The following is a 72089-nucleotide window of genomic DNA, read 5'->3' on the forward strand; positions in this document are numbered from 1 at the left end:
CGAAGCCAGAGCGGGCCGCTATGTTTTTATATACAACGTTCACAGTTTTTCTGTAGTGTATTCAGTATCAGTATTGCACCCGTGCGAAGCCGGAGCGGGTCGCTAGTTAGTATCTATATGTCTTGTCGTGTTGCCTCTGGAAAACTTCACATTTCGCCACTGATTACTTGTAAATACAACGTTTTTATCGCAACCTTTTGCAATGTTTGTCAGGTCAATCAAATGAATATGTATGTGCCATCAGCTGAATGGTTGGTATTCGAACATCTCGCTGCGGGCATATGAAAAGTTTATATAATGTACGCGAAAAAAGGGGAATAAAAGAATTATTCATAAAGCTTTCTGACAAATAGGCTCCCACGCCACATTCTCACTTGCTACTAATATTTTGTTATTCTTTTTAACGTTTGTTAACCAGATCCGTGAATGGCTATTTAAGTTGAAAATATATATTATTAGCTAAGGATTTGTATACGGATTTATAAAAGAGACGAAAGCAAAATCATAAAATAAAAACAAAATCTTTATTTTTATTTACTAGTTACTTGTTGAGTCTTTGCTAAATTAGCATCGTAGATATTCTCATCCATGTCTTTCTTTTCCTCTATACATTCTTATTCTAAAAACAACCTTAACGCAAACTATAATGACTTAGATTAAAACGTTTCAATAAAAATAACCATAATAATCGGGTCAACAGCAAACCTATTTTAGTTATAAGGCCGTCGAAAGCTTCAGCTTTTCGTGACCAAAATATTGAAGTTAACGATCTCTCGAATGATATATGCGGGTACACGGATAGTGTGCGGCTTAAGAAAATGCGTCAGCAAACAATTTACCTGCCCGTCCGAAACTTTCGAGCGGGAGAAAAATGGTTTACCATCGTATATTTTATCTAGATCAATTTCCATACTGTCAATATATTGTATGGACTTTTCATACAAGTTGCTTTAACTGAAAATTGTATGTTTAAAAGAATATTATTATAATAAAGTTACATTATATCGTGAAGAAGAAAATACATCATGATCTAATAAATATAGTCTATCAAACTTCGTTCATTAAGAACCCGACAATCTTGCAAATACGTCTTTAAACAATTATTTTATTTTATCCACAGTAAACAAATTCAGCAAGTCGTGGATTGCCGGATATAGTGATAGCGGTAGGCAATTTGCGTAATAACGTTATTTGGAACGAGCTGCAGACTTGCCTTTTTTGTATACATTATTGTAGCTTACCGTGTTTAAGTAATCTCGCGGTGCATTGTTTTTAAATGAGACGGCGCCGTGGCACCACTAATTGTTAGTGGCGTAGGGTGGAAATAGACTACACTATCGAAAGATGAGTATCCCTCGCCAATCGACATAATTATGCAGGCATGTTTGAAGTATACTCCGGCTAGCATCAGGTCTTAGGTGAGGCAATGGCGAATTTTACACCTCGTGTACATTGCATATTTAGAAATGACTCTACTAGTAATATAGATTAATTAATTAATTTGAACGTTATTGTAACGTATATTAAATATTTTTTTATCTATCAAAATGTTACTAATCCTCCAACGTGTTACTTATAAACTTGACCAACAATGTTGAAAAGTGTTATAAATATTTTTTCAGATATAGAGACTTTATATTTTAGGTGCAAATAGTAATGAGATTTAAACATAATCTAGTGAAATAGATAGTTATAAATATGTTCAAAAGTCACATAATTTATGCAACAAAAATGAAGCTTCATTATACTGCGTCATGATCAGATTTGGCGAAATAAATCATTAAAATATATCAATAACTTTCCCTTTCAACTATAACTAGTAACAAAAAATCCAATAGCACTATACCAATCAATAATACCAAAGAAAAATAAAATTTTTGTTTGTCACGAAGCGAAGTATCTGGAGGTGCGAATACTCTGCTTACGTGAGGCGTTTTCTACAACGGGGGAGCTTTCACACAGTAAAACTGATTTGAAAATACCTTCACTATGAAAGGAAATGTAAGGAAATCTATTCTTGATGTTTGTGAATTTCGAAAACACGTCAGTTCCCCACCGAGCTACAGTAAATCCATTGCTTTGCAATTCAAAACAAAATACTGACGTATTGAAGAATTTGCTCCACTTCATTTTACACGAATATGTAAAATAAATACATTGTATAATCAACTAGAAAATATTAGCAGATGTTTCTATTACTGTATAGTATAGTCCCCAGAAATATGATGCATTGCTTGTTTTCAGTTTTATTTTTTTACAACAAAGTATTATTGTATAGCAAAACATAATGCTAAGGATCAAAAACTAATTTGATTACATTATTTTCATCAAATGTTTTAGGAATGTTGGCAGTAAAATAACCAAAATATGTCGTTGACCATGATTTTCCAATACACGATACTTTACAATTGATACGAAAAACAAATTTATAAAAGAATTTTATGTAAATTCTTACAATTCCCTTAATTACTCGATACCGTCGCAGAATTTTTGTTGTGGAGCAGAGATTTATTCGTCGGGCCGACTCTCAAGTGCGCCTACAATATTGGTCTGTTCATTCTCATTGACTTACAAAACAAGTGTTGATAGGAGCGAATACAGCTTTCGTATCACGTACAAAGTTTACTTTTTTCTATCTTCTTTGTTGAATTCAATTACGAGTTACAGACATTGGCGGGGTAAACGCTTTTGTTACAATGAATGACTTGGTTTCCCTTCTTCATTTTCTTCGTAGTTTTGATATACCTGTGCATAAGCAAATATGGATTTGGCTATGTTTTTTTTTAGTTTTATATGAAATCTTCTGTATCTTTATGTTTAGTATATAAACATTAGACATGTGTTTGATGTGATGGTATACTATGATATTCAATTTTAAATTAATTCATTTAAAAAAATTCCAAAATGCACGAATATTTGAAGGTTCATTATATTTATATATACATACATAACATCACGCATTTATCCCCGAAGGGGTATGCAGAGGCGCAACTAGGGCACCCATTTTTCGCCAAGTATGTTCCGTCCCATGGTGTGATAGGGGGCGAGCCTATCGCCATATCGGGCACAAATTCCAGACTCCGGGCTAATACTGAGCAGAAAAATCCCTAATATCACTTTGCCCGACCCGGGAATCGAACCCAGGACCTCAGAGCGCTATTGTACAACTACGCCACCGAGGCAGTCATTATATTTATTATGCTTTTAAATGAAAACATTTTTATTCCTCTGCTTGGAGCTGTCGAGTGTACATAATTAATAATTTATTACCTCTAATGTAGACAACAGTGAGCGAGTGACATCTTTGGGTATCGTGTAGTTAATTTAATAGCTATCTGGAAATTTGTATTCCGGGCTAAGTTCTGTGTACCTAATAATTTCCAAATAGCATTTCGTGTGCGGTTGAACGTTTCATTAACTCTTACAGGCGACTGCGTAATAAATACCCAAGTAGTTGTTAACATATATTTGGAACGTTGTATCTTAATGCGATTTATATAAAAATATTTTCTATCCATATTAATAAATTTGAAATGTTGTACGCCTTTGAAACATTTGTAGGAATAATTATTAAAATATTATTATAAATTGATTACCTTTCTTCTACTAATAGCCCTAACTTTCATAAAAATAACAATAAAACTATAATATCAATTTATGAGATTACCGCACATTATACGGTCTATTAATCAGACTTAAAATTAAATACCTATTAAACTATTTGAATGTTGCAAATGAATAAATTACTATTTTCAAATAATAAAACTTCTTTGACAACCCTATTGGTATATACCTAACCCTTAGTTCGTTGGCCGAACATAGGGGCTAACTTTCGTGAATGAAAACCTCCACCGCGGGTTACCTTTGCCGCACCATTAACTCTTATAACAGTATGTCGGCCTGTGTGTTCTATACTCTATGATATAAGTATGTTCGACATTAAAAAAGGCATACGGAAAGGAACTCAAATCTAGGGCTACCACTTTTGTTATTTCACAATGATTATTTTCAGTAAGAAATATGTAAGTACATGGTAATCTTATAAGTAATTTATAACTATAATTTTATATAGAAAGAAAATTATTTATTTAAATGATTTTTTAATATAATTTGTCCAGGTAAATCGAAGTATTATATGTAGAAGATCGGCGGGTTTGGTGTAACCTATATTTATTTATACGTGAAAACAAATATTTCTACCCTACTTAAGCACACTGCGCGCACGGAGGTGTGTAAATTTGACATGATTAAAGTTCATACAGGAGTATAGAAAAAAAAAATTATAAATAATATGTGTGACAAATATATTTAATACGTTTGAATTTCGTTCACTGGACAATCACGATTAGTACGTACAGTTTTTGTCAACGTACATCACATTCTCAAGACTTTGTTTTGGTAGTTAGTATTAGTTAATAAATCAATATAAAAATATCAAAGAATGTACTCAAGTATATTATAAATAATCTTTGTACTTAATAACCGCAAAGCACCCAATGAAGTGAAATTGTAAATTAAGCTGCCGTTAGCTTCGTTGAGCGTGAAACCAAGATTTTCTAAACTAAAAATCTTTTAGTAAAAAGCCAGACATCTTTTTAGTTTCCTTCGGAGTTCGCTCTTAAAGAAGTTAATTACACTAATTGAAAGTTCGAACTTTAAACTTAGGTAAGTAGTTTACTTTATCACCGCGGTGTAAGTTTTGTTCTAGTTTGACACCGTTCGTGTGAAATTTATTGTTGACACAGACCAGTCTGGAGATCATGGGACCACATTGAATGTTTCAGGGAGCGCAATCATACTCCATATATCGACGGGTGAAAAGCTAATTAACTTAGGCTAATTAATTTAAGTCAATTAACCTTGTATTTATTATGAGCTATGTATGAATATTCATACATATTTAAAATCAGTCTTTTATTCTATGTTTTTTAAACTAGCTAACATTTTTCGAAAAAATGTTGCTTAAGTCAATTAGCCTTTTTAACTGTTGATATGATGTAATTCAAAGTTCGGTTGGTTTTTCCTATAATTCACATAAAAATATGAAAAAAGAAGTAAATAATTGTAATTAATAGATTGATGGGTTTTGCATTATGAGTGCCTTGAATAAGATGTTCAAACACAAAATTTAGAAAAATAACGAAATAAGAAACCAAAACACGCTTATCGCGTTCCGTAAAAAAGTACCCTTTTTAAAGCATTTAAACTTCTATCATTAACCTTTCCTCCACTCCAACAATATGTTTGAATTAATTAAATTTTCCGACAAGTCAGACATGTGGCAGACAGTTAACCGAATACTTGCACACACTCATCTAAAGCTTGTAAAAATGGCGCAACGAACCGAGAAATAAATTACAAAATGTACCTCTGGATAATATATTTTTTTTGATTGCTTTGAATGACGGGACGAGCTTGCCTTTCGCCTGATGGTAAGCGATACGACCGATAAATAGTAGAAACACCATCCAACACCTTGAATTACAAAGTATTGTTTGATATTCCACTGCTCTCGTCATCCTAAGACATGGGATGTTAAGTCTTATGTCTAGTAGTGATATGCCACATAGTCCGTTAAAAGCACACTGATTCGAATAAATACATATTTACACGTCCATACACGCTTCGAGGGATTTAAGCGTTATCGACAACGAGTAGATTCCTGCATCATGGCATGTAAAAATGTATCGATGTCCCATGTAAAAAACATATATGTTATATGGGTCTCTCGTTTGTTAAAATCAGTCTGGGTAGGTTTTTCTATACGACAAGGCAAAGGACCCTTTTTCGCCTGATAGTAAAAGAGGATCCAGATAGTGTCGAATGCCATATGGATCGTCAATAAACATAATTATGCCGGCCTGATCTGAGTATATCTGTGATCCCGGAACGCGAAAATAACGTGGTTCAGCTTTTACAGCTTGTACGGACCACCGTACAAGTTTGTAATCCTACCAGTACCATCAGTTCCACCGTTATGTCTCTCTGCCGCCAAACGTCTTGCCAGAACTGTTATGTTCCTATTTGAAGGACATTATAATCATTTTAATTACTGTCTAACTCTCAAAATAAATGTACGTAACGAAATTGTCTTATATACATACGAAATAGTAATTTTTTGTTGTCTCACTTGACTTTTTTTGTTATCTTAATACATTAACTCTCTCAAATATTTACTACTATATAAACCTGAAGAACTTGTCTGTTTGTTTGAACCCACTAAACTTAGACACTACTAAACCAATTTTTTTTTTTCATTAATAAGTAGCTATATTACTCCTGAGTGCTATATGATATTTTTATCCCATTCATGGAGTCACAAGCAAATAATATACGAGTATACTATGAATACATCAAGACAAACAGAAAAAGATGAGACAAATAAAAATCGTTATATTTTCCTAAAAACTATTAATTTTCTTTTTATACATTTAATTTAAGAAAAGTCACGCAGTGCTTTAATAATGATCATTAGATGGTGTTGTTACTGCTTAGGCAGTTGTGTTGCTCACCATGAGGCGAGCGGGTTGCTGCGTCATTCATTTGTTAAAAAAATAATGGTTTCACTTTGAGGGGCTGTACATGGAATCCACGTTCGTCGTGCAATTGACAGTTGTTATTGGACGTCGATCAAAATGTGCGAAACAGTATGCGGTGGAACGATTAAAATAAAACTGGAACCCAACTAGTTTTAGGTTTTTAAAATTGTAACATATTCAAATCCATGACGTGTTACTCAATTGCTTTTACGATATTTTTTTTTTATTATTTGATTACGGCATATATTAAATTTCATTATTGATTATATGTTTCTATTAAGGATAGATATAAACCTCCTATCCTTACCGTAGCCTTGTGTTGAGTGTCCTATCCTTTGGAGATCTAATAAAGATCGAGTATGTTGAAATACTCACTCAAAGTATATGCAACTGGGAATCAAACCAACTTCGCAAACATTAAACTCGACATCACAACCGAGAGGTGGTTTATTAAGCCTAAGATTGGATTATTTGAAATAAAGAAAGAATGTCTCATCCGCTATTTTGCGATTTAATTAAAATATTCAACCGCTGTAACCAACAGAAAAATTTACTAAAAAGTAGTAAAAGCTAGTATGTTTTATATAGCATACCCTTTTTACCTAAATTAAAAACGGTAAAGCAAAATTTCTTAACGTGTTTGTTTATATATTATCTATAGTTATATGTCTAGATATTGTTTTTGGCTCTGTGAATAGTAATGATACAAAAAATGATACAAAATACATAAGTATTATTAATATTCCTAATATAAATAGATTTAAGACACGCCTTTGCTTACATAAATCTTTTCCAGGATAAAAATTCTAAAGTACATTTTTCTAGCATAAAAAATGGCTCAAATATTTATGTAGGTCGTTGTGTACGGGTGACAAAATTCCAAACATCTTTGCAATATTTCGCATTAATTTTTATATGAAAGTGCAAAACCCTTTGTAAAAAGAGTATTGAATTAAACATCGTAGCTTTTACAGGTTATAAAATTAGCTGCAGATTTGAGACGACGTACATAAACTGATTACTTTAATTGATTAGATGTATCTCATATAAATTAAAAGTAAAAAACAAATCAAATCAAATCAAAATCAATTTATTTTACAAAGTAAACAAAACGACTGATTTGAGTAATCATTTCGAAATACGTGAACTTTATAGGAACGAATCCGGTATGGATCGATATATTCATTAGTTCACGTCACTAAAATACAAATAGCGAGGTAGTTGTTCGTCTGTACGCGGCTTGCCGCATGCCGCATGCCGAATGGATGTATAGAGAAGATAAAATCATGGGCGGGCAATATAAATACAAAGATAGTCCCGCTCCTCACACATTTTCAATTTCTGAAAGATCGACAGTAGCACTCATTTCACGACATTGTAAGATGAAGCAACATGAGATTAAAAAGGGTTAAAATATGTAGAAATAATTCCTGTTATATTTATTTATGTAGGATTATACACATTTTATAATTTACGCCAATGAATACTATGTAATAACTCCCAAAATATAGGGTTATACACTTGGTTCGGTTGATGTTCTCTTACTACAGACCTCTACCTACGTAGAAAGTTTACATAAAGTGGGGTCTACACCCCACTTTATGTAAACTTCCTTTCATTTTTAAGATCTCATAAATGGAGCCACCTATTGGATCCAAAATAATTCTCCAATCTTTCAAATACTAATGAAATGTGTATGAAAAATGTTTTCTTAGAAATATGTCATCGAAACTAATATTTCCTCCTTTTCCCCTTGATTTTCTTAAAATATTTTTCTTTAAAAATTTACTACTAATTATTTTCTATGATTATAATCAGGAACAACTCAATTCAAACATTTGATGACGCAAACACCCTTAACATATTTTGTAAGAACAATAAATCAAAACGGAATTTTATTGCAAACCTTTCCATGAAGAGAGCACATGGCGTAAGATTTGAAATATGAATTAATATAACGATACCCTTTCCGCTCCACTAGTCTTTGCACAGTTTTCATTTTTCTTTTTAAATTTATCGTCTCTGTTCTTAGAATATCTTCTGCAGTCTCGACAACATAAAGTTTTGAGGAAGTATTTTTTAAACCAAAACATTTTTTATTGTACGATCAAGCACAAAGTGGCTAAACAAAATTAAAACTTTAAATCTCCTATACTTATAAAAATATAAATAAATATAATATGTTATGTATAAATTGAGACATTTTCTATCTTTATGTGAAGCAAAGTATGCTTTCTATTTTATTTTAGTAGAGGAAAAAAAATGGTAGGAACACAAAAATTTACATATACAAAAGTATACGATTGCGGTATATAACTTTTTCAGCTGCCCATGTGGGAGAAAGTACGAGATATAGTTAAATTAAGACGGAATCACTAAACATGGAATACACTTAGGGTGTTTTACAAAATTCAATTAAGTCTCAAAAAATTTATAGTTATTAGAATAAAAGACGCGATAAATATTTCATATCAAATAATCTTTTATAAGAACATAAATGACCTCAGTGAAAAAAAATATAAGATTGGTAAAACATTACATATTATTACCAAAGCGTTCATCTTCACTACATAGTATACAACAAAGTCGCTTTCTCTGTCCCCATGTGTGCTTAAATCTTTAAAACTACGCAACGGATTTTGATGCGGTTTTTTTTAATAGATAGAGTGATTCAAGAGGAAGGTTTATATGTATAATAATAACATCCATTAAGTACTTAAATAGTCAGCATTGCACCCGTGCGAAGCCGGGGCGGGTCGCTAGTTTATATGTATCTTATCCTTGACTATTTCTCTTTGCGCCAGTACCTACTTACTTTTTGTAAATAAATATTAATATTACTATTTATAAAACATAAAACAAAACTTATATAAATTGTAAGTTAAATAACCAATGACTAAATATGAACAATTATAACATAAAAGAGACTTATATATAACTACCATAAATACTTATTACAATAATGCCTTTGTTAAAAATAAATTTCCTGAACCAGTACAACACGTCTGGTTGCGTCACCAACTCATCAGTCATACTGATGACGTGACAAATGGATCATCCCTCGCCCGTGTAGCGACTTGAATAGTCTTCAAATAGATTTGATAGACGGATATACCAGGCATTTAATTAACAAACACTATCCATAAATTCAAAGGGGAGTAATAACATAAAAAATATATTTATATATTAATATAAAATTGACAGTAATGATTATTAGGGACTAAATTTAGTATTGAAATTTAATGTTTTAGATATTAAGTACTAAATTTCTTTAAAACATTACCTATAAATATTACATCACTAAATTAGTAAAATTAGCACTTTTTAGGTTTTTGTATTATAATATTTTATAGTATGTAGCTACTGCTATACAAAAAATAAAATTAGGATTCTTTAAGTTTTATTGGACGTTCCGTATGCTGCAATGTGTCGCATAACAAAGTCGGACGTGACAGCCGCAATATCGACTTTATCGCTAGAAATAATTTTATCGTCCCATATGGATCAGCTAAACACAACTGTTTCATACAGCTTGACAGTGTCACGTGGTCAGTACTGCAAATGCAGCGTGCGTTAGAATTTTTTTTTCCATACTATAGCGCCATATTATACCGAGAAGAAGTACCATATTATAATAGACATACAAAACTAATGAACTGATGGACTCTTATCTTTTGTAATTAGTAGAAAAATAAAGTAATGTTGCAGTTCGAAATCTGTTATTATATTAACTTGGCACTGCATTTCGTTTTAAGACGTAACCCAAATAATTTTATGTTAATATGCATTATTTTATATTACCAAATTTACCAAGATTTCTATTAAATATTTTTGTATTACCAATAATTTCTTCCTGTTAAATTACTTATTCGTCAATAACTGTACAACTTTCTTAAGAACTTAGCGAGCACTGTCTCGATAGAATATACATCGCAGTAAAGTTAAACAACAAGTTTGAAGTTAAACTTGTTGTTTAACTTTACTTACTGACACCGTCTAATAAGCCAAAGTTTAATCGAATTCCACTCAAAACATGTTGCGCAACCTGTTAATTAAATTATGAAAGGCACGTATAGAAAGTCTTCACAAACAAATCGGTTCTAAAAGTTATATGAATGAACTGCTCTAAACAACTATAAAAAAACAATTGTATTTATTTTCTCTGTATCATGTACTGTAGTTTATACCTTAAACTGATATTGAAAAAGCAACACCAGAGTTTTTTACCCTTTCTTGTCTGGTGAGAGCTGCTTTCCGAACTGGTTATAAAGATAATATTAATAATAATAATAATAATCGGCAACACTAATCGTCAACTGCCAAAAAATTTCATTCTCTATGAAAATATTTATAATTATTATATTTATACAGTTTTATTTGTTTATTTTCGGCACAATATTTTATTAATAATAGTAAATAAGTTTTCTGACAATTATATATATTATCACATACTATAAATCATAAAAGAAAACATTGTGGATAAAATGACAATGTCAAAATTATTGTGTATTCAGTATTGTGTTTTAAAAACATCGTGGGATGACGACAAATAAAGCCGGAAGAAACAAAACATGCGCACGACTAAGATCACCCAGCTCGTCGAGCTCCGCGTCGTGGGCGTCAGCTTCGGAAGTACTCGAAATGACGCCGGATATCGACGTGTTGAGCCAGCGCGACGAGCTGCAGTCGTCCTCGCTGCCACCAAGACCTGTGCGACGAAGAGAACGACAACCCCCTCCAGTGGTGGGCTTGGGACCTGCGGGGCCTTGTGCTACGACTACGGTCTCCGCTACCGGTGGAATAGTGCGCCGCATGAAATGGACTCAAAAAATGAATGAAAATGTCATGCGGGCCTATTTTGGGGCAACAAAGGGAGGAACCAATCTCACAGCGTACCGTGCTCAGATGCTGTCTCTGTTTCAGGCTTTGGAACCTACGGCCAACGTATCATCCCAACGTCTGTCGGATCAGGTGCGATACATCCAACGGCGCAAAGTGCTGACGGATGAAGCACTTGAGCGGCTGCGTACAGACTTGTGTGTTGTCCAAGAAACTATTACGCCTGTTATTGCCCAGCAAGCAGTAAACACGTCTATACCTGCTGCTGATGTTGAGCTGGAAGAAAACTTGGACAATATTGTAAGTTCCCATGATGAACAGCGATTGAGAGGGGCTTTGGAGGGTGCGATTTTGGAATTTAAATCGATGTCTCCGTCCTGTAGACCGCGAGTGCCGCGTTTGCCAACGCATAAAAAAAATTTGGCCCTGGTGGGAGCATTGGATTCTATATTGTCTCCATACATGGAATCCAGTCGGGACCTCGTTGATACACATTCGATTCTTTACTGCGCAGCCGTCGCGGCATGTCAAGTGGCTAATGTGAAATTTCCGATTGGAAATAGAACCACTCGAGATGTTGCGACGAAGCCTGCATGGCAACATAGGATCGAGAAACGTATCAACTCGGCCCGAACTCTCATTGCCAAGCTAATTGCCTTCCAGGGTGGTAATTCTAGACCAAGGATTATGCGTTTCGTGGTGCAGGCCTTTTCTGGGACCAACATAAATTCCCAGGATTATAGGCTTTGGATCACGGAACGCATAGACTTCTTTAAACAAAAAGTTTATGCGTGGGCGAACCGCATTCGTCGCTATAAGAAACGATGGGATCGATTCCAACAGAATCGTACTTTTCAAAGCGATCAAAAGAGGGTTTATAGGTGTTGGGAGAATTCTACACAAGGTGTGGCAGATGGGCAGTTACCTAGTGCTCGTGATATGCACAATTATTGGACGAATATATGGTCATCGCCCGTCTCCCACACTGAAGCCTCCTGGTTTGGTGTTGTAGATCGAGCTTGCGAGACAATACCGGCTATGGAAGCTATTTCAATTAGTCCAGTGGATGTCCTGGCCGCTATCCGTCCAACACAAAATTGGAAGGCTCCTGGACCGGATGGTTTGCACAATTTCTGGTTGAAATGGTTTCCCAGTTCGCATGCTCGTTTGGCAGCACAGTTCCAGAATGCGCTTGATGGTGGATCGCTTCCAACATTTATGACGACAGGTGTCACTCACCTGCTCTTTAAATCCGGTTGTACCACGGACCCAAAAATTATAGACCCATAACATGCCTTCCTACTATTTACAAACTCCTCACATCCATATTAAGATATAAAATTACAAATCATTTCACAACCAACAATATCCTTTTTCCCGGTCAAACAGGATGCAAGATTGGGTCACGTGGTACAAAGGAGCTCCTTCTCATTGACATGACCATTTGCCAGCAGGCTCGTCATAATAGGCGGAATTTATCGGCTGCCTGGATTGATTATAAGAAAGCCTATGATTCAGTGCCCCATACTTGGCTCTTGAGGGTGTTGAATTTGTATAAGGTTGGTACAAATTTATGCACCTTACTTGGGTCATGTATGGGACAATGGACCACTGTTCTCAGATATCCAGGTGGTGTGATTCCCGCTGAATGTGATGAGCCGATTAGGATCAAGCGGGGTATATTCCAGGGTGACAGTCTGAGTCCATTGTGGTTCTGCATGGCCCTGAATCCTCTCAGTACTCTCTTGTTGGATTCGGGGTTAGGATACCGTCTACGGAGAGGGAGTGAGCCTATATCTCACTTGCTTTACATGGATGATCTCAAGTTGTTTGCATCAAAACAAACCGAATTGATTGAGTTGTTAAAAATAACTGAAAAATTTAGCAACTCAATCAATATGGAGTTTGGTGTAGATAAATGTGCAGTTATTCATGTGAAGCGAGGAGAGGTTGTGGTCTCTGATGACATTATCTGAGACATCTCTGAGATTTGTCTCAGAGACTGTAAGACTTAAATCCCTTTCTGAGACTGAGACCTACAAATATCTGGGTATGCCTGAGGCATTGGGTATTGTTAGTGCAGACGTAAAACAATCGGTGAGGGAACGTTTCTTTGGCCGCCTGAGAAAAATACTCAACAGTTTTTTATCGGGTGGAAACAAGATTCGCGCCTTCAACGGTTGGGTTATGCCTGTACTCATGTACTCTTTTGGTGTACTCAGATGGACTCAGACCGAATTGGACGCCCTGGACAGAAAGGTCCGGACTCTACTGACTGCACATCGTATGCACCACCCACGTTCGTCAGTGATGAGATTGTACATCCCGCGGAAGTGTGGAGGCCGAGGTTTACTTAATGCTAAGGACTTGCATAATCGCGAGGTGTGCAATCTTAGGGATTATTTCCTTCACAGTGAAGTGGGCATGCATAGGGTTGTAGTTATGGTGGATAAAGGATTAACCCCGCTTTCCTTGGCGAAAGAGAACTGGCGAAGACCGCTGGTATTGGGTATAAGGGAGCGCAGGGAAATATGGAAGAGCAAAGAATTACACGGTCGGTTCTATCGGGCCCTTCATGGACCTGATGTGGACCAGCTTGCGTCCGTATCTTGGCTACGTTTTGGTAACCTCTTTGGGGAAACTGAGGGTTTTGTCTTTGCAATTATGGACGAAGTTATCAAAACGAACAATTATAGGAAATACATCCTGAAGGACGGTACGGTCGATATTTGTCGGGCATGCCATCGTCCTGGTGAATCAATCAGGCATGTAATTTCCGGTTGTTCGTATCTTGCTAACGGCGAGTACTTGCATAGACACAACCTTGTAGCCAAGATCATACACCAGCAAATTGCTCTTCGATATGGTCTTGTGTCTTCTGAAGTACCATATTACCAGTATATACCACAACCAGTTCTCGAAAATGATCATGCAACGTTGTATTGGGATCGATCTATTATCACAGACAGGACAATTGTTGCCAATAAGCCTGATATTGTGATAGTAGATCGATTGTCGCGCCGGGCAATACTTGTTGATGTCACCATTCCGCATGACGATAACCTTGTTAAGGCCGAAAAAGATAAATTGTCCAAATATTTAGACTTGGCACATGAGGTTACCGACATGTGGGATGTGGACTCTACAATTATTGTCCCGATTGTCGTTTCTGCGCATGGATTGATACCAAAGAGCCTCGATCAACATCTTCGCAAGCTCTCAATTGGCCGTTGGGTCGGAGGCCAGATGCAGAAGGCAGTATTGCTGGACACGGCGCGCATTGTGAGGAGATTCCTCACTTTGAATCCCTAACCGCCGGTGGCCTGGGTCTTGCGCTTCGCCATCGGAGGGTCATACATTTTTTATATTTTTATATGCATGTTTTATTTTTTAAATGTATATGTAAAAATGTAAAAAAAAAATACCTTTAAAATAAAGAGAATTAATATTATATAATAATAATATCAGCCCTGTATTATATACTTGCCCACTGCTGAGCACGGGCCTCCTCTACTACTGAGAGGGATTTTGCTTTAGTCCACCACGCTGGCCTAGTGCGGATTTGTAGACTTCACACACCTTCGAAATTCCTATAGAGAACTTCTCAGATGTGCCGGTTTCCTCACGATGTTTTCCTTCACCGTTAAAGCGAACGATAAATTCACTAAGAATACACACATGGTTTTTTAGAAAAGTCAGAGGTGTGTGCCCTTGGGATTTGAACCTGCGGACATTCGTCTTGGCAGTCCGTTCCACACCCAACTAGGCTATCGCCGGTTTTAAAGATAATATTGGCGGAATCTAAATAATGTACAACATTTTACAGGATCAAATAAATTATTTTATTTTATTTCATTTCAATGCCAAGAGATGACTATAAGTTGTTGAATGCATAAATGTATGAGGTCTAGACACAAAAAATGATAAGAAACTCCAAGAGCTATTACAATACCGATAATATTATACATGGTTGGAAGGTTGGATTTTCAATCAGTATTATTTTTTATTTTTATTAATATCTTACAAAATAGCTTTAATAGCTTCCCGCTCTTTGCAAAAGTTTTGCGACAATTTAATATTTTTCAACAATTGACTTTTTCACTTTGTACATTTTCTACAAAGGTAGAAACTAGTAGTAGAAGGTACATAACCACATGTAGCTACATGGAAAAGCGTTTTTAACGAGATGAGAGATAGACAAGACGAGCATTTACGTATAGATATCCGTATACGTGTAAATTTATATGTATACGTATGTAGTAAAATATTATGATATTGCTTGTACTTAGTAAACTACTATATGAATCGATTTTAAAATTAAACTATTTTTTTGATTTTTCTCCCTAGGGAGAAGATTAAAATATAAAAATCGCGATAAAGTCCGAATAATAGTATAATTTTAATGTAGAAAATTTGCGTAAACATAAGAAATCATTATACATAAATCGCTTTTTTGTATTAATATCAAATAAATACTTTAAAACCCAAAATCTCCATACTGATAAAGCATCTTCAAAAAATATCAAACGTTACTAACATAACTTTTCATCAAAAGATTTATTTATTAGTTACCTAGCAATGGAAATGTATTATTCAATGGAAGACGATAGAAATAAGGGTTTAAATTACTAGCACGCTTTTCTAAGAACCACTTGATCTCAGATCCCTTCGTATTCCTTATCAAACAATTCTTTGACTTTAAAGACACGAAACTAGTCCCGACGTCATATTTCAAAGAATCTGAATATACTAGAATCTTTCTCTGTTCTTGAATCGTACTTAATGAGGTTATAAAAATGAGTGAACTTAAAAAGGAGCTCCGAATTTATGTTTGAAGTGTTCCTTTATGGTTAAAATAATTTAGTTATTTTTATTTAGATCGTATTTTATTCATCGTTATTGGTGATTATTTGGGGTACTATGATATATTTTAGGAACAAATAAAATGGGACACGGAATACCAGGACTTTATAATAAATAAATGCTTTGTTCAAAATTATTCGCCGAATATGATACGAAATAATTGAAAAGTGGATAGATATTTGTTACATTCCAAATTCTCTTTCCGTGAAAATGACACAATAGTTTTGGGCATACATAAAATCTCAATCGATTTATTTTCTAAAGTACACCTTTATATTTATTTTGAGCACATGGTATTACACGAACTAATTACAAAACATACTTCCTTTTCTTTTAAATACTCAATATAATATGTAAGTAAAGAAGTTAACATGTCAAATTCTTTTATATCTCATAAAATTTAAACAGTTAACTAAGTAATATTAAAACTATCGAAAACTAATGAAGTGCTTGAGAGCGGGTCGTGCAGAATCGACTCTGTCCGATAATATAGTAATTTATTGGCCCATATTTCACCCAGTCTGGCCCCGATTGAACCCTTATGACGACCCGGAATGCAGGGTTCCCACCTCGACATGGTTTTATTGAACGTGTTATAGCAGTTATAATGAAAGGCATTTTATGTATAGAAAAGGTTATGAAAAGTATTGTGGTTTTTACACGTTTATTCCACATACTAACTCTCCTTTCCTAAGGCCTAATCCCTCTCAGTAGTAGAGGAGGCCTGTGCCCAACAGTGGGACAGTATATAATACAGGGCTGATATTATATTATATTATATTATATTATTTTTGAGGTTTTCCTCTGCTCGAGCTAAGCTCGGTATACTGAGCGCCCGCCCTGAGACCCTCAGGGAAAGGGTGGCCCAGTTTCCCTTTAAGTGAAAACGGAATCCCCTAGAACTTTACTTATTATTTTTGTTGTGTGGATGGATGCCTGTTTCTGGATGATGTGTATGTTTATTCCTGAGTCCAATTTATTGCAGTATTTGTGTAGGGATTTCGCAATTACCCCTGTGGCTCCTACAACTATGGGAATGATTTCTGTTGATGTGTTCCATAACCTGGCTATTTCGCGTTTCAGTGGATGGTATTTACTTAATTTTTCAATTTCTTTTGCTCCTATGTTATAATCTGATGGAACTGTGATATCTATAAGGTATGTTTTATTCTCTGTTTTGTTAATGTATATTATATCCGGCCTATTGTGTACTATGGTATTATCTGTTTGGACTGGTATCTCCCACATTAGTTTGGCGCTATCATTTTCTTTAACTTGTGGTTGCATCAAGTGTTCTTGCCACCACAGGTTTGACACCGGAAATTTATGTTTCTTACCTAGGGTCCAGTAAATATATTGTACTATATTGTTGTGTCGTTTAGTGTAGTAAGTGCCCGCTAATTTTTCACACCCGGAAACTATATGTTGTGTGGTCTCGTCTTTTACCGAACAAAGCCGGCATTTACCGTCGACTGCTCTTTTAATATGTCCCGCTCGTGTTGTTTAGTCATAACTGCTTGATCCTGAATTGCGAATATGGCTGACTCTAATGATGGAGATACGGGTTGTTTTTTAAGCCACCGGAAGGATTGTGCCCTATCTATATTTTCCTTTTCCAAAACGGATTTATAAAACTGTCCATGCAAAGATTTTAACTTGATTTTTTGTACTCTTATTTTAACTATTGCGTGTTTGATTTCTCTATCTGTATATTGTTGATTTTGTCTTAAACCTAACTCCTCTAGATAAATTTGATTTTCCTTTGTTATAGAATATTTGTCTTTATTTTTATCGTGTGCTAATATTGCTCTTAGTATATAATCCTTTTTGGTATCTAAATATGTATTGTATTTAATTATTTGTGTATGGTGTAATGTTTCTAAACTGGTTAAGCCCCTTCCTCCTTCATCTATTGGCAAGTACAATCTTTCTACGTCTGCTTTTTGTTGGTGTGCTTTATTCATTGCTAATAATTTCCTAGTTTTACGTCTATTTTCTTAAGATCTATTGTTTTATAGTTAATAATTCCAAAAGTATACAACAAAACCGGTACCGCATAGATGTTAATCGCTCTTAAAAGATTTCGCGCATTGAGATATGAAGCTGTTAGATGTTTTACTCTACGGAAATATTCTTTTTGTATTTGTTGCCTGATTTCTCCATGATCTATTTTTCCTGCCTCGTTAATCCCTAAATATTTATATTTTTCATTTATTTGTAAATGTCTAAATTCTTCTCCATTTAACAGAATATGTCCTTCCCCATGATGCTCATTTCTCCTTCCTGCTACCAAATGCAGTACATTGCATTTATTGAGTCCGAACTCCATCCCTATGTCTCTAGTAAATATTTCTGTGGTGTCTATCAGAACTTTTAGATTAGTTTTACTATTTGCATAAATCTTTATGTCGTCCATGTATAGTAGATGATTTATTGTGGTGTTATCTTTGAGTCGGTATCCTTTAAATTCATATTTGCTTAGAATTTGAGATAGAGGGTTAATGCCTAAACAGAATAAAAGGGGGGATAAAGAGTCGCCTTGGAATATTCCTCGACGAATGTATATGGGGTCGGTGGTTACACATGCGTTACCTCCGCGGGCTGTCATGATCACGTTCCACGTGGGCATGACAATCTGTAGAAAACTTCGGATAATAGGTGGGTATTTGTAGAGATCTAGTATCCTGAGTAGCCAGTCGTGCGACATGCTATCAAAAGCTTTCCGATAGTCAATCCACGCCATGCTAAGATTTTTCTGGTATTTATGCGCGTCTTCAAGTATGGCCTTGTTGGTCATGAGATGATCTTTGCAGCCCCGTACTCGTCGCCTACACCCCCTTTGTTCTGGTGCTAGAATGTCATTTTGTCGCAATGTACATAGAGTTCGTTAGCCATAATAGATGTTAGTAATTTATACATAGATGGCAAACATGCTATGGGACGCCAGTTCTTTGGGTCCTGAGTGTCATCGCATTTGGGTATTAATATAACGTGACCTGTCGTAAACCAACTGTCAATGGGTTCTAATCCTTTAACCATCCTGTTAAATAGCTGGGCAATGTGTTTATGGGTGCTCGTGAAATATTTAAGGTATTTTATATTATATTATATTATATTATATTTTTGAGGTTTTCCTCTGCTCGAGCTAAGCTCGGTATACTGAGCGCCCGCCCTGAGACCCTCAGGGAAAGGGTGGCCCAGTTTCCCTTTAAGTGAAAACGGAATCCCCTAGAACTTTACTTATTATTTTTGTTGTGTGGATGGATGCCTGTTTCTGGATGATGTGTATGTTTATTCCTGAGTCCAATTTATTGCAGTATTTGTGTAGGGATTTCGCAATTACCCCTGTGGCTCCTACAACTATGGGAATGATTTCTGTTGATGTGTTCCATAACCTGGCTATTTCGCGTTTCAGTGGATGGTATTTACTTAATTTTTCAATTTCTTTTGCTCCTATGTTATAATCTGATGGAACTGTGATATCTATAAGGTATGTTTTATTCTCTGTTTTGTTAATGTATATTATATCCGGCCTATTGTGTACTATAGTATTATCTGTTTGGACTGGTATCTCCCACATTAGTTTGGCGCTATCATTTTCTTTAACTTGTGGTTGCATCAAGTGTTCTTGCCACCACAGGTTTGACACCGGAAATTTATGTTTCTTACCTAGGGTCCAGTAAATATATTGTACTATATTGTTGTGTCGTTTAGTGTAGTAAGTGCCCGCTAATTTTTCACACCCGGAAACTATATGTTGTGTGGTCTCGTCTTTTACCGAACAAAGCCGGCATTTACCGTCGACTGCTCTTTTTAATATGTCCCGCTCGTGTTGTTTAGTCATAACTGCTTGATCCTGAATTGCGAATATGGCTGACTCTAATGATGGAGATACGGGTTGTTTTTTAAGCCACCGAAAGGATTGTGCCTTATCTATATTTTCCTTTTCCAAAACGGATTTATAAAACTGTCCATGCAAAGATTTTAACTTGATTTTTTGTACTCTTATTTTAACTATTGCGTGTTTGATTTCTCTATCTGTATATTGTTGATTTTGTCTTAAACCTAACTCCTCTAGATAAATTTGATTTTCCTTTGTTATAGAATATTTGTCTTTATTTTTATCGTGTGCTAATATTGCTCTTAGTATATAATCCTTTTTGGTATCTAAATATGTATTGTATTTAATTATTTGTGTATGGTGTAATGTTTCTAAACTGGTTAAGCCCCTTCCTCCTTCATCTATTGGCAAGTACAATCTTTCTACGTCTGCTTTTTGTTGGTGTGCTTTATTCATTGCTAATAATTTCCTAGTTTTTACGTCTATTTTCTTAAGATCTATTGTTTTATAGTTAATAATTCCAAAAGTATACAACAAAACCGGTACCGCATAGATGTTAATCGCTCTTAAAAGATTTCGCGCATTGAGATATGAAGCTGTTAGATGTTTTACTCTACGGAAATATTCTTTTGTATTTGTTGCCTGATTTCTCCATGATCTATTTTTCCTGCCTCGTTAATCCCTAAATATTTATATTTTTCATTTATTTGTAAATGTCTAAATTCTTCTCCATTTAACAGAATATGTCCTTCCCCATGATGCTCATTTCTCCTTCCTGCTACCAAATGCAGTACATTGCATTTATTGAGTCCGAACTCCATCCCTATGTCTCTAGTAAATATTTCTGTGGTGTCTATCAGAACTTTTAGATTAGTTTTACTATTTGCATAAATCTTTATGTCGTCCATGTATAGTAGATGATTTATTGTGGTGTTATCTTTGAGTCGGTATCCTTTAAATTCATATTTGCTTAGAATTTGAGATAGAGGGTTAATGCCTAAACAGAATAAAAGGGGGATAAAGAGTCGCCTTGGAATATTCCTCGACGAATGTATATGGGGTCGGTGGTTACACATGCGTTACCTCCGCGGGCTGTCATGATCACGTTCCACGTGGGCATGACAATCTGTAGAAAACTTCGGATAATAGGTGGGCATTTGTAGAGATCTAGTATCCTGAGTAGCCAGTCGTGCGACATGCTATCAAAAGCTTTCCGATAGTCAATCCACGCCATGCTAAGATTTTTCTGGTATTTATGCGCGTCTTCAAGTATGGCCTTGTTGGTCATGAGATGATCTTTGCAGCCCCGTACTCGTCGCCTACACCCCCTTTGTTCTGGTGCTAGAATGTCATTTTTGTCGCAATGTACATAGAGTTCGTTAGCCATAATAGATGTTAGTAATTTATACATAGATGGCAAACATGCTATGGGACGCCAGTTCTTTGGGTCCTGAGTGTCATCGCATTTGGGTATTAATATAACGTGACCTGTCGTGAACCAACTGTCAATGGGTTCTAATCCTTTAACCATCCTGTTAAATAGCTGGGCAATGTGTTTATGGGTGCTCGTGAAATATTTAAGGTAGTAGTTTTGGATTTTGTCTATACCGGGTGACTTCCAATTTTGCGTTTTCCTAACTGCGTCTCTTACTTTCCCTACATCTATATCTTCAAACTGGTGTCTTTCAATATTTACAGTAGATCTTTCTATTTCGGTTATCCATGTCGCCTCTGTATTGTATGGTATAGGATTTGTTAGTATGTTTGTCCAAAAGTTTTGTATGGCTTCTTTGGTTGGGATTTGAGTGGGGTTATGTTGTGTGTTATTGAGTGACCTATAAAATTTGTGTTGATTTTGTGCAAATAGTTTGTTTTGTGTTTTCCTCTCATTAATCTCTTCATACCTACGCAGCCTACCTGCCAAAGCTTTTACTTTTTGTTTTAGTATTTCAATAGTGTTATTTAATTCTGCCTCGTTAGTGATTTTGTATTTTTTGTATAATGTGCGTTTAACGTTTATCATTCTTCTACTATTGGCTCCTCCTTTAATCTCTACTAACCTTCCTAATTCTTTCCTAAAATCTTCTATTTTTCGTTTAATTCTTTTTTTCCATGGTGGGTCTTGTTTTGGTTTTGGTACCATCGGTGGTGTGTATGGGGATTGTTGGTTTGTGATAATTAATGTTTTTGCAGCTGCATAAATAACGTCGCTAATTTCGCGCAGTGATGTATGTGTTGCTAAAAGGTTTGGTAAGTATGCATTTATTGTGTTTAAGTTAAATATGAATTGTTTACTAAAACATGGTTTGGGTAAAAACTTTCTGTGCTCTATGGGTGTTTCTCTGACTTCTGATAGTACTTGCAACAGTTCCATAATGATTGCGTCTTGATCCTCATTGGCTAAAACTCCCTGTATCTCAGAATCACAAGTAAGCGTAGTGTTTGGGTCTTGTGTATTTAATTGGGATTGTTCAAAAGTGAGTGTGTGCGGTATATTATTAGGTGTGAGATCAGCGTGTTGCGGTGTGGGCTGATCTCGGGAGACGTTAGTAGCTTGTGTTATTGTTGCTGTTAGTATGTCGTGATTAGCTGTAAATTGAGTGTTTGCTGTTTCGGTAGTCATTCGGGGTACATCGCGAGATTGTGTGTTCGGTGATGGGTGTACCTGCTCGGCTTTTCTCTTAATATGTTCCAATAGCTCTGTTGAGATACACCTTCGTGATAATACACTGCGCACTTGATTGGATAACTTATTGCCTGTAAATTGCCTACATTTTGGGTTATTTGGGTTTCTAGTTTTGAATATGGCTTCTAGTCTCTTTATGTAGCCAGGTCCTCCAGCCTTGGCTTTGTAGTAACAGTACATGAGTTCTTCTAATTCGCTGTTTGACCACTTTTGTCTAGCATCTTTTGTTGTTACTGTGGTCGATGTGGATGTACCGGCAGAGCTTGCGGGAGACGCCTCCCTAGTCCGCAAAGTATCACCCGTTGAGTCTTCGGCTGTAACATCTAGGGACCTACCCCGAACCCCCCTGTCCCCGACTCCCGACCAGCCGGTGCGTCGAGAGTCGCTGGCTAGCATTCTGCCACGTCCGACACCAGCCACGGACGTGCTCCGGCGATCGCCCCGGACAGCGGTCCTATACGTTTACTATTTGAATCAATCTCCATATTTAATGGGTCACCTTAACCTTGTTAGCCGTGTCAGTTTTACTTATACACGTTGCCCGCCCCCCACGAGGTCTGATGGTCGACTCGGGCGTAAGGTAGGACTTCGGGGGGCAATATTATATTATATTATATTATATTATATTATATTATATTATATTATATTATATTATATTATATTATATTATATTATATTATATTATATTATATTATATTATATTATATTATATTATATTATAACTCTCCTTTGTTTTTAATAAATTATATTTCCCCAACAAATAATTGCCCTTTTGTCTTTGGGACATAAGATATATTTGGAATATTGTTAATGTTAATTAGTAAGATATAATGCCAGCCATTCAATGCTTTACGATAATTGAAAACGATACCTTTAATGTCTCTTAAAGATGTTTTTTTTGGATTTCTTTCTTTTTTTGTGATATATTTTATTTTTCATATAAACTATATTTAGCAAACAAGGGTTAAGATCAGATGTTTTTTATGTTATAGGGGGCAAACAAGCATACGATTCACCTGATTGTAAACGCGTCGCGCGTGAACATCTGCAAGTACAGGAAGCATAGATACGTTGCCGGCCTTTTAGGTTTTAGGTAAAACTCTTCTTTTACCCATTTAATCTTTTCTAAATTTTAGCACTACGTTACGGACTTTACTTAGTTATTCAGTGCTATTTTAAAAAGTTTTGTACCGATTTAACCGCCGCCCACGTGCTTGTGCTAAGTCCAAACTTATTAAAACAGCCACCATTAACACTTTATTCAGAAGAAGTAAAACTAGGATAACATTGTTACTGTCGTGGTTATATTCTAAGTTATCATACTTCTTATTATCTTACTATTTTGGACATAGATAAGATCTTACTATATGATATCTTGTTTATATGTTGTTTGTATGTTTGTTAGAAGTAAAGCAGAAACAATTGAACAGATTTGGATGAAATTGAGCAGACCGATATACTATTTCCTGAATTTACACATAAGCTACTTTTTATCCTAGTTATTTGCTCCCATGGGAAATAAAAGATTTTTGTATCTGTTTTTTTAAATAAATGGCGCTTGCATACAGGTGGCGGCTATTGATCGCTATAGTGAATAAGAAACCTATGTAGCTGGAGAGGCAGTCCACGCGGGCGCGACCGCAAGTAACTTTGCCGTGTCAGTACAAAAAAAAAAGCAGCACCTTGTTTAAAAAAATCATTTTTTTTAAACGTACGCGTAATAATATTTTTTGGTAGTGGTTAGTGGATTTGCTTACTAAATCAATGTTTGATAATAAAACAATGTATTTTTTTGTAATTTAATAATCTAAGTTAATTAAAAACATAAATAAATATTCAATTAAATTAGGCGCCGCCTCCAACAAAAGTTTTGTGTGCATTTTATAAACATAAAGACAGAGAAAATGCACTGGAAAGAAGATTATTTAATATGTTGTTAATTGTAATTAAGTTTTAGATACAAAAGATACTTGTTGCTGGAGTTAGACTTATTTTAACATGGGGAATAGAGAACCTTGCGGTTAGAAGGTAGCGGTAAGTTCCTGAGACCTGAGATCTGTGCGTCTGATGCGACTTGCGATAATAAAGAAATTTCTTATCTCAAAAGTCACAAAGCAAAATTTTTATTATTGTAGGTATTATGGATAACGGTATTATTAATTTCTAATTAAGTGACTTATGAACTTATTTTTAGCCTTCCACTATCAAAAAAGTAATCTTAAGTAAATTTGAAAATATTTTTTTTTATTAATACAGGTTCTAAAAGAAAGTTTAAAATTCAATCAAATAAAATATCACAGAGCAGGTTTAGTGAGTTTACTGAATTTATCGAAAAATTTATGAATATGTTAACCACGGCCGCTACACCGAATAAAATAATTTCCATGCGTACACTACATTTCAACCAACTCAGGAAATGAAATTCCAATTCCAATCGTTTTTCATTTCATTTACAATTTAAAAACTAAAAATATAGTTGCAGTTTATTCGGAACTGATTTGAGATTATGGAAACATTATTATTTCAAAAAAAAAAAACATGAAGTTAATGTCGATTGGAAAAATTCGCCATAACATTTTTATGGGTATATTTGGCTTTTAGAAAAATATTATAAAACATCGTCAACTAAGTTGTATAGTAAATAAAGCAATAATTCAAAAACGAACCAAAATTATGGCAAGGTTCAGGTAAATACCAATTTGCGCAATGCAGGCAGGAATGTACACAAACAGCTGGCTGCAATTAGTGAGCCAGATGAAATTCAACAATTGCAAGAAAGAAACCAATCTGTTTCCCATTCTATTGATTCAATTAGAATACCTGCAACACAAGCGTATTTTCACATCTTAAATTATAAGATACAAATAGAGAAAGGGAACGGAATAACATTTACAATATTTATTGCTTTGCTACTATCGTAACTACGTAGATATTTTTGAACAATTTATGAATTCCGATGTATTTATAAAGGGAACATAGTTTAATTACTCTTGTAAGTACCTAAAAAGCAAACTTCGCTTTTAAAATAAATTAAATCTCACACCTCACCTGATGTATCAGAAAGGTTTCTTGTTCAACCATGCAGAAACTTCATAATTTATAAATATTATTAACAGGTTCGGTAATAAAATATTAATAAGAAGTGCGGAAGTCACAACGCGCCTCTCAAATTCAACTGGCGCTTATATTAAATGCCATAATTAATTAAATTATGCGGAAAGTGCTCCTCGGTTGGCATGAAATTAAAAAGGTAATCTTCATCAACGTGGCTACACATTACGACAAAATTGTTCGGGACGATGTTAAAAAATAGAACAAGCTGATGACTGTCATTTGTTTTAATGCGGCAAAAGAACTGAGTCCCTCCAATTTAGTCTGATGTTACATAATAATTTAGGTCTTTTTGTGTGTATATTTAGCAAATTGTATTAATAATGTTAGGGTATTCAATTTTTATTTATCTTTGATAAGGATGTCCAACAATAAGTAAGTATCATGAAAAACAAATATAAACGTCAAATAATATTTTTAGTATGATTGATAATTGGGGAATAAAAACGGCATCTCACCATTTGATGTTGTCAATGTTATCTATTACCACTGCTATTATTAACTATTTAAAGTTTATTTTTAAGTGTTTATCAAGTTTGGTTGTCAATACAGGTGTAGATATTAATGCAACTTGACAATTTGTTTATTATATTATACGTTAAAAACGCTGCTCATACGATCTAAACACTATACAGTTTTTAACATTATAGGTCCAATGAAATAAAATCCTACTAGCCTAAGACTGACTTAGTGGAGTGGGTGTATTGTATGCGCGGTACGACACTGCTCTGAGGTCCTGGGTTCGAATACCGATTCGAGCAAAATTATATTGGGTTTTTCTGCTCAGTATCAGCCCGGAGTCTAAAACTTGTACCCGATATGGCGATAGGCCCAACAAATCATGCGACGCAACAAATTTGGCGAAAAATGGCTGTCTTGGTTGCACCTCTGTCTGTCTATTTCATCGGAGATAAAGGTGTGTAAAATCTTTACTCAGTTCAACAAGGAATTTCATGCTCATCCAAAACTTGTTAAGTATATTATTTTGGATCAAATTTCGATTTGAAACTCGGCAGTACGAAAGCGGATCCAAACTTCAGTAAACATAAGTTACTCACTTGTTATACTAAAACAAGGCGTGGATAACTTTAAACTGATATGAAGATAGTTGAGTGCCTCAGGCTGGAAGTGTAAAGCATAAACTATTGGAGATGGAATAGATTAACTATACTGTATAGTAGAGAAAGCTGCAATATACCCTTGTTGCGTTATTATTAAACATGTTATTAATAATAACTATAATGCTGGAGAAAATTAAATAAAACTATTTTAAAGATTATTCAATATAAAATAACCGCGATAAAATCCGTAAAATATTTTTATTTCAATGTCTAACATTCGCGTAAACATAAGACATCAGTAGGAAATTAAAAAAAAAAATTGGGTTCTAGGGCCTTTTAATTTTGATAGCATTATAATAAATGGTATCTATCTATCATTATAATGGTAATGGTATATATCACCAATATAACATGAGATAATCAGCTTTCTCTTATTTCAGTATTCTGCTGCCATAAAATGATAATTTTAAAGTATTTTTCTCATTATTTGAACATAAAAAGTTTTACGAAACCAGCCACATCTTGTTCCGTAAAACTTAATTTAACTTCAAAACTTTCATTACAAAGATATTTGCAATTGTGACTCGAGTAATAATTACGTGAGCCGAATACAGTAATTAGAAATGACACATTGCGGTTGCTACGAACAATTTTAAACGTTTTATTATCTTAACATATAAAGGTCAAGAGGATCCTATAGTATCTGTTTCAATATAACATGATTATTATCAAAGACAATATATTTAATTAAGAAAGTAAAAACTAAAGCCAAGCATTTACATTTGATACAAAGAGTAGCAGCTAAATTTAAAATAAACAGCTACTCCTCTAATTTTGAAAACTAATTTTGCCTAAGTTTTCATTCTTCTGTTACACAATAATTCTACAGAAAAGATACGTATTATCTTCAATATCCTTTTTAAGAGGCTAGTGGGGTTAAGCACAGATCAGTATAGAATATTGTTAAACTTCGCCCCTATCACGCGATAAAATAGGACTATAAGTAAACTATACCTAAATTGCACGTCAAAACACCTCGAAGATAAGAAATATGCTATAAATTCTGTTTTTGAATAAATCATGATTTTGATAATTTCATCCGCTAATAAGTGAGAAATATTTATAGCATGGATTAATTATAAATAAAGACCACAAGACCCTTAAGTATTGAGAACTGTTTTCATGAGTCCACAACGCCACAGACAAAGCGTTCTCTTTTGCTATTCCATTAATGCTCTCAATTATACGGCCTACATTCAAATGAATGTCGTTTGTGATTACCAAATTGGCTTTCGGGGTAAATTACTTTCATTACAGAATGGTTATAAGGCTAAGCTGACTAATTCTGGACGTATTCTTTTAAAGTTTCTGTGTTCAAATCAGTTTTTTTATTTTTTTCATTAATTTAGGAAAGTATAACATTTTGGCAAAGTGACCGCGATGGAGTTAAAATTAAGTGTTGTGGAATTATTTATTAACCGATCTTCCGCTACAGGAACCGAGACTTAACACAACAATGCGTTAATATAGTATAAATTTATTAAGTTAACAATGTTATTTTTAGTTTAGTACTATGGCTGGCTTAAATGATACAATAGTCCAAAATAGCAATGCAAACTATAATTGTGTAAACAAAAACTCCTAATTATCAAAGCATAACATATAACAATAATAATAGAACAAAACATACAGCCTGACAAAGGACAACTTCACGTGCTATATCAACATGATTATGTATGTGCATACGAATAAAATATGCATTTTATAAAAGCGTACGAGTCCCAAGAAAACAAATGTGCGTGTTGGACAAAAGCTTTTAGAGAGCTTAGATGGGTGCACCGCGTACCTTTATATTCTAAGGAGTTAGAGGCTTGACGCGGAAATAATTTCGACCTATCCGAATAATAAAGGTATATATGATGATGTAACCAAATCGCTTTTATTTCATTTTAATGTCTATTTAGACCTATATTTTTTTATAGTAAAATCATAATTTCAAAATGTTATATAGTTTTGAAGATCACAGAAGAATAAAGGTACATAAGTTTTATTACTCCAGAGAATAACCCCGCAACGTCACAAGTAGCTATCGGGACCGGTGCAAGCGCACCCCGCGCGGGGTTACATCGTCAGTTGTATCTATGTTTTATGGAAAGACCGGCGTTGCGCACGTTCACGTTGAAATGCTCATTTCGTAACTTTATATATAGAAAAATAACATAAATATCTTATTAAAATGAAAAGCACGAGATCTAAACGCATGATTAACTTTTTAATAAAGTCACCAAGTGAAAATTATAATGCTTTAGCAGGTAACGCAAAAATAAATAACGCAGAATTAGATATTCCAGGTAAGTAAATATATGTTTCTCTAAGCACATTGATAGTTATATAGCATCTACTTATTCTGATGTAGTTATTTATAATATTTTTTAATCGGCTGTGTTTGTATAGCTAAATAGTCAAAATAAAAGGTCCCATAATCACGTAGAACTTTGTTCTACGGAAAATAGACTTTTTATATAGAAATATATCTTAAATAAAAAATAAAATGATTTCGTTTGTATAATATTAATTGAGATATTTTAATACGTCATAAAATTTATGATTTTTATTAACGTATTTCTTTATTCATCGGAAATCGCATAAAAAATATCAGGTCTACTTATAGAAACAACTTTGTTTGATGGATATCATGTGGTCTATGTGGAAATATGTAGCTTTATTCTTGGGACGATATAGTTAGATACACCCTTTTTCAAGTAAATTTCACGGAAAAATAAAAAAATAAATATATTTTTTGTATTAATAATTAACGTTCTTGTTAAAAATATTATTTTATTGTAGTGCGTCACTGAAAGCAGACTACAACTATACCCACATGGTTATAATATCAAAAGGCTTAAAAGAAGGATCACCAGCATTGTCATTCTTTGCCAGATCAATCAGCAGGCAGTTGTTTGGTCTCTTACTTACATTTATTTATGTTTCAGGAGGTAGCGTAGACAATTTTCAAGAGTTTATGTCATTGCCCCTACCAGAAGGGGCTGAAAATATTTAACGAGCCATGCCTAAGGTTTGGACAGATGTTTCGGCCCAACTGAAGCATGTGTACCGAGTCCAGAGAATCAATTGCAATCAATTGTCCGATAAAATTAAGCTCGTAGGTTAAAAGATCTCGACAAACGTGACGCTACTCAATCTAATGGTTTAATTTCAATCGCTGTTTTTGATTTCCAAAAGTATTATCATGTCCACATGGCCAGGTCAGCGTATTTCATTACAAATAAACTGTTTTGTTTTAACTTCACAATTTTTGACATGGGGAGAAAAAAGGCTTTTTGTTACATATGGGACGAAACAAAGGCTAAGGGAGGTGCAAATGAAGTAGGTCGTTGTTTGCTCGAATTCATAGAGCAAAATGTTATAGTAGGTGTTAGCGAATATCGGTTTTGGTCGGACAATTGCGGTGGGCAAAACAGAAACCGTTTTGTGTTCTTTCTTTATATCTACTGTGCCAAAAAAATTTACGTGTCTATAAAACATAGATTTCTTGAAAAGGCCACACGCAGAACGAAGGAGACAGCGGTATATATGCATGCCTCGATAGAACGAGAAGCTGAAAAAAAAGCTATTTACACTTTTGACGAGTGGCGTCAGCTTATTCAATAGGCTAAATGTAGAGGAGATCCTTATAAAGTCCTAAACATGATATCAAATTATTTCTTTGACCTGAAAATATCAGAGCTTAATAAGTTATTGTATGAATAATATGAACATAGCGAAATTGAAAAACTATTTCGCTATACTCAAAAACACGGCGTAATGCCGTTTCTTCCTAACCAACTATAGAGATAGTGTATAAAAAGCAAAATAAATTATCTAAAGACGAATATAAAGATCTCATTAGTTTAGTTGATGGGTGAATTATACCTTCCCAATACGAAGACTGCTTCAGATCGCAGCCTCAAATGACAATTAATGACAGTATTAATTAAAGAGAATTATGTAATAATGATAACATTTTGAGCGGTAGTGAATATGAGTAATTTATTTTTATTATTTAATTTTTAACTAGAGTACATTTAATTTTTTTTTTGTATTTTCTTGTTCTTATTGGTTCTTAAACATTGATCGAATGAAAACTTTAATATGTTGATGAATATGATCTATATATATAAAAATGAATCCCTATTTCCCTTGGTCACGCCATCAGGCGTGAACGGCTCGACAGATTTAACAAATATTTTTTTTTGTTGTGTTTGTTATTGTCAGGAGAAGGATCTTAGGAAAAAAAATTAAGGAAGTTGAACGGAACGTAAGAAAATTTAGGAAAAGTTGATTTCAGCGATTGACAGAATGTCCCGCAGATCATTTAGTATTATTATAGTTATTTAGTATAGTGTAATACTTTTTCTATGTTGAGATAATGATTGCGTTGTTGAAATTATATTAATACACTTAACTTGAGAAGTAAGTGAAAACACGATTTAGCTATGGCCTATAATAGTTTAAGTATACAGGCTTATGCACCAATAAAGTGGTTAATGTTTTTATAATTTTATTATGTTTTACGTGACTATCGATAAGGAGTATAACTATTGTGTTATTATTTATTTATTTATTTATTTATTTATTTATTTATTTATTTATTTATTTATTTATTTATTTATTTATTTATTTATTTATTTATGTCAACGGACTTTTGAAAGTGCCATAATAATTTGTCAAAGACTTCACTTGTTCTTTGGTTTTTTTTTTCAAAACGTGAAGTTATTTAAGTACCAATATATAAATATGATATTGTTTATTATTTTATAAATTTGTGTACTTTGAAAAACACCTATTATTCGATAAATGCTTAACCTTTTGTCACATAAAACTGTAAAATGTTAGCTAAGCAATCAGTATCTACACAGAACAAAGTTATATGTTTCCATGTTACTATCGCTTCTCCCAGAAATAAGGCTACAGATGCTTATACGACCTAGAAACTTCCGTAAAAATTAGTTACTCATGCTCATAGAACCTCCTAAAATCCAAAATACAGGTTTAAAATTTAATGTTTTGCTGAAAATCAATGCAAAATAATGTTTTACAAGTTTGGTAAAAGAACCAATTTCCTAGTACCCATAAGAAAAATATTATATCAAAAAATGTTGATGACAAACTTTAAATCGCTCTCCTGTAAAGTTGAGTTTTTGCAGAAGTAACTTTATTCTTCGGATAGGTCGATTTTATGTTTTTCGAACCTTAGGCTTTTAAGATAAGATCTACAATAAAATAAATTAAAAGAAGATTTTTCTATGACTTCAGAATGCTGCAAAAATGTACTGCGAAGTTAAATTAATGGGGTTTAGAGTCATGACTACTTGTTTACAAATGTAATGGTTTTTGAAAGGCAATGAAACAAAGCTAGCGAGAATTGTGCCCCTGGTAGGAATTAATGCAGTATCGTATAGTACTTGTATCGAGTAAGTTAACGTTTATGTATGTCTAGACATAATATATTTGACAATAATATACATCACAAAAAAAATTGGTACTGCCGATTCCAATATGTTTTAAGTTTACCGTTACCATGGTTACGTGATCCACTATTTAAAGTTTACACTCGCGCAATGTTCATGCTGCCGTATTTTAGTTCCAAATACGCTCACCGGAGCGCTGATCAAATTTCCATACAAAAATTTACTTAGTCGATTCCAGCACCTTAACTAGGTATAGGATGACGCATTTTCGGGGTACTGGTCTCTACGATCGAGTATTCATTTTGTGTTCCTCATTGTAAGTAAATATAAGGAATACCGAACAATACTTTGTAATTCAGGGTATTGGATGGTGTTTCTACTGTTTATGGGCGATCGTATCTCTCACCATCAGGCGAGCGGCCAGCTTGTCTTGTTATTTAAATTAAGAAAAAAAAATCTATGCACACTCGTGCCTTTCTCTCTGAGGGGTTGGACAAAATTGCAACAAGTTCACCCACTTATTGCCATATAATTTTTCATCCCGTGATATACAAATAGCAGGTCTATCGCGATTCCCGAGTGTCGACATTAGGCTGTAAGACCGGTGAAGCGAATATAACCGTTCCACTCACCCGCCAAATGACGGTAGCGATAACGCGTTTTTTCCCCGCGAAACAAAAAAAAAAAAAACAACCAAAAAAAAAGGTCTATCGCGATATTGGACGTAAATACCAACCACATAAAGTTGTATTATTTCAAAACGAAAAACACAAATTTGTCTACAAAATGAAATCCTAAAAAACAGTGTAAGTTAGCCAAAGTAAAACCTCTTAAATGAACAAACACAACATCCACAGAAAGGAGCCAGCCACATTCGTGCTTAGACTAGTACAAAACAAATAAGTACTCGGGACGTGTGTTATATCCCTAACATGCCTTAGATTCATGAATCACATTTAAATAACGCGAACGATGAATACCTTACACTCCGGCCCTGCATTGAAATATTTATGTCTGCAATACGAATATTTGTGTCGCATTGTGAGTCTGTCGCGGCGTGATGTGAGGGTTGTAACATGTTTTACGTAAATACTTAACCACCCTTTCAATTCATTTCGGTTTTTTTTTATTAAATCGGAATTTACTCACGATTAGCAAATACTCAAAAGTATTTGTTTCGTTTTTATATCTGCAATATTTTATAACAAATGTTTATCAAACAGTTATAAATATGAATTTTGTTTTTATTAATAAACTATTCTAAAAAATGCAAAGTAAAACGTCCAAAACATCAACGTGTTGAGATAATTGTGCAAAGAGACAGTGTAGTTTCACACGCCTCAAGTTCTAACAATGAAATGTCTTCTATAGAAAGGGAGTTCTTTGAACTGAGCGATGTAAAGCACTCTTTCACCGTGGTTTCTTTGAGGCAACACCGACAAGGATTGTGGGAAATGAAGACAATTTCCTATTATGTGAGTTCATAATGTTTTTAGTTCCATTCATCAAACATCCCTCAGCGTAATGCTCGAAACATCTCATTTCATTGTTTCGGGTCAATATTGAATTAAATACAGTTTTCGCTGTTCATGCACTTCTGCAATTGTATTTTGTTTGAGTTTTCAACATTTGCTTACCTAGCTGAAACAGTGTGGGTCTTTGTCAATATTCTGTCTGGTTATTAAACTTGAAATGTATACAATGTAGCCGAAGTACTACTCACTGTGTCATCACAAAATCTGCGAACAAAGTTAGAAATTCGCAGCGAAGTTTTCAAAATATACATAGAATTTTGATAAAGGGCTCCTGAGGGTTGAGAGCAAAATTTTTTTCAAGAGAATTTTTAGATAAATCTGCAACTTTTACGAATCACTGAGGTTTTAAAAATACATAGGAGAAAAGGTATTGTGTATGGAATCATTGTTGACGTTCTACAAAAAGTCTGTAAAAGTGAATAATGTTTGTGTCAGCAACTTCTTTTAGAATAGCGTGATAAGAAATATATTTGATTTACTGATTTTTTACAATTAGAAAACTTGTATCTCTACCAAAATATAGGCATTGAATTATCACTGAATGCAGATATAATTTCACAAATATTACGCAAACTAATCGACCGTCACGGCTTTCAATGACCAAGTACTTCGGTCTATCAAATACTCGTAGTATTTATAGCAAAAATAGTCATTAGTATCCTTACATAAATATTTTTATCCTAACAGTACTTAGTTAATTTAAATGAGGAACATAAAAAGGTCACACGTAAACCATATTTATAATGTTAGTGTAAATAAAATCGAGGACAAATATTAAATGCATACAACATGGCAGTTTTCAATTTGCTTCTAAAATGAAACTATTCAGTTTGTACAAGCAAGGTATCGGGCGTACCAATAAATTCAGATAGCAGGCGTAGAATTCAAATATCGAAATTCAACATTACGAGTATTTACATTCATTGCAGTAGTGACTAGAAAATATTTGTATGAACATGCTCAAGGTATTGAAATGCGCTTTGGAAAGTATGAGTTTAATGCAAATTAAAATTAATATGGCTGACGTATTGCAGAGTTGGAGCGGACTTGAGCTCAAAGCAATAAACTAGGCGAGAGAATAAATCTAATGCAGAGGCAATCAAATCGTGCTGCGTCGTCGGCAAGAAGAATGTCTCCCATGTGTGCGTTTTTCTTTGAATTTACAGCTGTATTTTGTAAATAATAGCCGCAGGTTTCTCATTAAGCTGTAAATAGTCCCGAAGCACTTTTATAGTCCTTATTTTGTTTGATAAAGAGTTCTCTTTAATGGTACTATTATGTTCCGGTATAATTATAATAATAATTTGGAAAAAATATTGTATTATATTATTTCGATATAAAATCTGTAGATTATAGTGATTTACACCATTTTCAGTTAATATTTTATGTATATTAACTTTGTGAGTTCACATAGCATAGTTGCTAACTAAAAGCTCGGGACCGCATTCGATCGTAAGTACATAAGTACTAAGTTACTTACTCTCTGTTGTTAAATACCCAATACGCCGATGTTGTTCATGTTAACAAGAACATTATAATAACGATAAAAATAAGCGTTGTGAGGAGGTTTCTAATTTTGAATTCATAATTACCGGTGACTTGGGTCTTGAACCTTATCATCGGAGGGTAATCAAGTTTTAAATATTTTTATACATGTTGTATTGATATTTTTAAGATTTATATAGAAATGTAAAAAAGTTACCTTCAAAATAAAGATAAATTAATAAAGAAACGGTAATGTACCTCTACGTGTTAGATGTAGAGTTTCCATCTGCCATCAGACTGATGGGATCGAGGTCCCGGTATTTCGGGATCCGGCGTCATTCCAGTCCCGCGTATCGCGGGGTTATCGGCGCGGGATCCCGAAGGATTTGGGGACTAATTTAGTATACTGCATATGGCATGTGACATTGGAGATGTTTATAGTTTCTTCAGAAACATTTTTAACTCAATACTGACCATAGTCATTATTAAAGACTTAATTAGTTTTGTGAATATTTAGTTTAAAAATATTTTTGTTACTATTATACGTCAATTATTTTCTGTGTTTGATCTCAATATTGTTTTTTTTTTATTTTTTTATTGACGGCAAAGTGACTTCGCTTTGCAGTCATCGGAGTAGCGTGGACATAGAGTATTTATGGATTGAAAGAAATGTGTACGCCTTGTTAGGCGATATAACAATGCAGGCCTTGACTTAATTTGATGGTGAGTGGACTAGCTTCAAAATAGATTAATTATCGACTAACAAGAAATGGTACGCCTTGCCAGTCGACATAACAATGCGGGCCTATTCGGAATCAGACATACATAGTCCAATGCCGTAAAGCGATGCATTTAAGTGGACTACAATAGTATATTTTAAAGTGATCCTTGATTGTTATTATGTACTACTAATAAGAAAACTGAAATAAACGTAGAGTTATGTCGAGTATTCTACTATTTACTCGTTACATAAATATTATTAATTACTGTACGCAGGATTCCGCAAATACCGAGGTCCCGCGGGATTGAAAGTTTTCGGTTCCGCAAATACCGTGTTTGAAGATTGTCTGCGGGATTGGAAGCCGTTATAAATAAAAATATTACATGATTGTTAGTAAGTTCTTGCAAACTGCTAAAAGCCTAAAAAATAAATGTCTTATACTGTATATACACCACAGAAATTAAGATACATAAATAAATTAATTACGAGAATTCTTATTAAGTGAACAAGTCATTGAAATATATGAATTATTATTATGTATGACATTTCGACCCATTATATCAGTTATTATTTTTTTTCTCTTTTACATTTACATATTACACAAACATTTGTGTAATATATTTTTTTCGTTTAAGTTACTGATTCTAGGTAGATTTTTATGATGTTATTTAATTTGTTTTATTGTAAAAATAGCACTATCCCTGCCAATTTATGAGTATGTTACACTTTAGGCCACAATTGTGACGTTATTGAAACTTCAATGAACAAACTAACACGGAGTTCAGACGTCAGTTATTTTCAATAAGGATAATTTTGTAAACACTTCTTTATTTAGAGTCTGGATGAATATTTGCGATAATTATGGTAATAGTTTTGATTTTATTCTCAAGTACCTTGATTTCTTCAAAGGTTATTAAAATAGTGAGATGTTTTGAAATAGGTAATACAATTCATACAACAGTTTAGGGTGGTGCTATGGCATATATTTTAAATTTATATTATATAGAAATATTACAAAGGGTTGCCAAAATTATATAAAATGATTAAGTTAATATTAACTAATGTATGGGATTTTCATGGAAGCTACTGGAATAACGCCTTTAATAAATGCGATTTGGTCAGCCCTACGGAAATTACATTTTTTCGATATTCAGTCAGTATCAACTTTATATTTCCGTTGCAAACGGTAAATCATCTGTCATCTATTGTGAAATAAATTATTTTATATCTTTTACATTTGCATATAAATAAGTTGTTTTTATTGAAATATTGGTTTAAAATTAGATACTTTAATATGACCAAAGCAGCTACACTTAAATACAAAATTATCATCAACTATATAATTCTTTTGCCTAAATTGAAAATTCTGATTAATGTAATAAACATAAATCAAGTACATATTAAGCCGATTTCGGTAGCATCCTCGAACAGAAACAAATCATGGTCTTTGAAATCTGATAAATTAATCAGTTCACTAGAAAATCTCATTTTTTTATTTTCTCTTGAGCATTGTAACACGTGCTCTTGAATAAGGAAAACGATTTTTCAATATCAGAATAGACTTAAAGCCAAATGAGAAAATTGAGTTTCTGAGACATAATAAGGTAGAAAAGGTAAAAGAATTACAAGAAAAATTACATCTGCAGACATCCGTTTCTGCAATAACGATCTGCGAGTAGCTTGAAGCATTGGATTGAATAGAATAAAAAATATTATCCTAGTAGAACACTTCATCCCAAAGGATGCTTCAATGATGAATCGGGCGTAAGATATTCTTTTAGAAACAAACAAAATGTTAGTTTTCGAAAACATTGTTTGAATTTATAGAGAAAATTGAAGAGTTCGTGCAAAATTCAATAAAGCGTTTTTTTGTGAGTTTTGTAGTATACTCTTGGAGGTGAGTATACTATTTTTGTAAACTTAACGTACCTATATAATTAATAAATAATCCAGTCATTCCGTCAATCTAATAAACAAAATAATTACAAACAACAATCGTAATTTACTCAATACATATTATATTGTCACATTGAGATTCCTCGCATTAGTTTACAAGAAACCACGACCAAACGGGAAACAAATATTTGAGACCTCTATAAACTTTCGTCATATTGTCACTGTGAAATTAATTTTGTGTTCTATCTTAACTTAATGTGTCTAACCACATTCTTTGAATTTCGCAATGGTACGATCCCATTGAGTGTCCCTCACCGTCTGAATTATCAGCTCTCCTATAAGTAGTAGGAACAGAAGTGATTTGCATTATACGTGCAATAGATGCAATCTTAAAATAAACCTTAATTTTGAGCTCAAATATCTAAATCACAAAAAATCTAACTTTCACTATCCTAGCTACAAAAACAAGTCCCAACCAATCGAAAAGTAATTATCATTAACACAATACTCAGATCTCGCGTGAATAAATTAGGAATGTTTGCACGCAGGTCGGAAACGAATTCGGGACATGTAGATAAATTACTAACCCCAAATCGATGCCGTGCGAGTTAGTTCACTCTTTGGACAGTAACGTTTTGTTACTGCGCCCGCATCCATTTGCCAAAGTCGGCCGAATGGGTTCGTCCTCCCCAAAACCGCTCAACCTAAATATTCAATCCTTTTAGTCTTATCTACACGCTATAAGTTTAAAAACGTCAGCTTTATGCTGTGTGGTGAAGGTTTTGCATATCCATCTAATCTGTATTGGTGCTGAATAGGAAATGTAATTAATGCACACGGTTTTATATCCCCAGTACAGTTATGACTGAGGGTATAGTGGTATAATCAACTTAAACTGTAAGTACTGAACTTTGTGGTAAACTATAAATAATTATTCGCGAACATTATAAATAGCTGCAGTCGACTCTCTTGCCAAGCTATCTAAGTCATTTCATGAGTGTATACCGGATGTCATGTAATATTATCACTACATAGTATAAAACAAAGTCGCTTTCTCTGTCCCTATGTCCCTTTGCATGCTTAAATCTTTAAAACTACGCAACGGATTTTAATGCGGTTTTTTTTTTAATAGATAGTGATTCAAGAGAAAGGTTTATATGTATAATAACATCCATTAAATAGTGGAGAAATACTGTTTTTTTGTTATGTTATACCCGTGCGAAGCCAGAGCGGGCCGCTATGTTTTTATATCCAACGTTCACAGTTTTTCTGTAGTGTATTTAGTATCAGCATTGCACCCGTGCGAAGCCGGGGCGGGTCGCTAGTATTATATATGTCGGAGTGAAAACTATTTACTCGGTTATTTTTTTACATGACGTGTAAAGTATCATCAGTCTATATTTATTTTCCAGACAGTTATTCAATTATTGAAACACTTCTTTACTTCACTAACAATTTACTGCATAGTAACACTAGCGGAATACACAATGTGCTCGGTTCGAGCGTCCAAATAAGACTCGTACAAAAACTTCTACAAGATTGAGCTCTCGTCGTTCGGCCGGTCCTTATATTGACAGCAGTCGACCTCCCTCCTCTTCTAATACTTCCTCGATGTAATGATAGATGGCACCACTATCGCTCCGGAAATTCACCAATTCAACGAATAACGAGGTGCTGCGGCGACACGGCCATTCTGAAATGCGATGCGTGCTCTGCATCGCTGGGTCATTCTCTTTCTGTAACAGAAACTCATTGCCAAGGTGTTTACTTCCACAGTACACCTCAGTCAATTTACTTGTAAGCAACATAGCTTTGGATATGGAACATGGGTTTCACGAGTATGAAAGACACAGCTCACTCCACGTGAGTACTGGTCAAATAAAATGTGATGAACTGTTGTATTTGCGCCAGCATGGCTATACGACAGGCGGTGCAGCATGCTCTGCACCGACCTCGTTGATTCTCGTAAGTAGATTTTGATTCTGTAAGATTAGAAAGAACTTCCTCTTATTAGTACAACTGTGAGCAACCCATGTTGCTTATTTTGAAAGCATTATTGCTGTAAAGCCAGTACACAAAGACATCTTTAATGCACCATTTTGTTAATTTAGAATCTGTGGTGAGCACATGTCTAATCACAGTTCCACAAGGCGTCCCAACGGTATCTCAGGGTTCACTTGTGGATACATCAAGGACCCGTGGTTAGCTCAAGGGTAACACATGATTTAGCTCAGAGGTACCACTCTCCAGACATTTTATTCTCGCAGATTATTGTAAAGTACAGTACACAAAGACATCCCTAATGCACTGTTTTGTCAATTTAGAATCTGTGGTGTGCACATGTCTAATCACGGTTCCACAAGGCGTCCCAACGGTATCTCAGGGTTCACATGTGGATACATCAAGGACCCGTGGTTAGCACAAGGGTAACACATGATTTAGCTCAGAGGTACCACTCTCCAGATATTTTATTCTCGTAAATTATTGTAAAAGTGTAGTTGTAAGTATTATGAAAATATTAAATAATAATTGAATAATTAAATTTTAACTCAAAGCAACTTGCGTTGTTTTGTCACAGTTGTTACATAAGCAGAACTGCTAAGAAAATCAATTTTGCAAGGTTAGTAGGTTCTCGGAGGTTCTCGCAGAGTTCTCGGAGGTTCTTCCCAATTTTGAGGCGCGTACCCGCACCGCCCGCCTGAGGCGCGTACCCGCACCGCCTGAGGCGCGTACCCGCACCGCCTGAGGCGCGTACCCACACCGCCTGAGGCGCGTACCCGCACCGCCTGAGGCGCGAACATATTTCTGCACATAAAAAAACAAAAACCAAAACAGCACCATCGTTTGGCCTATTCCGACCTCGATCTCATTCATGTCGGACTTTTCAAACCCTCCTTTTTTTTTTTTTGTTGTATGCTGGGACGAGCTTGCCGTTCGCCTGATGGTAAGCGATACGACCGCCCATAAACAGTAAAAACACCATCCAGCACCTTGAATTACAAAGTATTCTTTGTAAACAGCAATTTTATTGCATCACAAACAAATCTACCTACAAAGTAGATTGGATATCACTTCCAATAACACATGGTAAAACTAATTCTCCTGAGATTACGGGAAAATAACTTACCCTCAAATAAGTGTTTAATTAATGAATGAATTGCTCATAGCCGAATTTTGCCACAGTGGCCAATAATCCGGTGAGACGGCAATCAGACATGACCGGAGAGTGATTAAGCCCAGTACCAAAGGCTTCACGTGCTTTCCGGGGCACAGGGTTGTTACACTACTAACTACCCGACTCCGAGTTGCGACTAAAGTAATTTTCAAAATGGAAAAACCCATTTACAATTATTATTGGCTCGACCCGGAATTCGAATCCAGGACTTAGAGCAGTAGTCGTACTCGTACTGTGTACGCATTACAATTATGCTACGAAGGTAGTTAAATAAAATAAGGGTTATGGGTCATACGATACCACACTTTCCAGGCGTCGATAAATATACTCTGCGATAGGCCAGTTAGCATCAACCGCCATTCGCCACTCACGTAGTCACTTTAACCAAGACGCCTCCGTAGAATTTCCACACCATGCGCGGCAGCAATACAGGAACGCTGTAGCAATTGGATCGCGGTACCCGCAGACATTTTATCATTCGAAGTTGTTTACACATACCGTTCTCCATCGTAGCATGGTATGCTATATAACGTAGGTGTGTAGTGAACACAATCCAATTTTATGGGCATCGATTACTTATCCCAATTCTGATGTCGTAGTGAAAACTCTTTCCTTGGTTAATTTTTTTACATGACCGGTGAAGTATCACCGGTCTATATTTATTTTCCAGACAGTTATTCAATTATTGAAACACTTCTTTACTTCACTAACAATTTACTGCATAGTAACACTAGCGGAATACACAATGTGCTCGGTTCGAGCGTCCAAATAAGACTCGTACAAAAACTTCTACAAGATTGAGCTCTCGTCGTTCGGCCGGTCCTTATATTGACAGCAGTCGACCTCCCTCCTCTTCTAACACTTCCTCGATGTAATGATAGATGGCGCCACTATCGCTCCGGAAATTCACCAATTCAACGAATAACGAGGTGCTGCGGCGACATATATTTTGATACGTTAAGCTTTTAACTTGTGCATGCTGTGCCAACCTTTCAATAATTGTTACATTTGTACAACTTAATTATATTAGTTTTTATATTTAATTCATAAGTATTAGTTCAAACAATTGTTGGTGGTCAAATAAATAAAAAAAACTATTGCTATCTTCATCCCCTACCATTAATTATCACCAATATCATTCCATAATAATTATTATTTAAAATAATTTTGTTGCAGAAAAAAATCGATTCTCATAACTAGGATTGGTTTATGGAATACAATTGATATTTACTGTAATAGTAAGATTTTAATACCAATGTTCTGGTGTCTCGTTCTGTGTGATTAATCGTAAGCCTTGTTTAATCTGTGCAGGATTTAATGTTAGTAGGCGAAGTGACCATTCCACAAATGTTATATAGCCATGATATAGTTGGTTAAAGCATTCATAGGATATACTATTACTTGAACTTATACGCTTAGACGCTGGGATACTTCCATAGTTTTGTCCATGCCTATTATTCTTTGCCTTTGTTAGAAACTTTATTCTAAAAGGTTTGAATGAGAATTATAAAACCATAGTACAACGAGACGGTTTCATTGCAAAAATATAATACAAATATTAAATTTAATTACCTTTTTGATGCTTCCGAACAAAATACTCTAAGATAGTGGCAAATCTTAAGACAAAAACGGAACAACTAAAATCTTCACTATTATTCACGCAATACATACTAATGTAAAACCAGACTTAGATTAGTTAGTTACAAAACGATTACAATTTCAAATGCAACAGAAGCAATTTCGAGAGCATTCGTTGATTCCATTATAAGTAAATCTTATAAAGATAAAAATTCAAGTGGAAAATATTTTCAAGTTGTGAATTTATTAAAAACACGGCGGCACGGAATAACCAACAGCCACTTTCAAATTTAAATCATCGGAATAATCAGTACTACCCTCCGTGGTACGGTTAGGTCAGACACGCATTATCGAATTATGTTTCGTCGACAAAAAATCAACTGTCACACGTCAACACTTATAAAAGACTATTCGATAATCAATTACAGAAAAACTGCTGCGGCTTAATGAACTTAAGATTAAAACATGGAAGCTAAATTAAATTATACAATTCCATTAAAAACATTTATTCATATATTCAATTTCCCTTTTGTATTTTTACATGTGGCAAATTAGTCACGCATCACCGACTTATATTTTCGCGACAAAACGTCGCCTGTCACTCGTTAACACTAGCAGACTTTATTCACGAATCAATTACAGAAAAACTGATGCGGCTTAATGAACCTAAGATTAAAACATGGAGGCTAATTCAAATTATACAATTCTATGAAGAACAATTATTCTAATATTAAATTTTCTTTCTGTATTTTTATATGTGGCAAGCTGGTTGTACTATTTACATAACTAGCTCTTTGAGGATAAATGTAAGTAGTAAAGCATATTATCTAGACTGATCAAAATCATAATACATTGTCTTGACTGTTCTACCCAGATTTTTCTATAAATCAACAATTTTAGTCTGACAGTGCGCGTCCATCCTTATTTCATTTCAAAGCCGAGGTATCTCGGTGTTAATTATTGCCGTCCGGCTTGCTGGGTGATGAAGATATTCCAACGGACTTAATGGGCCGTCGCGTCTGCAAACCACGGGTCCATGTTTATAATTCAACAAAATTTATATTCTCATTACAAGGATTTGTGCATAAATTGAGACGATTATGCTTCTCATAGTGAACCTGGTTTATGAGCATATTTTGATGTTATGAAGGTTTCAAAATGTTTTTTAATTAGCTTTTGGAGGTTTGATTGTTATAATATTTTTATAAAGAACACAAAAAAATATTAAGTTTTTACAATTTAATTTTTATCTGTAGTTTTTATTTAAGGCGATACCTCAAGGTCCATTTTCATACATTTTGTTTCGGCTTTAATCTGGGTAACTAAACAAGTATTGGCAAGTAAAGAATTTAAATTCACGTCTAGTTAGTGATTAGTTCTCGCAGTTGAAGAAAACGTAAAATAATTAATAATCATGGATATTTCGGCCTTTAAAATTTAATATGACGAAATTTTAAAGGCAGAAATATCCATGATTATTAATTATTTTTACATTTTTCTTCAACTGCGAGAACTAATCACTAACTAGACGCCAATACTTGTTTAGTTACCCAGATTAAAGCCGAAACAAAATGTATGAAAATGGACCTTGAGGTATCGCCTTAAATGATTTAAGCATAATTAAAAAACCATAAAAAATAGTTTATTACTGTTACGTTTCAAGCAGAAAGTCAGACTAATACGATTATTATACACAAAAACCTCATATTTCTTTCACAGAAATCGTAACGCCACGCTTTTTTTTGTTGACGTAACTCTATATTATAATATTCAGTTTAAGTCTTTCTAATAATCTAGAATTTTCTACTTTACCTCCGACGTCCTCGTTCAAACATCAAATACGTTGTAAAGTTCTGAATTTATGAAATATAAAATAACAAACAGAGAGCGTCATAAAAAATCTGAAATTTATATGATGAGTAATAAACAATACTTGATGAATATATATCTTCGTTGTGGATAGTTTAATAACTATCTATCTATATTGATTAATATCAAACCACATGATTAATTATACGAATAAATTAATTACTACTACTTGCTCCAATTTAAGATATTGACCGCAATATAATGTTAAAATATATTAAATATAATATAAAGAACTGTTTGCATATCATTTAATCGTAAATATTTAATTTTGAGATTATAAATTGAAATCACTGAAATGTATTCCCTTTAGGTTACTCCAAATGCTTTGCGAATACTAAAATATTGTTGAGTATTAACGATGATTATCTAGGGACCGTTTACGTTTCGAGTCTAGTTAAATGCTATTTTTGCATGAACACGAAAAGTTGGTACATTAAAAAGAGCATAATATCAGCCTTGTTGCAAGTTATACAATACTACTGCTGGGCTTGAGAGTTGAGCCATTTCTACTAATAAACGGTGTATAGTAAAAACTAAACGAATACTTGTACCTTTGTGTTCTACAGGTCGGCCATAATACTTCATGTGTTATAAATTCTTATGGCGAAATAACGGTTAAGTGAATTGTTTCCAAGTTCCGTGAGGAAACATAACGTTAGAATTGATTATATATTTCTTTCCAACAATTTATTTCATTATAGAATATTTTTTCAGACCACCTAGCGTTAAGATCTATTTCACCTCGTCTAGCAATCAATTTCAATACAGACTGTTTATCCTCTTATTTTCAAATATTATTAATGCGATAGTCACTTTAATACCGTAAAACAAACCCTACTAAGCAGTAAGCATAAAAAACAAAAACATTTGTTTAAAAACGTCATCAAAAACAATGATAGCAAATTAAATGAATGCGCGAGCTAATGTTACTTTAATAACTAAATTATCATACCAGGTGTGATATCGTAAACCGTAATTATAAAGCAAATTATTTCATTTGTGTATTTAAATAATTAACACATACGATACACAAAGCTTAGCGAGTGAAAAGCTATTACAACATATTAACAGCTCTGAAAGATTTACAGCCAAATTAAATCTGAATCATATGCATACAGTAAGAACGCAAAACACCAAAGATATGATACTATCACTACATAGTATAAAACAAAGTCGCTTTCTCTGTCCCTATGTGTGCTTATATCTTTAAAACTACGCAACGGATTTTGATGCGGTTTTTTTAATAGATAGAGTGATTTAAGAGGAAGGTTTATATGTATAATAATAACATCCATTAAATATTCAGCATTGCACCCGTGCGAAGTAGTTATAGACCGGACATCAGAGCCAAATTTTTGGTTCAAAAGTTATTACTAATTGGTAATAAGTCGCTGTCTTATTTGAAATATTCGAATGACAAGATGTCATAGCCTCCTCAGATAATAATACAAAAATAATATATTTCAGAATATATGCCAATATGAGCTTTAAAACGTTCAAATCATGATAAAAATATAAAGTATTTTACATTGATGTTTTGCTATTTCACGGTAAATTGAATAACCATTACATAAGGGCAAAATTATTGTATGACAATCTTCTCAATGTCCGTCCTAAATAATTTTAGACCTCTTTATAAAAGACAAATATTAACTGCACAACAAAAACGTCGTATAAATATATGAAATCTGTGCATTGAAGTTCAGATTTTAGCTTTACATTTAGTTAACCTAAAATTACTAAGTCTAACGTCTTTACAAACAAGAGCCATTATCTTAAACGATAAATACATAGAATGTCAATGTAGATATCCTATTACATTAAATTAATAGATTCCTTATACATGTTTGACGCAATCTTGATTACTTAAGACAGTTTCCTATCCTGTTATAGAAGCTTAGTTTTAAAATTGATTTGAAAAAAAGTGTGTATGTACTTATGTACGCACGTGAGAAGTTATATTTCTTTGGTATAATAAAATAAAGATCTTTCTAAAAATGTTATCCTTCGCGTAGATGTTGGTAGAGAAAACTACACTAATAATATAAAAAAAGTATTTAATACATTACAAATATCGTAAAATAATTAAATTTTTCCGGGCTTTAATTATTATTATTTGTATCTAATATTCATTTATTAATTTATTTGTAAACTTATTACTATAAGTGTAATATATGAAATATATTACACTATTGTAATATATTAAATAATAATTTAATTTAACTAATGATTTATCACGACGGTGTGCGCGCATCGTAAAAATTCACTCTCATAATTTTTGTAACACACAAAAAGAAGTTTAATTTCAAAAATATTTATACAGTCTAGAACTAAATATCCAGAGATTAATGTTAGGTATATATTGACTAATTTTAAAGAATATAATGCTGTTAACACATTCGCGGACGCTACCAGTTGTGTAGGCGTACTAGATTGACACACTACAGTGCGGGCATGCGTACCCGATACAGTATACTATCATCGGCACTCATTCCAAATAGTTTAAAACTTACTTACGTGACAGTAGAGTTTCAGGTATTTTAGATGTTGTGACACGAGGTACATCCAATAGGATTTTAACTTGAAAGTTCATCGGAAATGAACGTTCTGTCATAAATAATATTTTTTATTTGAACGTCATAGTACGATGTGTCATATTAAAATTTCAAATTATGACGTATAATCACGTTCTGTTAACAAACTATTCCACAACTACAACTTCTAACTTATCGACTTTCCGCAGGTGTCGCATAATAAGGTGTTGTGGTGAACTTGTTCCGTCTCCGTCTGAAGATCCACTTTGTGTATTGCAAAGCTTGTGTATCCATTGACAACTTCAAGCAAAGTGGTTGAATACGAAGTTGCTATAAATCGGTGGAATAATAAAAATGAATAATGGCAATACGTGGAGTTATTTACGTATTAAAGTGAATTAATTCATCTTATTATTATTATAAATGTGTAAGTGTGTGAAGATGTTTGTTTGTTAGAAAGCCCCGAAACTTCTAAACGGATTTGGATGAAATTTAGTACACAGATAGAAACGTTCCGGATGTAAATATAGGTTGACTTTTATCCCGGTAAACTATGAAGATTACTCACGCAAGCGAAGATTTAAGCAAAACCTGATTCCATTTGCATTATAAATGCTAGAAATAAGCTTTGTTATTCTGGAACACTGGTAAGTAGAGTAAAAACTTTTGTTTTACATTCATGCATGTATATTTTTTTAGCGTTATATAAACAATGTCATAAAATAATAAATTGCATATAAACTCAAATATTAGTATACATTAGATAAGTATATGATAACTAATGAACATCTTAATGCGTTATCTCGTTGCATGCAGTACTTCCAATAATAAAGGTCGTAAGATCGAACCATAGGGTGTTATGAAATGTATCACATTAATTATATCTCCTTTATGACAAAATATCGTAAACTGTAGCGCTATGGATATTTCTTTTACTTCGGTTTTTAGGACTAATATTCTTATATAAATTAAAGAGAATATAGAATAATATAAGTGAATATATTATATACTGGAGGTAGGTCTCTCATATTCGAGAGTCCGCCTGGGTAGGTACCACTGCAATGTCTATTTCTGCTGCCAAGCACCAGTATGTAGTCACTGTTGTGTTTCAGTTTCAAGGACATTGTAGCCAGTCTAACTATTGGACATAATAAAACTTCAAAACTCATGTCTTAGGATCGCGAGCGCAGTAGGATACCAAACAAAATTTTGTAATTCAAGGTGTTGGATGGTGTTTCCACTGTTTAAGGGTGGTCGTATAGCTTACCAGCAGGCGGCCAGCAAGCTCAATAAAAAAAACAAAGCTGATGTCTTAGTTATCAACGTTTTAATCATAAAATCCAATAATACAAGTGTCATTTAATGCAAATCGATTGAATGTTAAAATATGGCTCATTTACTATCTTCCAATACAGATGGATCAGTTTTCATTGTCATCTTAATCTGTCCAAGGAAGAGATCGAAGGATGACGTCATTCGAAAATTGCCCTTAAATTTCTGCACATGTTCCAAGAATATAGGATACAAGTGTGGCAAAATGGCATGGTCTAACGTAGGAAAGAGGTGATGCAAGGCATGATCACCGAAGAATGTCATCACTTTGAACAGATTCCCGTTGATGTCAGTACGATCCATCACAGCTTCAAGTTCATGCAAGCCCCAGTCTGGTGTAGCATTTCTGAAACGAAAATAGTAATTTATGTATGTCAAAAGAACTTTGCATTTACTATCTCTGCAAATTATAGTAAACCCCAAGAAGTTTTACGAGGGAGATATAACAATTTTTATTTGTTTATTTAATAACACAGCAGTAGCATACGCATTAATAAATTACGAATAACACCGTTATACAAAAACAATTCTGATGTACATTAAATTAAGAAAAAACATACAATAACAATATTAAAATATAAACTAAAATAACAAAAACAATTAACTATTCTAATTTGTCAAGCAAATGTGCTTCATCATTGTTCATATCTTAAATACATGCAGTCCACGTGATAAATGCTTGCTCTTTTTTTGTTATAACACTAAAATTATAGTCAAAGCTGACTGTAAATGATACTCATACACAATATCAGAACCAAAACACGTATATGCTTGCGAAAAGTAATTCTACAGCATTTGTGGTGGGACAGACTCGTGTTACCGAATTCAGCCACTGTTATAAGAATCAGAAACTGTTTTTTTTAGTAATTATAAGATCTTGTTCAAACAAAGATCCCCTAAAGTGATAATATAATAGTAATCAAATTATAATAACAATAATGAGATTCGTCGACTGTCGAGGGGTAATCATCTCTCGTCAGTCGACATTCTATTGGACCCCACTCCACTTACCGTCAGGTGCAGTGGGGCCATTTAGCCGTGGCAGTATAAAAAAAATTATTCGGTATAACGTAAACGATACCGCTAAAATAATATACTTCGATATATAAGCAATTTTGGAAGACGTATTTTTTATAAACCATAATATTTATCGTTATTTTGCCCATGTAAATAATACTAATAATGCATGTTTTTAAACTTATTGAAATAGTGGCGTAACTTTTATAATCATATATGACGTTACCATACTATAATATCTTATTTGCATAAAGAACAATTCCAAAGATAAAGTTATTTTTAAATAAATTTCGTAATATTGTATTGCAACTATAAATCTGATAAACTTTATGCCTGATAATATCAACGCACACACAGCAGCTATCATTTTAATTTCATTATCTTATCCCATAGTGTATATTCTAATTAAAATCTACTCACCTAATTTCGTCGCCATCTTTGAAAATCTTCGGATGATGGTGGGCAGCATTGGACCCAATTGTAGCGAAGATGTAACTTGCAGTGCAAACTATCCAGAGCCACGTAGTGAAAGCCTCATAGAAAGTGCATCCGCTGACAAGCCACATCCACACAGGCAAGGAGAAACCAAGAACATCGTGCCAGCGGTAATGCTCAGTGAAGAAACCTTCACGAGTAAAATTGAGAAAAAATCTGAAATAGAAACAAGCAATTAGTGTGCTCCAAGGAAATTTATTGCACCTTGAAAGACTGTTACAAGATTTCTAGGAAAATTGAAATACGGTAGAAATGTTCTTTCCATTTTCAAGAAGTTTGTTTCCTCACGATGCCAACATTAGTAATCCGCAGCAAGTTTGAAGATTTAAATTGCTGTAATAATATTTTTTATGTAATGGAAATCAAACGACATATTCAATAATTAAATTAAAATTGCGATGCTACATAGAAGATTTATATAAAATAGAATAAAAGTAAAACATTCTACATACACATATTATTATTCACATGAAACTTACCGCTTGGTGAAATTTATCATGAATAGGAAAGGGAAGGTTATTTGCTCAAGTAAAAACGCAAATTTTGCATATAGAGGCTTTTTTCGTGGGTTCCACAATATCATCGGTTCAAATGCACTTATTTCCAAGTCCATTAAAGTGTTCGGGTATAGGTGATGTGATAGCGCATGGGAAACTCTGAAGTCTCTGTAAATAAGGATTTTCTTAATATATAAGTAGGTAAAACAAATAATGAAATACTCGATATTCTTTATTAATAATTTAAAGACACTATCCTTGCAGATTTGTACAATAACATTTTGTTAAAATGTGTGCATTCAACTACCAATAAAATAAAGGTCTGAATTACCGATATAAAAAAAATATTACAATAAAATTATAACTACTCATAAATCAATAATTTTTATAATGTGAATGTATCCAATGGATTCATACGCAAATTGATAGCATAGTGTCAAAGATGTTAATATGTATTATGAAAACTTACCTATAAGACCAAAGACTGAAGTTAAACAAATACATTCTCCAATTGGTTTTCTTATGTATGTAGTTATGTGCCGCCACAGTCATCCAAGCCAGGCTCAGCGAAGCGATCAAGTAAGAAGCCATCACAATCCAATAATCCTTTGCCCAGCAAGCAACAACCGACGCTGTCAATAGCGTACCAAACAGTCCATCAGTTATCAAATCTCCATGTTTTGATGCAGTTTTCGGGATCTTTTTCAGTTCATCCCAAGCGGCACGTTTGAGTTGACGATAAAATCCGTCATCTTTGAATGTGAATGGTGAATTCCGTGGTGTCTTCGCTTCTCTGACGTAGAATTTTTCTAACATCTTTTCCACGGTTGGATTCAGATGGTGACATTCAAAGGCTTCCGTGATGTCTGTTCCCTAAAAATAGTTTCTGTTAGCATTGTTTTAAAGCAGATAATTAATTGTGTTACATTTATCATTTAGTTTGTTTAAATCTGAATTTTGCTTGAAGATATGCATACGTAAATATCCTTTTTCGTAATGATAGCGACTCTGTTTACTTTTTAGAGAAAAAAGTAGCATTCTTAATCAAACTACATTCATCTGTGTATGTTAATAACTTCTAATACACTTCAAAGCACCTAAAACCCTAAGCAATTTCACATATTTTCACATATATAATATTCAGGATAACATTTTTGCGTCTGTATTATGCCAATATCTTTATTAGAAGGTCTTCATTATTGAGTATTTTACCTACACAAAGCTACAGGTGTGTAAATATACTAGGCATGATTTTTAAAATTCCCCGCCGAAATCTTATTTTTTTTTATTCTATAAGACTTTATAACATAACAATAAATAGGAACTATTCCTATTATTATTTATTAGCTATAGATAAAAAATCCTTTCACCGACAAATAGAGATTCAATTACCTTAGAGAGCTCCAACCACTCAGCCCCGCCGGGATGCCTCTGAACAAAATCACTGAAATCGTAAATTCCATTATGCACTCGCCATAGCCCTTCGGCTCCATCATCCATGGCTTTCCCGATCAACCATTGTACCGGGTCTCTCAGACCCTCGTCCCTTAGAGATGGATATTTTAATTGCGGGAAGCTTACATGAGTCTTCTTTTCTGCTGCTCTTTGATGCGCTATTTCTATGTAATCGATTTCTTTTGGAGCCATATTTCTATAGCACACCCGGACGCATCGGCTCACTTATCGGTAATGCCCACTTTAGAGTTTCCAACAGGCCGACAGTTATTGTAAGTGTAAACAATAAAATATACTGATTATTTTAATGTTATGTAAACACAAAATAATACTCTCTTGTACTAAGTATCAGAACTGTTACTTCGTTCGCCAAATCTGTTGTTTATATTTTTTGATAAAACAATTAATAAAGTTATTATTTAATATTTTTCCTCTGGCCTTGCATATAGTGTGTATGCATTATAATTGTTTTTATCTTATCTTCTTTATTATTGCCGAACAATTTCTGACGCAGCGGCTTGCATAATAATATTACAAATGCGAAAGTTTGTGAAAATATTTGTATGTTTGTTAGACGTAAACGCAGAAACAACTGAACAGATTTGGATGAAATTTGGCATACGAGCAAACCTGTGTGCTGGATTATTACGCAGGTCAATATTTTTATCCCGATAATTTGCTCTGGGACATGGGGAAAATAGAATTTTTAAATAGATGGCGCTGGCGTCGTACATTGTTTTATGAACTTTTATAGCGGGAAAGATTTTTTTACGCAGACGAAGCCGCGAGCACCTCCTAGTGTGCAATATTGTCTATAATTTTTTTTAGTATTATTAGATATGATCTCTTTTAAAAATTGTGTTATCCACAGTATTTCGTCTGTGACGATGAATAATCTATATACACTTAAATTAATGTTAGTATAAAATATGTGAAAATTAGAAATTTTTGTATTTTTTCATTGGATGGATTTTTATGCTATCCGTTTTACCACAAATCGCTAGGTTGCGTTGCAATGCGGCCACTCTCTAACATTCAATCATTGAAATGAAAATTAATTTACATTTATATCCGGGAATAGACATTAACGCAGGCGGAGACATGAACAAGAGCTAGTGTAACTTTGGATATATGTCGTAATATTATAGTCTCACTTTATCATGTCTTCGAGGAATCATGACTTTATCTTAGTATTTTTATGCTTATTAACCCGCATAAGGGATTATTTGTATCAAAGCTGGTGTCAAACAGCACATAGGAACATACACTCTAATGTTAACGTGTTAAGAATTTTAATTAAACACAGAGCTAATTTAATAATCATATAGGTAGGTGTTACATATAAGCTTAATTAATTAAAGGAACATCACGCGATCGGGGGCGTTCATTGTATAGTTAGCGCATGATTAATTTCCATTCGCATCATGATATAACAACAGCTTGAATTAATGTATGTAATGTACGTAGTCTAAGTTCTTGCAAGTTCGTTAGGCGGATAATTTGATGCACTTGATGGTTTTCAGCTCCAGTAGCATTCAACAGTTAAATTCTGTATTGAATAGCTATAGTTATAATTACTTAATGATTAGATAATTAGCCTTTTGTGGATGTTACCTTCATCGAGGCGGCGGATTGAATGTGAGCTAAATCGTTTACGCAAAATGCGCAGAATAGTCGCTGTGTCGACCGCATTTCTATACTCTATACTATTATATAAAGCTGCAGTGTTTGTTTATTTGAACGCGTTACTTTCGGGAACTACTTAAATTGATAAAATCTGTTAGTGTTAGATATCCCATTTATTGAGAAAGGCTATAGGCATCACGCTATGACCAATAAGAGTGGAGCATAAATGAAAAATGTTGCAAAAACGGGGAAAAATTATTCCTTTTGAGAGATTCCGTTCCGTGCACTGCATAAACAGTTAAAATTGCACTACAATCATGTATGATGAAATTGTCCCTCTATAAAAGTTCTGAAAAATATATTGTTATAAAAAAAACTCCTCCGCCGGACCTCTTTGCCTGTGTCAACGCAGTAAACCCAAAAACTTCCCAATTGATTTCGATGGTATTTCGTATGGAAATAGTTTGAGACCCTGCGAAAGTAAGACTACTTTCTATCCCGGGAAAATATATAGCAGGACTTTCATTCCGGAAATCTCTTTCACGCGGGCGAAGCGGTGAGCAAAATCTAGTCAGTATTAAAAATTCAATTAACATAAGTACTATTTTCATGGAAGAACTCAAAAAAATATTTCCCGACCTGAGAATCGAAACCTCATCGGTTTCAAAGGCAACAGTTGCTACAACCATAGCACCAAGTAAATAACAGCGAGAATTAAACAGAGCATTTGAACTTTAAACACCTAACACCAGACTGATCATTAGTCTAAAGTACAAACCATTCGTCTACCGTCCGTATTCCAATTCGGACGTGCATTGAATTAAGCGAATGGAAGTAAGTAACAACACATAGTAAATGATGTGTATATGAATTTTATGTGATAAAATAAACTGAATTACAATTATAGAACATTATATAACACATAAACAATAAAACAATAGTTTAATGCCATGAAAGGGCAAGTTATAACCAAATATTCAGTGATTCTACCGCCCATAAACACCTACAATTCTATAAGTCATGGATACGCTGCCGGACATTTATAACCGCAGAATCTCGGTCGAGTAAACCGTAAACGTACTTAAGACTGATTTCAAGATAGCTCAGCATCCACGAAATTCTCAGCTTTATACTTTCGTATAATACTAGATGCCTCGGTGATCTTCGTATCACTTACAATATATTTGATAATAGCTTTTGATCAGTGAATAAGGACAAAAGATTGATATTTGTCTATTGTTACTGATCTATTCACATTATGATCGATATCGGGATCGTAATGGAAAGTCGCTCGTTCTAGGTTCACAGAAGCACTGTTTGGAGGCAATCGCTCATGTTCGTTGTTCGCGTTCGATGTTGTGTTTGATGTGCATGAACGCGGCGAATTCTAAAGCTATCCACTTTTCAGTCGCTTACGAACGCGATACGGTCTTACCGATACGTTTATTGAACTACGACTACCAATACGACTATTATTGCCAGCATACTCTTAGATAGAGCTGTTGAGACAATTTTTTTATCTGTTTTTATTGTCTTACTTATCTACTTATTACAAATATTCTATTTTTTTTTGCTTTACTGTTATTAGTAATTGTCTTTCGCTGGTCATCAGTGCGGTATGCACGTGAGGTTACTAAATCTAAAATTTTTCAAGTTACACTAATATTTCTGGTTATATCTAAACAAAGGCAACAATACTTGAATTTAATCAGTGTACGTACCAAAATTCACTTAATCAATCTTTTAAATCTTTTTCTAAAATCCTAACCTTTTTTACGATACAACAAAAAATATTTGACAAGTAATCAATTTTATACAATCGCGTGGAAATAAAAGTTATCATGAGACTCATATATAAATATATCATGGAAACAAAATAAAAGCAATTAAATTTATTCAAACCGTTTTTAAGTATTAGCGCGACTAACGAACAGCAATTATTTCTTATATAATATAGAATATTTTAGTGCTACATAGCATAGACGTCAATGCGCAACTTAATTTTATATATACGAGTATTTACATATAAATGTCATCAAGGGTGATTATTTTTGAAAACTTAGTATATTGAATATGCGTAAGTCAGATGTCCGGTTCACATTTAATAGATAAATTGTTTACAACATTTGGAATCTCTTATCTGTTTTGTTTTTATATATTATTATCAATGTTAAAATTAACTAGTAGAATTATAAAATAATACCCGCGTGGAGTTAGCGTTTAGCCAGTTGATACTTGTCATCTCTCTCGATGACTCTCTTCTCCCTTTTTGCTGATATAGAATGCTGCTTATTATTACAAATATTAATGTTTAGCGCCTGTTTAAAAATTAAAATAAACGATCTCAATCTTAATCTTCGAACCCATCCCAAGCATAAACTAAAAAGATGTCACTTTATAACTTTGTTAAAAAAAAACGTTATCACGAATAATGGTTATCACATCTATGCATACGTACTGCACGTGGGTTGAATGTTAAAAGCCGTATACAAATTAATGTTTAAGATTTACTAAATTTATTCTTTTTTTCATTGCTTTGAATGACGAGACGAGCTTGCCGTTCGCCTGATTGTAAGCGATACGGCCTCCCATAAACAGTAGAAACACCATCATCCAATACATTGAATTACAACGTAATGTTTGGTATTCCACTGCGCTCGCTATCCTGAGACATGAGGTGTTAAGTCTTATTATGTCCAGTAGTTACACTGGCTACAATGTCCTTCAAACCAGAACACAACAATGACTACACATAGCAGTGTGTAGCAAACAAGCAGCAGCTTGGCGGCAGAAATAGACATTGCGGTGGTACCTACCCAGGCGGACTCTCACATATGAGAGATCTACCACCAGTAAATACCTATATAACTTTTAGAATTAGTCATAATCAGCCAGTTTTAAGAAACAGTATCAAGCTCTGCCATCTGATTGATAGTTAAAATTGACCTATAGGAAAGCAGTTTATTGACATGGTAACTTATTTTGATTAGTTGATTCTTGGCTTTGGTAACAAATTATTTTTAAGAGCGATTATAGAAATCATTCGTATCACGGCAACTATATTCACTTACCCCCTTATTCATAGACATTATTTATTTAAGGACGAAGCATTGCTGTAATAACAAGTCTGTTTCTCAGCTTTGTTTATCTGACAGCTTGTTGTTTGTTCAGCTTTGTTTATCAGACAGCCAACTAGATTCAAGTTGTATCTCAATATTAGCGAATCACAACGGCCCTATGTCTACGCACTGTGAAGGCTGTCATGCCGTCAGCACTAAGAAACAGCGTGTTATCACAGTAATGCTCCGTTCTTAGATAACTCACGCCTATGAATAAGGGGGTCAATTTTTAAAGTCTGTCTTTCTGAACGCGGATTTTCTCAACAGTACATATGAATATGTACATATAATATACTAGTGGCGAAGGGTCCATGTAATCCGCCTCCTACCAGCTTCTCTTTATGTAGAATCACTGTAGTATCTAATTATCATCATAACGATTTGCAGGCCGCATTTATGCATATAAGTACCTAAATGTTGTGTCGAGTTTCCGTTCGGAAAGATTCGCCTTTCGCCACTGATATTTACATTAAACTAAATCAAAGGTATCACTTATTTGAGGGTATAATATAGATATTCTCATCATTTTATCACATCACGCAAGATCGGAATCTTGAACAGGATGCTGAGATATATAACGCCTTCCTATCAATATTGGGTCCTTTAAGCGGAATGTGGAACCAATTTGACAGGCCATCATAATTACGGCAACTGCGTCGTCAATTTTCTTCGACTACACTTACATCAAGTACAGTGTTTATAATATAAATATTAACCATGTCCAGAAACAAGGTTGGAAACAGTTTAATGATTAAAGTACTGAATTTATTAAATAAAATAATCATATTATTGGGAACAAATAGACAATATATCTGCATACCCATATTTATCTACTTAGTCCCAAAATAGAAAATATATTACGTCTAATTTACGTTATTACTCATAACATACACATGTATTAAGACCTTAATATTCTAAAGATGATTTTCCCTATTCCTTCAATAAACAAGTAATATCTCACATCGCTTTAGGCGTCAGATTAGTATTAAATCGACGTTTACTTACCCATTACATTAATTGTGAAAACAAAAATAATAAGATTCAAATGGCACCAAAGGAATCCAAATGGGTTGAAATGGCACACAAACGTGCCGTTGAAAAAAAAGTTCACGTCAGCTTTCCACAATTAAAATACCCTTCTCTTAGAGATAAAGGTCTAAGAGACCCCATACAGTGGCTCGCGGGAAAAGCGATGGACGATGGTGCAGAAGGGTTGTGGCGGATACATGATAAATAATACGATTTCGAGAATTTCAAGAAACAACACCCCGGGGGCGAAGAGTGGCTGGATCTTACGAAGGCATGTTTTCAACTTCATTATTTGGAAAGAAGAAAATATTTTGTATTATCAGAATTACATTTTACATTCAGTATTAGGTCTAAAAATTATTATTATAGTACACTACACCAAAGTGTGCTGGACAGACTTTTGTAGTGGTTCAGATATTATCCATAAATACATTATACTTATTATTACAAACCTACTGTAGTTTTGGTTGACTTGGCTTATATACCATTTTATAGTTAGGTTAGGTTAGGTTAGATTATATATAGGTATAGGTTAGATATTTACAATTTTTTTTAAATCCAATTTACAAAATAATGTAATTTTAAATAACTAAACCATATCGTTAATGGATAAATAACCATTTTAAAGGCTACGTTAATATTTTAGGGAACAGATATAACCGAAGCATTCGAATCACATCACATAAATCCATCAGTAGAGAAGCTCCTACCAAAATATTTCATTAAAGATGCAAACACACCAAGAAATTCACCATTCACATTTAACGACGACGGATTTTATAGGACACTAAAAAGAGCTGTATTTGAAGAAATGAAAAAAATCCCAAAGGATGTGTCAAAAACCGCAGATAGAATTATTGATGCTTTATTCGTCACGTTACTTGCTAGTTCTACGTTAGCAAACTCGTCTCGAAACTATTGGTTTTCAATGTTGTGGTATGTTGTGGCTTCCGTCACTTTCGCTCTGCTAACGTCAGCGTGTCATAACTATATACATAGGAAGACGAATTGGAGAATGTATATATTCAATATGAGCATGTGGTCGTACAGGTGAGTTTCTGATATATTTCGAGATATCTCAAATCAAAACAGCTCAGAAGTATTTCTATACTTCTATACTTCTACTATGGTATTATTTATCGCGACTGCAGGATGACACACTATTAAATCAATGTGTGTTTTATTATAAATCTGTAATATTTACAAATCAAGATTTTTTTCAATCCATACTGTTTCAATTATGTCCGTTAACACCTAAAATATACCGAGTAAAAATATGATTGTATCTATCACCACTTGACTACTCATTTTAGAGAATCATGAACTAATAATAAATAAAACCTTTCCTAACAATCTTTATATTATCTAAACCCAATAACTTTCAATAATAAAATCACAAAAGTTAATTTAAAATTGATTTTAGGGATTTTCGCGTGTCCCACGTAATATCGCACCATCTTTACACGAACACTCTCATGGATTTAGAAATCAGTTCCCTTGAACCGGTTTTATTTTACTTGCCGAGACGAGATAAGCCACTGCATGCCAGATTGGGATTTATCACCGAGTTCATCTTTTTTCCACTGGGTTTTATATCGCTATTCATAAAGAGGTAATATTATTTAGATTTCTACAATATACATTCTTATTAGTATTGTGATCACAGATATGATTTTGTTCATTAGCTTACAGAATTAAAACGTCTGTATTTACAGACGTAATAGTAACTTACTTTTATTAAGATAATTACTTACAAAAGCAAAACAAATTTTATTTCTAGAATTACCAAACTATGTCGAAGACCTCATGAATAATTTAGTTTGTAGTCTGTACAATATGATGACTATGGCATACATAAATTATAGTAATACAAATATCTCCCACGACAATAACAATATCAAAGAAGATTTAACAGACCATCAAATGGCCTACAGATGAAAAATAATGTTGTATGGTGATTACAGATTCTGTCGCGTGCTCTTCGTCGAGGGCTTTCCAAACAACATTATCGCTGGCACGATGCCATAGGATTGCTCTTTCCTATTTGGATTTACATTAGTAGTGGAAGTTCCTTCCTTCATGTGATTTACACGTGGCTCTGGATCAATTGCACCGGAAGTCTACTATTCATTTGTATTGGTGTCAATGCCGCCCACCATCATCCACATGCGATTAAAGATGGAGATGAGCCTAACTGAGTATTTTACTGATATTAGAAATGTGACAGATTGTATAGATATTTAGTTTGTTAGTAGTAGACGCAAAAGTGGGAGAACGGATTTTCGAACCACGCCTATGTTTATTTTAATTAAATTGCTCGTAATAGAACAAGACTCCATTAAATATCACTGTGATCTTTAACCTGTGAAAGAAATAATTTAGATCATTAATCTCAATACAAATAAAATAAATTCTGAATAACTAATAAAACAATCAGTTAACACCAAATATTAAAAAGTATTTTGAAATAATTACTTCTCCAGAAGCACCAGACCAGACTGGGGTGAGCATCAAGTCGAAGCCCTGTTAGACTGAAAAGATATAAACAGCAATGTGTTCGCAGTGATGACCATGTTCGGTGACCACGCCCTGCACCACATGTTCCCAACCATCCATCACACGCATCTCAAATATCTTCATACCGTATTCATCAAACTTTGCCAGAAATTCCAAGCTAATTACAAAGTGTCAACTCAATTCAAAATGGTCCTCGGACAAGTAAAGGAAACAATGCGCGACGAATTCAAAACCAAGTAAAATAAACACCAGTGTTAATTCAACGCGATTGTACTTAAAAAAATAATGAGCTGTACAACGACCTTATCAAAACGTTTGTACGCGATGTTACATTTAGATGAGAGAATAGCGTTTGGGAATGTTTGCTTTTCTAATTTAATTCATGTTTTTTCTCAAGATATTTTTCAAGTTTTTAATGTTATGCGTAGAATTTTAACTTTTAGGTTATTTCACAATTAAATGTCCCACTAGTGATTTATTTATATAACAAATAGAACGAATAAAAATGTCGTTAATACTATGGATAGAAATTTATTGTACACATTACCTAATATTTGCTTTTCTTAGAACGTGTGCTATTTAAAGTTTCCCCAATTCCCTATCTCGCTCAAATATTATTATAATCTTATTCTATTACATAATATGCGGAGGCGGAATCGAATCAAACTCATCTCTGCTGTCGTTTTCCGAAGAGATTATAATAAAATAAATATTAAGTATATTCTGCTACTCTAAATACAATATGATATACTTGTAAATATTGGGAAATATTCTTTTAGTTTTAACTATTGAATTTGAAATAGATTTCATTTTAATAAAACATTATTAAGTAATTTTTTTGATCTTACAGTTCATTTATTGTCAGGATGTCAAAAATACCAATGAAGAGATGAAATGATATGTTAAAACAGATTATTAACTTTAAAGCTTATATTACAATACGAGTTTATGTTGACTTTATGATGAAATCTAATTTAAGGAAAATCTTTTAGATATTAATACGCACCTACGAATATGAATTATTAAAAATCTAGCTCATTACTCTCTGCAAGGAGTAAAACCTTATTAATCTAATTATGGTAAATGGATTTCTCCAGGTTTATCGCATCAAAGACATATCCTTTATCCAAGAACAGCCTGTCGATACCGGCTGCGTATGCAAAGTCTATAAATTATAGGGCGACTTTAAAAATAAACTGCATGCGAAGTAAGGAAGCCAACCTCATTGATTTATTATGTATTGAGTGAATTATGAAGAGAACTTTGTTTATGCACCATCACCATATTTTGTTATAGGTAGTACATCATCAACAGATTTTTGGTCTTTCTTTCCTTAGAATCAGTTTTTAAGAAAAATATTTACTCAAATTATTACAATAAAAATTTGAGATTTTAAATCGGAAGGAAAGACTACAAGGTCTACTTCTTTTTTATGCTTGTGAGTTATGTTAAATCTAACAACTAATTTCGTCGTACTGGTAACCGCCTCGGTGGCGCAGTAGGCAGCGCGTAAGTCTCATAATCTTAAGGTCGTGAGTTCGATCCTCACCCGGGGCATAATATTTTGTCACTTTGTCGGCTTAATCATTCCCTTCGCTGAATATAATCAGTCTTACTTATGAACCTGTTTTAGCATTAAGAGGCGGTTAAGAATTACTTAAATAGCTGTCAAAAACATCACCGGTTCCCAGTTTAAACCTTATTAAGAGGCAAAATGGCGGGTTTTGACTTACAGCTGAACAAATAAATCTATGTTTTAACCAAGCATAGCTTTGTGATTTTTTTTAAGTAGGACTGAATATGTGACCCTCAGCTCAAAAAATAAAATCTCGACCCTTTCAAGACATAGTTTGGTTTATTAATGATTTCATAACATAGTAATTCATCTCGTGAATTAATTTTCAAAACGTATATACAATTCTGGAAGGACTGCCATAACGGATTAGTTGTAATACTTGACTGCAGTGCCGAGGTCCCAGGCTTAATCCCCGGGTAGAATAAAGGGATTTTTGCTTGGTATCAACCTAGAGTCGAAAATTCGTGTCCTATGTGTTCTCGGATGCTCGCTTCTCTATCACATCATAGAACGGTATTCCGTTGCATGACGTGTAGTGCGAAAAGTGAGTGCGATAGTTGCCGCTCTGTCTACTCCTTCGGAATGAAAGTCGTGAGGGTGTGTGTTGGGAGAAAAATATTTATAAAACAAACCGAATTTATCTAGACAGATAAATACTTTTGCAGTTAATTGCCACGTCGAGCAATACTATTCTCAGTATTCAAGATATCTTAATATCCAAATTTATTTATATGTGGGAAGCAATATTCGAAAAGCCGATTATAATATAAGAACTGTTCGTTTTTAGCACAGGATTCGCGCTTGGTTTGTTTTTTTCCTGTTTGACGTGAAAGGCGGGTTTTTATATTGTGAACGGCACAATAAAGAACATTCCTGTGCCGCCGTCTGCCCTTTGTTCCTTTCAAACGGGACTTCACTTGCACTGCCAACTGCGCTTGTTTATTTTACCCATTCTACAAATAAAACAACAATATTGGACACTGCTTCGAGTAATTACGGCTTTACGCAAGTCTTGTTAAACCGAGTTTGATGCAGTCTCATTAAATAAACTCGGTATTGGGTTTAAGTTTTCAGTTGAGACGCCGCTGGCTAGTTTAATATGCTGGCCACAAGACGTCGGAGTTTTTCGCTTACACACATGGTTTAACTGGTTTGAAAGTTTCAAGATGTTGTGTCAAAGGAAAACATTTTGTATTTTTTTCTCCATAATATCGACATGTTGATAATAAAACTGTGATCATTACTACTCCAGTATAAAATCTGTTTCAAAAACTAAAAATACGAAACATCCAGGAGTAGTTTTGTTTTATATTAATGAAAAAAAATCAAAATATGTATCAGTCCCAATATTTAACACAAATGACCACTAAAATAACATCGTCATGGTAATTTTTACAGTTTTAAAATTCACCACATCGTATTTCTCCATAAGATGATTCGCGTTAACCAGGTAGTTCAGTCGAAAACAAAAAGCCATCAAACTCAGTAAAGCCTGACCTCACACTTAATTAAACTGGCGAAATAAGGTTCAACCAGCTGTATTGAACAATTACGTGCCAAGTTCCAAAGCTCATATCGGACTTCGACCGCAGTACATTGGCAATATTATTGTTCTTTTGTTCGTATTTAATAACATAGAGAAAATATTTTTACAATCATCAAAAATCAATGTGCATGTTTCATCAATAAAAAAAATGTTTAAATACATCTAAATATATTTATTTACTTTAAGGATTTTTGTGGCAGGAAGGACTTTCACGAGGACGAAGTGGTAAGCGATTGTTCGTAAGTAATAAATAAAGAACAAACTTTCTTTCTTTAAGAATGTATTATTTCAACATAATGGAATATTTACAAATGTTAGTAATTAAATATTTAATGTCACATAACTAATTTGCTCGCTCGAGTAATAAAAAGATTTTTCAGAAGTTAATAAATAAAAAACTTTATTTATGCTAGATGCATAAAGTACCTAATCTATTTTAATCCATTAAAACGTTTTGATTACCGTTTGTACAAAATGTACTATTAATTAAACGCAATTTCAACTTGTTTTACAGCAACTCGTTGCGTAACTAGCCACAACTTTCTGAATAAAAAATGAAATATGAGCATTAATCAAAGTTACAAATATAAAATCAGGTATTAAAACAAAACAAACACTCATCACGCTTTTATCCCCGAATTAGTGGGTAGTGGTGCAACCAGGACACCCACTTTTCACTAAGTGCGTTCCGGTATAATATTGTACTAGGTATAAAATTCCCGAATTATACAACCAACATTCTTTTTTTATTTATTTGATAACTAACCCCTACTCGCAGTTTTACCTGCATTTTGTTTATTTTTCAAACTATTAACTAACATTGTAACTCTTTAATCCTATAAAATTATATTGATCTAATTTTAAAGGTTTTATGTCAGTATATTCCGAACTGAAAACCAAAACACCAAGTTACTTATAAATGCCATTTCTTTTAAAACATTAAGACACACATAAATTAATTACTGCGTGAGTAATTATTGTGTAATGTAATTAGTAGAAACAGAATAAAAACGTAAAGATAATGAAATATATGAGCGACATGGAATGCTTCGAATTGTTGGCATCCCGCCATGGTATTCAACTAGCTGGGCGATTTCTTCGGGTGATTGTTTTTCGAAGGCGAATGCAAGGTCCTGGTCGCATATTAGTTTCAACCCAGATGAGAAAGAATCCTAGAATTTATAGCTGATGTGACGTGATTTTGGAGAAGAATAAAAGAGATGGTTAGGCAATAACCGTAACCTATCCTAATTAATAAAATTTCCACCTAAAATGTATCTATGTTTCATATGTATTAAGTAAGAATTGTTCCACGGCCAATTTTTACCAACACGGTTATGGTGCAGCTTTTTTATGTAAATTCCAATGAAAGTTCTCAATTTCCATGATTTTTTACACTTTCCTATACTTTGCCAGATCATTGATACATGTTAGGCATTTAATTGAACACGACATTATTCTAAATAGATTATGTGACATCTCTCCAAAAAATTACAGTTCATTATCACTCATGTTTTCGCTGATTAGTCTCATAATAATATACTTTGTGTACATGAAACAAGCAAGGACGTTGATGCCACTTCAGTTAATGAAAACCTATCAAACAGAGCAGTCAAGTTAGCGGACCCGTCCTATAGGGCTATTTATATTAATTACTCTGGCTTTACCTACAATACACAAGCAGGTCATTAAAATTTAATCCTGAAATATACTATGTTTCTCATAAGCATCGAGAAAATAATTGAGAGCTTAAGCCTTTATGTTTACGGTGAATCTTATATTTAAAGTTATTATGCAAAAATTTCTGAAAATGTATCGATGTTTGTTAGAAGTAAACTCTAAAACAGCTAAATGGATTTGGGTGAAATTTAGTAAACACATAGACTATGTTCTGGATTAACCCATAAGTTTTGTTTTATCCTGGTTACTTGCTCCAGTAGGAAAAAAAAATCTTTTTGACTGATTTTTAAATAGATGGCGCTGACGTCGTACTGATGGCGCTATATCGATTGTAAAATACTACAGTACCAGTACAATAATTTAGGCAGAGTTGTAACGGTAGATTATTCATGCGGGTGAAGCCTTGAACAACACCTATTCATCAAATATAAGCCATCATAAAGATAAGTCACATTATCTGTTATGGATTAATTTAGGTGAGCACAAGCACACGAAAACCAATTAGACTTGATCACTTACCACTCCTCAGATACTTGGAATAATTACCAATGGAGAAATTATTAGGCGACATTAAATAAAGAAAATAATCAATTGATCGCAGATTTTTGATTCCAACTCTACTGCTCAGTCTCAATAAAAGGATAATAAAGTTACACCGTAGCAGTACGAAGCAAATTCAATATGAGGTTATGTCCATGGAGTATTAGGGGAAAGGTGGACTAAATGATACGTGAACGTAAAATCATTCCCTGCTAGTCTCAGTGAACTATTAATGCCATTTATTACAATCAATGTGGTTTTAAACTAAAATAAATCAATTTGAGGTTTATTTTCCTGTATTTTCTCTAAACAGTAGAGTATAATGACGGTTTAAATTTTCATTTAATGGAATATTGAACATATTCTTGGACGCATGGTGAGTTTAAGGTTATGTTTGAACGATATATTTAAATATTACATATGGGATTAACTTATCCTTAACACTAACCGGAAGTATAAAATCTCGGGATAATATTAAACACCTATGTGTTTAAAATTATCCTGTAGGAAACTTCCGAGAAATGTCTAAGAATTCCAAAAAAAAATATATATTTGTATAAAAAAGAATCAACACAGTTTTACAGCACTTAATTAAATTATCCAAATTTAACTAAATGATTACTATACTTTCGCCAATTTACATTTTTCTTTAGAGGGTCCTATCAGGCACCTTTCCCCTACTAATGGATGTTATTGAGCACTCTGCGATGGTGAAGATCAAAGGATTTTATGGGCACTACTTCGAACAGAGATGTAGTTTCATGAAGTTTTCAATGATACTATTAGTTGTCAAAGGTTGAGTTTTATATCTCAGGGTCACAACCAGAGTGCTATGTCACGTAGTGTTTTGTCATTTTTTGTGTTTATATTATGTTAATGCTTTAACAGTAAAGGAAAACTTCGTGAGGAAACCTGCATAGATAAGAAATTCTCTATAGGTATTTTGAACGTGTGTGAAGTCTACCATTCCGCACTAGGCCAGCGTGGTGGACTAAGACCTAATCCCTCTCAGTAGTAGAGGAGGCCCGTGCCCAACAGTGGGATAGTATATAAATACAGACTTATTATTATTATTACCCTTCTACTTGTCCGAAACAATATGAGAGAGCGAGTTTCATTACTCCAGTCCATGTATTTCCAACATATGATTGTTACATTTAATTACAATGTGCATTTCACAATACAATATTACTCCATTGTCGGTCCAATCATGTTATATTATTTAACAAACACATTCCGAATTGAAACCTATTAAAACCAAATACCACACCGGACGCAGGTTGCAACTCGATACATGAATGCTCTTTGTACATCGTTATATACCGCATTCATTGAAAAGGCAACCATATTACTATCCTAGATAGTTTCCTTTGGGTGTTTAACATGATGACAAATCCCACTCGAGATAGCCACGGTTGTTGCAAAATCATAACCATTTTTCACATTGTGAAGGCAATACATAGGCATGTCCGAGATATTTATTTGTTATAATCATATCCAGTAGTTGTTACATTAGAACTAGGTCTAATAATAACAAACTTAAATTCACAATATAGTTAGATATCACAGAATCCATTTAAAAATAACGCCGGTATCAATATTATCTTCATATAAACCAATAACATGTGTTTTTACAAGCTTTTATTTAACTTGCAATGTTTGTATGCATGGAGTACATACGTATGTTTATGTCGAATCTTGCAACTGAATTTTAAAGTTATCCTCAACCAATATACAAAAATATAGCATACACGTTTACTTTAAGTTACAATGCATGGTTTAATGAAGCAAAACGTTTTTTACTATTGATTTATAAAAGCGTCAACCATATTAAATCAAATTACCCGAAAGATAGAATGTGAACATAATGATGTCAAAAACAATAAGTTAACTTAACACTTAGGGTTACATTGTACCTGCTAGGTTTATGATGGACACTATTAATAACTGCGTAGTACACTAGACTTCGTATCCTTACGTGCATCTAAGATTAAGATCTAGTTTGTTTTGTCATATATTTATGGCCTAATAGAAAAATGGTTAAAGAGCAGTCTAGCGTGACAACATGCCAACAAAAGTTAGGACATAAAGCGAAGACTTTAACCATAAGTTCGTTTCTGGATCAACTTACCCTTTTAGTATATTGACCTTATAATAGCAGTAAACTATTGTCATTTTTATTCACATACACTGATATAAACATGAAATCAGTAATTTAAAAACGACTAACATCATTATATAGAACAATGTTATTCAAATGTACATCGATATGTAGTAAAACAATTCTGACGTTTCCGAACGGTTAAATATCAAGCTGATATTATTCTAAACAATATTATGTGTTACCAATGCAATGTTTTTACATGTAAAAAATCCTATTTAAAGCACAAACTTCACCCGTAAATGTCCTGCTTAATATTTTCTGAATAAATAACAGACCCTTTATTACCTTAACGAAAGCAAGCATTGAAAAAGTTTATTCAATGAACGTGTCACTTTCTGCCCTTGCTCATAAAGTGAGATCTTATTGTGCGGTACACACAGCTAAATATTAAATTTTTCGGTACAACTTTTAGCGAGTTTTGAATATCAAATGGACAGCGCTGGAATTGTCTGCGGAAAAAGGAGACCTGTAGTAATTTAAATTAATTTTTAATGTACAACGTACAGTAATGAGAGATGGAGGTCTGTAATCGTATTTGTTAGACCATGTTTATCCGGTTAACGGATAACCGGGTACGATGTAAAAATTTCAAAAGGTTTGAAGCTGTCTGTTCAGTTTTTAAACACCCATGTTGGTGGTAACATCGCGGTAAATGATTCGTTGTTGCTCGCTTAACAAAAACATTAAGGAGAAACGTTGCCACAGAGTAAAATCAAGTTACAAAATACAATTTTTTACCTAGTCTGGGCTGTTGCCAGGGACCGACTTCGCGTAATAAGTAATCATTTTCTTTCGTATTGCTATCATAAGATCACATGAGGACGATTATTTTATTTAAGTAAATGTACTATTTCATTAGCTTAGTATATTCTATTACTAATCGCACCAACATATGAAAATTACAAATAAGTAATTTGATTTAAATATATAATAACTAAAAAAATGTTATGCCTCTACAGACGATTATGATTTTTTTTAACACAAATTAAACAAACAATATAAGGTTAAAAATAAAATTTCTTTGACGGTACGAAAGATACCTTGAACCGAACCATTTCTAGGATAAGGTACTTAACAAAACCTTATCCTAGAAATCGTTCGTTTCAAGGAATCTTCTAAATGGCGTTAGCGTCGTAGTGTTTTAGCGACTTTTATAGTGGAGAAGGCTATTCACGCGAAATCGCGAGTCATTTCTCATGATTTAACAAATTAGTAGATGTTGCTCGCAGTTCCGTTCGAGTAGAAGACCTTTCTCGATAACACAAAGGTATTTTTATGATTACTTTATAACTACATTCGGTGCTTGCTCACAATTTCCAATAATAGAAAACGCAGACGCTAGAAACTCTGTTAATATTAAGTTACACGATCTAGTTTGTTTTCAATACAAGTAAATACCACTCTGTGTACGCATGAACTATTTATAGATAAAATTATTTCGAGACAAACACGAAATATATGATTTTTTCTTTACGTTGAGGTTAAGGTCATAACAAGAATATTTAATACAACAATATAGCGTCTGCTAATTTTCTTTTTTCAAAACTTATTTTTATGTTGGACATAACCGTTTTAAGGAGGCACTCAACACAAAGCAATTTGCATAATCAAATATACGTCCATAATCATATTCAAACTAAATTGTTTTATTAAGAAACAAAGAAAAGTTTATTTCACAAGTAATATAAAAAAATATGCCCTGTTTTGAGACTGATTTTTAGAAACACTTTTGATTACTTTCTCCGATTCAATTATGTTCAATTGTTATTATTTGATGAAAAGATTTTTAAAATTAAACATTGAATTTTATTATACGACTAACTTTTGCCTGCGGCTCTGCCCGTGTGAATATTTTTTCCGGTATAAATATTTTCACGGAATAAAAAGTAACCTACAGCACTCAGGAGTAATATAGCTTCGTATTAATGTTTTTTTCGAAATCGGTTTAGTAGTTCCTAGTCTTAGCGCATTTAAACAAACAGTTTTTTTTTCGGCGGTAGGTGTAAAAAAAACGTGTAGACGTATTTTTAAAAACAGCTGTTATATTTACTCAATAAAATTGATTTTTTTGCAAATTTTGAACTTTTAAAATATAATTTTACGTACTGTATAGTGTATTAACATAGTACTTAAATATTTCACACTGATTGTGCAATTATTTTGAACACTACCTGCCAGTCAAGAACTTGCACATTCAAACCGCACAATTCACAATTGCAAATTAATTAACAATGGTTCAACTTAATCAAACAAACAAACAAACTCTTCAGTTACTCTTCAGCTTTATAATATAGGTAAGTAGGAATAATATAAATATAATTTTATATGTATGCTTCAATAAAGATATAATCCTTGGAAGATATATTCTTTATACAAAATAATCCCCAAATATTATTTAGGAATTGTTTTACCGTATTCATAAGTTCTTCCATCACGACATAGATAAGATTTGTATATCACAGTTACTAATAAGTTTTGCTGGTGGTAGGATATATTATTTATCCGTCCGGATAGCAACCATGATACACAAGGTGTCAACACCTGCCATAGTGGCCTACGTAAGTGTGTCGCGTTCCGAGCTCCGCACGTGTATATCTGGTTCCAACAGGCCGGCATAATTGTATCGACTGCTGAGGGATAATCAGCTCTCGTCATTCGATATTTTATTGGACTACACCCCACTTACTCAAGTGTAGTGGGGTCACTTTTATACGAAAGTCAACCTACCTATTCTTTGACTTTTTTACTTGTGTTTGTTTAGGATTCTTAATCGAATTCTTCATCTTCATAATATAATATATTATGTGCAATAACAACAACATACAAGAATAAACTATTTTTTTGAACGTCTGTTATATACTGATAATATTCAGTATATTATTTTTATAACCCCAGTGTTAATGTTTATAAAAAGTGCTTAAAAATAATATTCACAAACCATATGTTAATATCAATTTAAAATGATATAAATGAATTATAATCGTTTCGCTCTGTTGCAAGAAAAATAAATGTTTCGAAAATTGATAGATATGTCATGAAAGGCCTTGTACGCACACCTCTACATAATGGCACAAGCAAGAAAACTGGCAAATAAATGGAAAATAAAAGCACTAAAATATAGCAATGACAATAAACAGACGTGGGTTGGTTATTTATTGACCTCGAGGTCTAATTGCCAGATAACCTCTCTGATACGGAGTTACGATTGTGCGCATCGCACTTCGTTGGGTTCTCGCAATTTTCAAATTATTACTATCATTTGATTCTTCGGGGTGTTATTTATCGTGCCACGAGCTGCTTAAATACCTAGGGTTCAATCCGATTAATTGGACATTATCGTCTATACTTGGGATCAAATTTTGTTCAGTAATAGCTAGGACTTACCGACCACTAAAGCTAGCAGACTTAATTCTAGCAACTATCAAGCGACATTAAGTTTATGTTTACATTTCACATTACTTGAGCAGTGAAGATATATGTTCAAAAAGGAACAAATTGACCTTTACTTTAATTTCTGACACTGTTATCACTCAAAGGAGCCATTAATATTATATACTAGATAATTTAATACAATAGTTTATTTTACTTCTAACTAATATTATAAATGCGAGTTTGTAATAAATGTTTAAACTTGGTCATTTGGATGTTTGGATGTTCGTTAGAAGTAAACGCAGAAACAGCTAAATGAATTTCGATGAAATTTGACACAGGGATAAACCACGTCCTGGATTAATATATAAGCTACTTACAGGTGCTAGTTCTCTCATATGTGAGCATATTATGTGTCGCTTACCGTCAGGCGAACGGCAAACTCGTCTCGTCATTTAAAGCAATAAAAAAAAACTTAACTGCGTAATTCGGTCCCATGGTATACAGAGATTTTTTTATCTGGATTTTATTTATATCTATTCTTAAATAGATGGCGTTGGCATCTTACTAGTAGCACTTTAAATCGCTACAGTCTTTTAGGGACTTTGTAGCGAGAAAGGCTTTTCACACAGGCAAATTCGCGACCAATACCTAGTACATTATAAATAACTCATGGTTGCACAAAAGCCTTTATCTTACATCGTGTATTTGTTTTTATTTATATTGTAATTTAAATTCTACTCAAAACCCTAAAACTAAACAATAAAATCTAAAGCCAGTTCGTACAAGTTGGTGTTTAGACGTAAGCTTTCCGATTCCCTACACGATGCTTTAGTCACGTTTCAAACACCTTGTGTTATAAACATTCTGTAAATGTACTGCAAATAATATTACTGGGGAGGCAAGTTAAAATGGCGCAAAAA

General features: G+C 33.7%; 3 protein-coding genes and 1 non-coding gene across 4 annotated transcripts; 3 read left to right on the top strand and 1 right to left on the bottom strand.

The window, feature by feature from the left end:
• The first annotated feature begins 11078 nt into the window (after positions 1-11078).
• LOC119189955 lies at positions 11079-12668 on the top strand. Its single transcript, XM_037440793.1, has one exon. It carries the CDS (start codon positions 11079-11081, stop codon positions 12666-12668), a length of 1590 nt encoding a protein of 529 aa, XP_037296690.1.
• Positions 12669-48511: 35843 nt separating this feature from the next.
• Positions 48512-52292, bottom strand: LOC115456405 (cytochrome b5-related protein). The gene is made up of 5 exons (XM_030185452.2): positions 51938-52292; positions 51015-51418; positions 50528-50713; positions 49974-50204; positions 48512-48882 (listed from the first exon to the last, which is right to left on the bottom strand). Exons 1-5 carry the CDS (start codon positions 52190-52192, stop codon positions 48597-48599), a joined length of 1362 nt encoding a protein of 453 aa, XP_030041312.2. The 5' UTR covers positions 52193-52292; the 3' UTR covers positions 48512-48596.
• Positions 52293-57462: 5170 nt separating this feature from the next.
• LOC115456396 (cytochrome b5-related protein-like) lies at positions 57463-59925 on the top strand. Its single transcript, XM_037440794.1, has 4 exons — positions 57463-57477; positions 58421-58824; positions 59198-59386; positions 59739-59925. The coding sequence occupies exons 1-4, from the start codon at positions 57463-57465 to the stop codon at positions 59800-59802; spliced, it is 672 nt and encodes a 223-aa protein (XP_037296691.1). The 3' UTR covers positions 59803-59925.
• A 1850-nt stretch (positions 59926-61775) lies between these two features.
• On the top strand, positions 61776-61848 carry Trnam-cau. The gene has a single exon. It is a non-coding gene; the product is annotated as a tRNA-Met (tRNA).
• Positions 61849-72089: the final 10241 nt, after the last annotated feature.

This window comes from Manduca sexta, chromosome 20 (assembly GCF_014839805.1).
Source record: "Manduca sexta isolate Smith_Timp_Sample1 chromosome 20, JHU_Msex_v1.0, whole genome shotgun sequence".
NCBI lineage: Eukaryota > Metazoa > Arthropoda > Insecta > Lepidoptera > Sphingidae > Manduca > Manduca sexta.

Coding starts and splice junctions, on each gene's coding strand:
- LOC119189955 (XM_037440793.1), top strand. CDS start 11,079: ATGACGACAAATAAAGCCGGAAGAAACAAAACATGCGCACGACTAAGA.
- LOC115456396 (XM_037440794.1), top strand. Junction 58,825..59,197: donor ATGAGCATGTGGTCGTACAG/GTGAGTTTCTGA, acceptor AATTGATTTTAG/GGATTTTCGCGTGTCCCACG. Junction 59,387..59,738: donor ATATCGCTATTCATAAAGAG/GTAATATTATTT, acceptor TGGTGATTACAG/ATTCTGTCGCGTGCTCTTCG.
- LOC115456405 (XM_030185452.2), bottom strand. CDS start 52,192: ATGGCTCCAAAAGAAATCGATTACATAGAAATAGCGCATCAAAGAGCA. Junction 50,714..51,014: donor TTCAGTCTTTGGTCTTATAG/GTAAGTTTTCAT, acceptor CCTTATTTACAG/AGACTTCAGAGTTTCCCATG. Junction 48,883..49,973: donor AAAGATGGCGACGAAATTAG/GTGAGTAGATTT, acceptor TTTTCGTTTCAG/AAATGCTACACCAGACTGGG.